General features: G+C 40.2%; 2 protein-coding genes across 3 annotated transcripts; both read left to right on the top strand.

Moving 5' to 3' along the window:
• Nucleotides 1–42603: 42603 nt before the first annotated feature.
• Nucleotides 42604–48146, top strand: zranb2 (zinc finger, RAN-binding domain containing 2). Its single transcript, XM_085774439.1, has 10 exons — nt 42604–42668; nt 43435–43487; nt 43852–43960; nt 44137–44219; nt 44583–44659; nt 44787–44936; nt 45094–45254; nt 46294–46353; nt 46863–47012; nt 47245–48146. The coding sequence occupies exons 1-10, from the start codon at nt 42613–42615 to the stop codon at nt 47300–47302; spliced, it is 957 nt and encodes a 318-aa protein (XP_085630565.1). The 5' UTR covers nt 42604–42612; the 3' UTR covers nt 47303–48146.
• Nucleotides 48147–49378: 1232 nt separating this feature from the next.
• On the top strand, nt 49379–53066 carry ptger3 (prostaglandin E receptor 3 (subtype EP3)). 2 transcript variants are annotated; one of them, XM_085774428.1, is made up of 3 exons: nt 49714–50712; nt 51330–51359; nt 51433–53066. In XM_085774428.1, the coding sequence occupies exons 1-3, from the start codon at nt 49861–49863 to the stop codon at nt 51547–51549; spliced, it is 999 nt and encodes a 332-aa protein (XP_085630554.1). In that variant the 5' UTR covers nt 49714–49860; the 3' UTR covers nt 51550–53066. The 2 variants fall into 2 exon arrangements, with proteins under 2 accessions (XP_085630553.1, XP_085630554.1); XM_085774427.1 differs by having other exon boundaries at nt 49379–50712; nt 51330–53066.
• The last annotated feature ends 19023 nt before the right edge of the window (nt 53067–72089 follow it).

The following is a 72089-nucleotide window of genomic DNA, read 5'->3' as shown; positions in this document are numbered from 1 at the left end:
GCTGCAGACACTCGCAGTGTCTCAAAGGTGACCACAGTCACATAGGTCGTTGTGTTTATTTATTTTACGCTTTTATAGTCAAGCATTTGTTTGGCACGCCACCGAATGAGTCCTCCCACATGAATTCACCTTGCTCCCTCTACAACAAACAGAGCAAGCACTACGCTCAATCTTAATTTAGGCTGACTGTTGTAGTGGCATCGTCCTTCTCACTTATCTCCTCTGCAGCTATGAAAATATTCACTGCATCTCTCCATATTCACTTACAGAATGCAAACTATGTTTAAACTTGTTAATATGAAACACTGCAAAGCAAGCTGCTTATTCCAGGAGGTGCCTGTGTGTCCTGGGTGTATATTACTCATGCTTCTCATTGCTTTTCAATTAGAGGAGAAGGAGCCGCTATAAATGATCCGCTGGCCTGTGGTGCTTCTTAAGCCTTCTGTTATTTTGTTCAGTGTGCAGACAGACAGTAAATAATCAGAATGAGTTATACATAATGGTTTGCTCAGTGGCTGCTGATATAAGTGGGAAAAGCCAAAACAATGTAGCCTAATGAATGGGGTGTAAGGTACAATACATGTCAGACAGAAATGGAAATGCGATGCTGCCCATATTTCTGCTCCATGCATGAATACATAATGTTAGATTTTTTTGTGCATGTGTCAAGCATTGAAATCACTGAAATGATAAATTGTGCATACAGTATTATTCACAATGTATAATATCAAAGCAGAGACGCTGCATCTGCTGTGTACCCAATGATGTGCCCAGTCCTTTCTCTGGCACATTGGTTAAAAGGATTTAGTCATGCTACACATACTACTTTTAAATGCTTTTTCCTAAGCAGGCGTGTGGTGTCACAGGTGTTATGGTCTCCCTGGGAGTTACAGCAACACAAAGAGTGGAACGAATGAAAACCATCGGCCAGCCCATAGACTGAACTTAGGTAACAGGAAACAGAAACAATCAACTATACTAAACCATTTGCATCACTCAAATGTATCCATTATAGGCCTAGCCAGAGCTTCCCGTCTATTTGTCAGTCCGTTATTGTGGTTGTGCTGGCTAAATGAGCACCGGCTGCAGTCATCCAGGAATTATCCACAGCCACAGCAGCCACTTTCACTATAAATGGATGAACCACCAGGGCTACAGAGGACCATATGCAGTAAAACTTGAAAATAGAGTGAGGCTCGACTGAATAATAAGTACAGACTGCTGAATTGTACAGTAAGTAAAAAGGCTTAAATTCGACTGCTGGCTCCCGAGTTGTCTTTGTAAAACAAAGTCATTTACAATCACTGTTACTCACCATAAATCGCTCTGGCTTATCGTTGAGCTCTAACAAATGTGCTGAATGCATTTCTTTCAATGTAAAACATTTGTAACGCAGATTTCTGAAATACTTCAAATAATGCATTGTTTATGTCAACCGTTCATTCATTTTCGCAATTGAGGACAAAAAAGAAGTCTTTCTTTTCTTCTCCTGGGTGAACTTCAGATTTACAGAATAATGAAGTCAAACCTTGATGTTCTTGCATCGAAAAATAAAATCCCTTTGTGTTTTTATTGCTTCACTAGGACATTGAAGTTTCACTGTGTATAATGAAGTCTGTAGAGTTGATATTAGTTTTTATGTTCACCTGCCGTGGGAGGATTTCCACAATATCTGCTTATGTCAAGTTCAGTATGGTTCAGATTAAGCAGCAAAAAGAAAAACAAAAAAAGTTAATGCATTGCAGTATTTTCATCTTTTTTGCAACAGGATGTGTTATAGGACTTCTTGTGTTAGCCCTAAACAGTGGCATTAGACATTCTGCGGCTCCAGTATGGACATCATTCATATACGGGGCTGTGCTGTGAGAGGGAAACTTATTATTTTGTAGAGATTAAAAACATTGTTCCTCCTTAAACGATCCAGATTGTTGAGATAATTATACAGCGCCGGATGATGTCACTTCCATTCTCCTCTAACCATCCTTACTGTATAATTTAAAGTGTTAGAAGAAGAAAGAGAAAATGAGCTTAAGGTGCTGTGGCACTATAATAAAAGTCCCATACGGGTACGCAGAGGGCACATACCTCTGCTGCCAAGATTGGCGTAATCAAGGTATTCAGAAAATCACAATAGAGCGACAATAGAACCAGCCATGTGGAGCGGGAGATGTGAGAGAAGTTCTGCTCTTCAATTTTCCAGCACACAGCAGTCATTTATGCCTTGGTCCATGGACAGTGATTTCTGACTAAAGCAATGAGATGTTACCTGGATGGGATTATGGGTATTGTAGTTCAAATTAGGTTACACGGAGCTGAGGCAGAAGGTGTGAAAATAATCTACTTGAAATAGATTTATCATGACAGTAATGATCATTATTATTTTAAGACAGAAGCGGTAGGTGGGACAGATCAGAGGGTTGGTTTGTTTTTTCACACAGCGCCTCCATGAGAGGAGGAAATGGGAATGAGAGTGTCAGGTTATGATGACAGCCTGTGCTTGTGATCACTGTGTGTCAGTGTGGCACGTTGCGGCCAGTGGATGATGTGAGGCTGGAGTGACAGGAAGAGATCTGTGCGCACATGGGGCACCAAGCAAAGGCTTTATCACATCTGTTACTCACAGACCTCCTGTCAGGATGTACACTGGCTGTACACCGGTGCATGAATACATTGATAACATCACATCAAGCTCGGTTTTTATTCATATATTTAGTTATTCACCATCTGAGGACAATAAATGTGGGCGATGCACTAATACAGCAATAATATGATGATGTGTACCATGATAAATAAGGGCAGCGCCACAGTAATGGTACAAATTCAAGCATATGAAAAGAAGTGTAACTTTGTTCATGTATTATCTGTATTCGTGCACCGTGGTCGGCTGTCAAGCTGTAAAAGAGTCTGTCCGAACTTTGCCTGCTGTCTCCCATCTGGCCGTGCTGCTGGTCCTGCTCCACCATCAAACGGCCGCACAAACAAAACTTTCCCCAGGATGTGAGAGGGGAACAACCTCCCTGCCACAAACACATGTTCTTCAGGAAAGTCCAGACACACTGTCTCTTCAACAAGCCACTGTTGATTTGAGTGAAAGGACAAACCTCCTCCCTTGAGACAACACAGTATTCTGAAAACCACTAACATACAGTATTATGATGTCAATCCCCCTAAGAGTGATATACCTGTAGGGTGATGTATTACTTTAACATATAGATAACCCATAAGATATAAAGGACAAATATGAAATACCCATAGTTGCAATATGGACATCTGTTAAAAAAAATCTGTATGATGAATTTTCATGTGGTATTTGCATGTTTATCTTTTATATCTATATATTGAGATGTATAGCCTAATTATGTTTAAGTATGTTTGTATGTCAATATATTAAAGCAGAAGTAAGCGGAATATTTGTGTTAATATAAGTCTTAAATAGTTATATCTTCCGATGGCAATCACTTATATAGAGTGTTTGGTCCGAAACACGGGTCTGTCAGTCACTCTGCTCTGCTGTAAGCCCAGGAGAAAACGTCTTGTACTTCCTTGTATCCTACAACCTTTATCCAATGAGGAGAGAGAACGGCATGAAGGGCTGTGTGTGCAGCCAAGGGATGCGCATGAATATGGTGACGTAGGGACGAGGACCAATAGATCCATGACGAGGGCGGGGGCTGCTAACTAACGAAGTTAGCCAAAATGACCGGATCGCTTACTTCTGCTTTAAATTAATCAAGTTACTTAGAGGTTTCATATATAATTTTGACATATTTGTTCATATACTGTATGTGTTTTTTTATAGCCTACATATATTTCATACATGGAAGTCCAGTGTGTTTGTGTAAGGGATAAAAAAAAAGAGAGTGAGCGAGAGATGGTTCCCAATTAATGCTACCTTGGAGAGCAGGTCCCCTGGTTGGTTTCTATTCTGTATCTCGCCACAGCCAAAGAAAAATGCAATTTATTTTTGCACAAGAATGGTGATCACAAGATACACAATCCTGTCAGAGCCAATCCACTTATCAACAAGTAGCAGCTGCAACACACTAAAGCCACTTTTACATTGCTTGATTCTTTTTCTAAAGACTCCCCTCTGAGTTTTTCACCTGCAGTAGCACTATGGAGCTGCTTTGTGTGGGTCATCTTGGGTGATGCAGCACACAGCGCTCCCTTTTCCCACCCATCAACAGGTGGCGATAAGCCGCTGCAATGCACAGAATAAGGCAGGGAAGAGGAAGACCATGACCAGGTGAACAAGGGTGTGTTCAATGCTGGATTCAGACTACACTGGGGAGCCAATGCTAATGTTATTTACCTCAAACTAATTTAGCTAAATCTGCATCTCTTCCCTCACTGAAACTACCTTCTCACTCCACTAATGAAACTACGGTAAGTACCATCTCGTCAAAGTTTGTTTATCCTTTTGTTTCATTTTTTAAACGTGAGAGCCGTGCAGATGGGTAGTGCAAACCAATGACACGCCTCTGCTCAGAGTAGCTACAGTTATTTATCACAACTCATGACAAACATGAAAATTGATAGCTGGTAGTCTGACACAGAAGATGACCTTTTTTTAGTGCCACCTTGCACAGTATGACGTGCACAGAACCTGTGAGATTGTTGTTGTTGCACTATGTATAGGTGCCTTCAGGAACATGCTGGCAAACAAACAGATGTTCCCAGTTCAAAAAAATGTTGTTGCTACTTTGTTCTATGAAGGAAATACATCCAGCATATTTATCAGGCCTCAAAGATGCACACAATATATTCCGGTGAATGGAAACATTCGATATCCTCTTAATATAAATAACATATCATTAATATTTTGCTTGTAGGGTGAAATTATATTATTTTCAATGCTACAAATGGGATGGATAAAAGTCAGTAATATAATATATCCATGTCTGCAAAGAACTTCGTTGGACTATTAAATAGTTTCATTCAGTCTGACAGCCACAGGCACTTAATCGTTGTAAATGTCAAAAGTGTTGTAATTGTTTTCCTCTGCTAAAAGCAATGTGATGTTTTCAGTAATGAAAGAAGGCATAAAGTAGGCATTTTAATGCACCAGCTTCTGCATGGGCAGCCACGTGTGGCTTTTCACTTAAAATGTGTTGGTGGTCAATGACGCCAAAGATTAAAAGAAAAGAAAATGGTCTAATGTGAGTGTGCAGTGGAGCTCTGTCAAATCCAGGCATTGTTTTGGGATCTTTTGCCTGACTGGGACGTAAATCACTCCTATGAATAATTAATAACTCCCGAGAGGACAGAAAGTAGACATGTAAACTATGAGACAGTTCCTATCTCGTATTTGTTTCTCTGTGAGCCAGCAGCGCATCAGATTGTGTCACATCTGCAAATATTTTGTCACTGAATGTTCCCTCTCCTTTGTGTCTTCCCAGGCATTCAACAACTTTGGGACACCAAAACAAGACCAAAAACACCTCCAAGTTCAGCGTGTGAGGAAAACACAAAACCAACAGCAGACCTAATATAATAGGATTTTCTTTTTCCAAGGAGAGGTGTCACAGTTGTATGCAGCAATTGTCAACAGGGAAAAAAGACAAATACGGTATAATGGTCTTTTTTCTGTCTGATCTTGTTTCAGTTTTGCAAAAGTGGGTTATTGTTTAGGAGGGAAATACACAAAAGAAGCAAGAAAATGATGGAAATGATGCTCTAAATCTTAAGCTGAAGACACACACATTGAAACCCACGTGTATACAAGATTATCCTGAATTGTGTGGTAATATGATCACTTTGAGGGGGGAAAAAATGCTTAATGTATTGTATGTAGTGCTTTTATGCTAAACATGATGTCAGAGACAGCAGTAGATCAGAGTGTAACCTGAACATGTTGTCAGGTGAAACAGGCATGAGTATACAGTGGAGGGTATAGATCCCCAATGAAACAAACGTGGTAAAAACAGTATTGTTTGGTGTGACAAGATAAAAAATCATCCTCTCCCACTGGCCTGGTAATCCTCAGGCGGATAATTAAAAAGTGTGTGCCACAGACAAAAAAGGGAAAAAGAGAGAGAGAGAAATAAATAAATAAGTGAGGAGAAGGGAAGAGGCTCTGCACAGATCCCAGGGGGATCCATTAAAGAATGTTTTCTTGAATTGAGGTTAGGTGCATTGATCTCTGTCGAAGCTGTTAACACTCTCTGCCTGCGACTCTGACTCATTTCATACATTATTCCAATTAAATCAGTGAAGGCCTGCCTGCCTGCCTGCCTGACTTTCTGTTTTCTAGGAAAGGGTGGAATTGGCACCTGCCACACAAACTCCAATGTCATCAAATATGACAAAAGGAGGAACACGCTGCTGTCTGTCGAAGCCAGAAGAGAGAGAGAGAGAGAGAGAAAAAGAAAAAACAAGGTGGAAAAAAAAAGATGGCTTACTAACTACAGCAGCAGAGGAAACGATTGGACGTCTACCGTGATAGATTAGACACATTAGGTGCACGCTAATAGGTGCACTGTCCTATACAGTAGGCCTGTGTGTCATTGTATATGATATATTGACTGGTGGAGGTGTGAGCACAGCCATTGTTTTTGTTGCCGTCTGTGCAGAATGTGAAAGGAAAGCCCATTACTTTGAATTACTTTGGGGACAGTTTTTGGCATTTACCGGTGCTTCGTAGGGACACTCACTTACAGACAAGTCTCGCATGAATGAATGTTAACTTTGTAAATTCTGACACTTACCATTTCCAAAGCCCTTCACTACGCTCTCTGTAGAAAGCAAAGCACGATGTTTCTTCACAGTGGAATTGTACTGAGCTCTGCTGAGATTGTTTTGCTCACCACTGTTTCGGAGGTCATCAGTTTTTAAGCCAGCCAGCATGGACACAGTTTTTGTTTGTGTTTCTCTCCCTCAGTGTGTTTATCTAGCCCACAATACGACAATTAGATTTGTGAGGGAGTCAGAAAATGCATCAGCTCCACATACAGTACATTATTATAAAATAACTGTATTTTAAAGCAGCAAACTAGTGAGGCTGTGGCATTGTTAGCTTTGCTGGTGCTCAAGCTGAATGCTTTTATTAGCAATGACATGTCATATTATATTTTAGCAGATCTATATTTATCAAGTGGATGTTCTTAGTTTAGCATGTTGCCATTTTAGCATCTTACTTCATAGTGTCACAGGTTGTTATTTGTGATTTTCAATTACCATCTCAAAGAGGGCGGGGCCGCCTTACATAATTAAAACTGGCCTGAGGGCAGATGGCAAAGTGAGAAGGTGAGAGTGCACATAGCAACCTCTCATTCGAGACAGTGATGGACAATGTGTGGTGATTGACTTTTTTTCTGTTGGTCTAAATCAACTGAAGCCAATATTGACCTTTGTGCACAGCTGTTAACACAAGAGGAAGACTGCTGTGGACCTGAACGTGCTGACCGCGCAGCCAAGTGCACAACCTGCAGGAGAGGAGTGAAGCAACAGCAAAAAAAAGAAAAAGAAAAGACAGAGAAGCTGGCCTGGGATTCATCTAAGTTAAGCAACTTGATTTTGTGTTGATAGCAACGGCTTTCAGACATTTTCTTGGCTCTTAGTAGCTGGTGCAGCCATAAGGCTCTGATCCTTGGACCCAAAACAAATCAGCAGTAGTTTGTGCTTTCACACTAATTAGCACAAAATATTGCTGATTCACATCTTGCAGTATTTATGATGAATTGAAATATTGGACAAACCAAAAATACTGATGGGTAGAGGAAATGTCAAAGTCATCAAGAATCATCCTTTTAAGATCATGAATGTGTTTGCCAAAGTTCAAAGCATTATTGTTATGTTAAGTTATTTTGGTTTCAATCATATCCACTGTCATAATCATTCACTGGCTATACTGTAAATACATGAAACACCAAAGCAGTATCCTGAGTCCTGCCATGAGCAGAACTTGCGTATCAAGTGACATGTCATGTGGGGGTTGTGACCCCAAGGTTGAGAAACGCTGGATTAAGGTTAACAGGGCTACAAAACTCTATTATATTATTGGTTCAAAATCCTGCACGTTGCTATATCGGCGAAAACAACTTGCATCAGCAATGTGTTGTTGAGCTGCCAGATTTCAGTGTCAAACTAGCAGAGAAATGGAGGCATTACTGCCGCCGCTCAATAACACAAAAACAAATTGTTTCAGTTGTTTCCCACAGGAGCAATATGCATGACGCTAACCGACTGTGGGATCAAATTGCTTTTTTTTTCAGTTTGTTCCCTTCACCTTACCACACCCATCCACCAGGCACAAACAACGAGCGAAAGAAACAAGCATAACACTATGGCACAATCAGCCCAAGCTCTGTGATTACGGGCAGAAAATGTATTTTCATGTTTCCTGTTAGACTGTGGGATGATACGAGGAGCAGCGCGTGAAGGGAGTGTGGTGCGCGCTCGGGTCACTAAACCAGGCTGTTGTGAGCCTGACGGACAGACTTTACATAAACGTTATTCATCAAGCAGCTTTTACAGATATGACTTCAGTGGCCCACGAGAATTGGCTAGACACAACATCCACATCAAACGTCTTCTCGTCTCTCGGTGAGAGGGATTGAGGGAAATGCTTTCCAATGAAGGGCAATGTGTTTGAAAGCAACATGCCATGGTAACTGATCATCTGAATTCAATAACAAATATCTAGAAAAGAGTATACCCTTCATAACTCCACTGTAGAAAGCACTGAAATCAAAATATCTATTTGTTAAACCGAGATGTTCTGCCGCACATTTTTTCTTGCTCGCAGGAATAAACAAATGTCGATTCAGCACGCTGAACCTGGCAACCTGGACGAACCGGCTGACACTCTCACATCTTAAACCAGATTTTCCGAAGACCTCCTGCACATGTAACAATAACAGAGCTGTGTACAAGCAGACCAGAAACTCGCTGACAAGGGAGATCAGTGTGGATAAAAGAAGCTGCACTGAAAAAGCGGAAAGCAGGTTTTCAGCTCATGACCCTGTATAAGTGTGGAAAGGCCTGCACAGACCTCACAAACTAGAGTTGACGCCCCCCCTCCACTCCCCTGACCGACAACCTGGATGTCCTCTACTGCAGGCTTAAGTGGAAATCCACACCCCTCTCACCCCCCCCAACAAAGACAACAGCCCCTGTCACCCCCTCTGACACCCTCTGGCAGATGCTACAGAGCCCTGTGAACCAAAACCACCAGACAAAGGAGCAGTTACTTCTCTCCTGCCATCACCCTCATTCATAGCCTTATAGCTACAGATAGTTATTACATCCTGCTCCACATCCACTAACACTGTTCTGTACAAATACTCGTATATCACAATTTTATTCCCATACATGTCGCACGTTATAATGCATCATCTGTGTATTGCATGCATATTGTGTATTGTCTGTAATATGTGCATTGTCTGTATTGCTTGAGAGTGACTAATGGCGAGAACCATAGTCCTTGTGTGTGTGTGTGTGTGTGGGGTAATGTATTTGTCCAATAAATCTGACTCAGAGGCAGGAGAGAAAGGCAAAGAGGGGGGAGACAGAAAAAAAGGAGACTGAATCAGCTGGAAGGAACAGCAGAGTGGAACATTTGACTAACAAGCAGTTTTTGGATGCGCTTTGCTGTTGTCTCAGACGAAAAAACAGAGTGCCTTCTGGTCCCATACATCTATCGATCCTCTGAGGCTGATGGAGATGTCCAGAAAAGAGGGGACAGACCTAGAGGACGAGTCGTACATAGAGTTGGTAACAGTCAGAACGAGTGGACAGGGGAGATTGCTTGGTAGATGCACAGAAAGATGTACTGCTCATCTCAAAGTGCAGCTCCACACACACAGCAAGCTACAGTATAGATATGCAGAAGCCTGTCAGTAATGAACACACACAGACACACACGGTTAACTGCAGCGTGCAGCGGAGGAGAACACAGCTCGGCACATCATTGTCTCCTAATGGGAGCAGGTTGCATCGCCTCCCCGGTGCTGTGTGTGGATTTGATGTACACTGCGAGACAGAGAGGGGAAATAAATAAATAATGTGCTCGGCGGTAGGAGGGAAGTAAACATTCATTATTGTAAGGGTGGAACATGTTTAGTTGCTGCATGTAATTTGTGTGTTTCTATTTATGGCCAAGAAATCTCAGCCCTAATTAATGTGTGAAACAATATTCTTAGGCTTCTTTGTATCATAAGTATGCAAATGCGGCTGTCTTTTGATACTGCTTGTTTTTACAGTGCATATCCTAAATTGGCTTTCGCAGCATACATAGAAAACAACAACTCACGGTGTCTGTGATATGCATTTGATAACATAATTTTTGTTTCATGGATGCTTATCCTCCATTGACTGTAATCATATTACAAGCAGTGTAGTGAGTAATTTGACCTTCTCCGTATTCATAATAGGAACCAAGCTGTAATCTAATGTTACGTAATCTAATGTTTGATGTAATTACATCCATTGATTGCTCTAGACAACACAAAGCCTAAATTGATCATATCTCTTGGAAGAGGCCAAAATATAAAATGACATGTGTGTGAAAAAAATCACCGGGCAGCTACTTTACGCAGCTACATTCTGCTTACTAAACAACTTACAGGAGCAGGTACCACTTTATTTATACTCCCTGACGATTATTTTGAATATTCATAAAGATGAAAAAGAGGAAAAACTAATCCAACATTTTCCTTGCGTCCCTATTTTCAGTCTGCATCTGCAAAACTTCCTGCTTCCTGCTAATGGAAAATGCATGCGGGATTTCAGCAGAGGCTCCAATCCATTTTAATCCTGAAGGCAATTACGGCGTGGGGTTTTAGGGTCAGTAGTGCTGTTGATTGATGGGAAGAAAAAGTCACTTTAACAAAGTGCTGTGAACTTCAACCACCTGGCTGCAGCACAAAAGGTGTTGCTTGATGCACCGAGACAAAGCTTTAATGCTTTTTTAATGCATTCAATGAAAGAATACAAAATGGAGAATTAATGATTGTGCCTCTGATAGGCCCTATATGTCAATATCACTGATGCCTTTTGAATTATAAATGAATTCCTTAATTTCTACGGATCATTTGCTCCTCCTGCCTAAGGTGGAGCAGGTCGCCACCGGCCGCACTGACAATGACACACACTTTGAAGCGGACGGTGTCATTGATCAGTGACATATTTGCAGTGCCTGGAAAGCCGGGTTTGTTTATGGGGGATGAGAATCGCTCGCTTCCGCCATTCATTTCTTCATGCTCCCCCTTTAAGGGCCATCACTGCGTATCCTAGCAACAGGACTCACTCGCCCCCCTTCTGTCTGTGGAGTCGGTGGCAGGAGCAAGGGCGAGAGCACAGGACCCCCTGCTGTCTGCTGTCACTGTCACCACGTACTGATCAGATTCAGCTCACATGTTTGCTCCGAGCTCCATGTCGACAACTTTATGTCACATCAAGAAGCTAATTCGGGAAAATCAGACCACGCTGACACACACTGACATCATCTACTGTACGCTGTGGTAGGGAGTAATCCACTTTATATAGTGTTGAGTGGCTTTATTTGCAACAGAGCGTTGCAATTTATGAATTAATAATTTGTTTTGCATGTAGAATTTAAATATGCTAAACCACTAAACACTTCCCTCGAATTCAGTGAAGTGTGAGTGGTAAGTGGTGGCAATGGAAATATTCAAGTGAAATGAGAGAAACACATCCAGCAAACAACTTAATAGCTGATAAAGTCTCCTCCAACCTTGTGTAACACTCAACAACCATGGGTTCCTCCAAGCAGCTGACTGAGGATCAGAAACGGAAGCGAACTGATGCCTTCAAGGCCCCTGCGTTTGTAGATATAATTTCCACTGTCCTGAATTATTAAGAAAAGGCAGTTTTAGAAGAGGAACTCTGATGTCAAGACAAGATCTGGAAGACCAAGAAAACTTTCAAATTAAACTGCATGAACAGTAAGCTGGGAGATAAAGTAAAAATCCCTCATAACTGTACAGGAGTTCCAGGAAGCTATAGCAAACTTTTTCACTTGGAAAACCACCGGAAGACATCACCAGAGGCCCATTATGGCATAAAAAACTCCCAGTGGCATGAAAAAGGTATAATTTTACTAGCCACGGGGAACGTAGTAATTCTCCCTTTACCAGTGTTTGTGCTTTGCTCCAGTCATTGAACCATACAGGAAATTGTGCATGCATGGCCTGGAGTTGGAGTGTTGATCAGTCGCTGTAGAACAACGAAACCCACTGTTTGAGTGCTACCTTCATGCTGTTCCTAATGACCTCTGCGCATATGAGGCGAGCCCTTTCAGCAGACCATTCCTCTGCTCCACCTCTTGTCTCAGTAGCCATGCATTTTATCAGACAAAAAAGATCAACGGGATACCGATCTGCCAAGCTCCAGCACAAAGCCAGTTTGATTTCCTAGGATGAATCACAACAACACACTCCAGGCATTCTCTGTATTCAAAATCCTTGTGGCCTCAAACCTCTGTCCCTTCCTTTCAAGTCTGCCATCTCCAAACCATCGAATTTGCTGCAGAACAGACTCACAAAAAAAAAGTGCACAACAAAAAAAAAAGGGGAAGGAAGATGAAAAAGAATCTGAATGGTTTCCTGCTACTCTGGGATAATGTTGAGAACGTACTGGAAGATACGAGGTCTCTGATGGCCCAGTAATGAATGGATGTTTCCTGCTGGGAATGGGTCTCATCAGACCATGATGTCCCCTCCCGTCGAGAGTCATGAGCTGAGGGGCTGATTTGCCCTCGTTTCCTGACTCCTCCAGACTGGGCATGTACTGACCAGGCTGTAACAAACAGTGAGAAGGCAACTATAGTGCTCCCCCGGGGTACATCAGACAGAAACGGCTGATAGTAATTGTAGTTCTTGCCAAGACAATCAAATGTGCTGTATCAAGAAGCATATTGATTTCTGTTTATTTCTCTGAGTCAGATGATTACTGGACGGTTGTACTGTAGCACTGGTCTCTGCCTTCAGCACACAAGCAAGACAGTTTTTCTGTTTTCTCACGTTTGTATTTTTTTTTTTTTGTTGTGTTAACACAGACTCGCCTCTGTCTTGACCATTACCCTTGCCTATTATGTAGCAATGAGCAGATCTATACTGCAGAGCTCAATATGTCAGTACTTGGAAGGCCTTTCATTTGGTGTGATAAAGTCTTGAGATCTGTAAAAGAACAAATTGATGTGAAGAGGAACAGCACTACTGCGACTTTCTTTTTTTGGAAAAAAAATGGTTGCATGGTTTGTTTTTAACAATTAAAAAACACAAAAAATAAAACAGAAGAATAACCTTAATAGTTTCAAAATGATCAGACAATACTTGGTAATTTCTTTAATTTGGGTAAACTGTGTGTATAGTTGAGACAACAGCAGAGTTTTTTTTTCTAGTTTAGTTTGTCACCGTGTAAAAAATATTGATCTGTAAGAGATTTTGTTTTGGAAAATACTGCAGCAAGAGTCTTGAAGACAAGTTCTGTTTTTTTAGCTCTGCACAGAGTGAAAGAGAAGAAGAAACTCGGATATCCACAAGCCGCAAGCATGGGTTCAAATTGTCTGATCTCTTCTGTTTCTTGTTGTTGTCGTTGTTTAACTCTCTGTGATATCGGCTTAAGTAAGAAAATTCAGATGGTTAGAGAAAAGTGGTAAGGGCTGCTGGAGTCATTCGGTAGTGATTATTACATCTTAATGTCTCTAAACTACAGTCAGTACCGGTTCGCAATATTTTTTTTCGTAGGATGAGTCCGGGAAAGTCCCGCCTTCCCCGCCTCTGATTGGCTGGATGAATTCTCCTCCGATTGATGTCATCGCACAACAGTACTGTAGTAAACTAAAATACACACAACTGAAATCTAAAATGTAATCAGATGCTATGGCGTAGCGGTTTGCATTTTCGCCTGCGGTGTGGTGAATCCGAGTTCGATCCCCGCTGGTTTCACATTCCGAAAAATTTTGTTTTTAAATTTATATTCCAAGTTTACATTTTGAGTTTGAGAGAAGTGTAATTGTGCCATTGGTTAGGTTTAGGCAATGAAGAAAGGAGTTGGTTAAGTTTAGTAAAAAGACCAGGTAGAGGCTAGACAGGCCAGATAAGTAGAGAGAGTCCAAGTTTACATTTTGAGTTTGAGTGAGAAGTGTAATTGTGCCATTGGTTAGGTTAAGGCAATAAAGAAAGGAGTTGGTTAAGTTTAGTAAAAAGACCAGATAGAGTGTAGACAGGCCAGATAAGTAGAGAGAGTCCAGGTAGATCTAGGCACTTATCACGCTTTGCCGACAGCCTGCGTTTCACAGCCGTTTCACAGCCGTTTCACAACCAAAACAAACAACCAATCAGGCGAGAGCCCTTCTAGCCAATCAGAGTCGAAAATGGAGCCCATCTAGCCAATCAGAGGCGGGAACGGCGGGAAAGGCGGGACTTTCCCGGACTCATCCTACGAAAAAAAATATCGCTACCGGTTCACCCAATACGCACACTACGCACGTTGCGTAGGGCCCCGTTAAAAAAAAAAAAAAACTGACGACGTGACCGTCCGTCGCGCACGTGTAGCCTACCGGATTCGCAGTACAGCCTAGCAAGACAGCGTTTAGAATGCCACAATAAAGCGGAGTTATCCCTCGGGGAATTAGGGGGAAAAAACAGCTGACAATGACCTGCAGGAACAGCAGTCAGGTAACTCTCCTCTCCGGGTGAGAGAGTGGGAAGGACTAGTCCGTGTTTGACCTGCATTAACAGGGCGGTGGGCCCTGGGTGAACCCCGGTCTCCGTGTGCGTCTTGCTGGCTTCTATAATTTTAGTTGTAGTGTACATCTACATACAAAATGGAAAGCAATGGATAAATATTGACTAAGATTGAATTTTGTTTGCTTGGATAGCCTACATGCAAATATAGATGCAGAATCAAACAAAACTTGTGAAATATTATGACAATGGTGCTAAAAATAATAATAATTATATAATAAATAATAATAAACATAATTACCTACATTTGAAGTGAAAGTAAAACAAGTGCAGCCAATTTGATGGAGCTGAATTAATAGTCGCTTTATCTAGAGATTTATTTAATAGTGAGTTTTTTAAAACATTAACATGTTGATGATTGTTACATTTAGTTTGATTTGATTTGTTCTGAATTTATTCTTAGTTAGGCCAACACTGCAATACGTTTAAAGGGGGGATGCGTGGAAGCACTGGGTGTCAGGTGCGACTGTTGAAAATTTTTGGGGTTCAGTTAGGAGGGCCCCTTAGCAGAATTTTGCCTAGGGCCCCATGGAGGTCTGAACCGGCTCTGACTACAGTACATTTTTATAATCCGGACCAAATGACCAAATTCTGCCATTATCTGTAGACGAGGAAGCTATGGAAACTTAACAGCTGTCATTCAATCCTGTTATTGGCAGAGGATGAGTATTTAGTCCTCCGGAGACATAGCCGGCATCACTTTAAGTACAGCGATGTGTGAAACATATCAAGCACAAACTACAGACTTTCTTCTGCTTTAATGGGAAATGATGTATGGCATGTCTTAGATTAATGCTGTAATCTTACGTTGTATAAAGCTTTTAAGTCTGACAGGGTGCAATTTTAGGCCTTTTGGTTTAAATGCGAGCTATTAGCCTGTTGTGTTCACTCTGTGCTCATGTCTGGGACACTCATTATGCTGTTTTCATATTACCATCCATGCGTGACATAAACACCTAGACTTATGTCCACGCGTCGTATATAGCTCCACATTCACACGACAGTTGGCGTTCTTTTCCTTTGCCACCCACCACCGACCATCCACTATACCACTCTTTCCAAACAACCCCACAACTCACAACCCTTATTATTTCTCTAATAGAAGATTGTGGTTATCAGTTGAGTGAGAGAGGACGCAATCAACATAAACAGAGTTAGCAATTAGCAATAAGACTTTTACTTCATTTGCATGCAGTAGTTTATTCTGCTGGGAAACTGGATGAGCTGTGGCCACACAATTAACACAGAGCCACAACTGGAGTTACTGCACAAATATTTTATACTCTGGTGTTCTCCAGTCTTATAGTACGGAAATTATAAAAAAAATATATTATGGATACATAAATAGCATCTAGATATTATTACCCGAACCAATGAAAATGTTACTTCTGTGATCACTCTCCAACTGATCACAAACCTAAATCACTTGTAGAAAAAGTCTTACCATGGGTGTATGAGTTAATGAGATCATATAACATATATGTCAGCCCTCCAATGATATAAAATGTTTAATTTTCAGGACTGAGATTTTTTGAAGACCACTTAAGCAGAAATATTGACATGTTACTGGCCCATTGCTAATCAATGTTGTAATTACAAGCTTCAGTGCTAATTATAAGGTTATTTATTGCAAGCAATACTCAGGATATGTAGACGTACTAGTTTGTAATTGGATGCATCCAAATATATTGTAAAGTTTCTGCACTGCCAAACAAGTAAACAACAAGTAATGAACCACTTGTGACAGTTCATCAAATTGCTTGTTGTATAAATGCTTTGTTGTATTGTCCTTATAGCCTGTGGGTATTTTATTTCTGTTAGGTGTCGGCCCAGAGGAATAGCCATACATGGTGTTCAGATCTGGGTCTGCTGTTTGGAGACCAACAATCAAACCAATTAATTGCCCCAAATTTATGACAGTGACCTAGATCTTATCTTAATAATGTCATGTAAGAAAAGTAGGCTCACTCAGTACACAATGCTGGAGGTTGCATTCTTTTAACACATTACAGTATTTATATATATCATATTCGTTCCCATCTAGTGGGGTGCAAGTTGGTGAATGGTGGTGATGCCCCTTAGAGAGCCTATTTAATAAAATCATCTCTTTAATCAGGATATATATGTACCATAATGGGACACATGGGACCACGCATAATTTTTGCCCAAGGACAATTCAAAGTGTCCCCTCGGTGCCCCTTCGGGCCGGTGTCCTTCTGATCCCACTGGTTAACTCTGTTGCTGAACCTACACCCTCAACCAGTGGAAGAGCTGTGCCCCTTCTTAACTGTTACTATGCACACCACTGTTCCCATTTGGCTTCATTAAATCAGGTCACTGACTACTCTCAATTATGTATTTGGGTTGCCAAAAAAATCTACTGTGTCCACATGTAAACAACTGATCACCACTAGACATCTGTAGTAACACAACAAACTGACTCAGTTGTGTCTCAGATGAATAAGTTCCTGTATAATGGCAAATAAATTACAGGCAGCGTGGTAAAACAAACAAGAAGGTCAAAGAGAAAGTGTTTCGGAGTTGTTGACTGGATTATAACTGCAGGTTGGTTTTAATTGACAAGTACAGTAAAAGAAGCAGAAATACTACTTGAAACGCATGCTAGATATAGATTGTACAGTAGAGATAATTTGAAAAACAAAATACAAAACACAGTGTGCTGCAGCCTTCGACCCAATGACATTACAGTAGGTACCTGACAGTCATTTGTTCTCTTCCAAAGTATCTGATCTTGCAATACAACGTCCATTAATCTGCAATTAGTGGTACTGCTGTATTTCACTTGGAGGGTTGTGGTCTGGTTTAATATAGAAAAAAAGAGTAACATAACATAATTATCAAAATTTAATCAAAACCATAATTCTTCCCTCAGGGCTGTGGTCACCTTCACACAGACTCCAGTCAGGTTATGTTTCCTAGACTCTATTGTCAAAGTCCAGTCCCTTTTAACGTGAAAGAAATTTCTAGGAGGCAGATTTGAGCTGAATTGGTTTGTCTGTCCAAGGTCTAATAAAGACTGTTTGGCTGTGGCGTCACGTGTGCCTTTTTATGCCTTTAATAAATGGGCTGTTTTTAAGTCTACAAATAGGACGAGTATCATGCAGTCCAATAAGATCCTGTCTCCATAGCCACAAAAGCAAAAGCCCTGGTGTGGGAGGACGCCAATGAGGGGACCTTTTTGGTTGCCCTCAAAACAGTTTTGGCAAACACAAGATGTCTCAGGGGAAAGCAGTGCTGTGCCCAGACTGTATTCAGCAAAGATGGGGAACTGCTGACCTTGACTGAACATACTGTATAAAACCCAATTTTCCTGGCCAGGCTCTCTGTGCAAAATATAAGCTTCCATGTGTGGCAGCATAAAGACACAGGGGTTACAGCATTGTACACTTTGCTGCACTTTTTCTCCATGATTATCTTCTCTACATCTCTGGTAGAGATTTGTACAGCCAGAGGTAAAACATTAGACCCTCAAGCTCTAAAAATGTGTGACATATATACTCCCACTGGGATAAACACGGTTTGTTGAGAATTATAATACAATAATATATAGCCTATAGTATACAGTGTATTTTTGTTTTATTCATCATACACTGAATGTTTTGCCCGTTGCTTCCTTCCAAAATTTCATCCACATTCATATGTTTTCAATCCATGAAGGGGGCATGAAGGGAGAGACGTCTGGCAAAGACATTAGATGAGGTGAGAGGGTGTTTTAAGGGTTGGTTTTAAGATAATTGTGGTCCAGCTTATCAACCCAGGTGCAGCAGCAGCTGTGGCAGAGGTAGTGATGCACAGTTCATGGAGGACATGATGCTAGACTACTTTAAAACCCTTAGCGACTGATTGCTGCAATTTGTGTCAAAAAAATTGAGTCATAAATCTGCAAAGATATCATTATCTCAGATGTCATTGTAAATGAATGTCCATAAACCCGCTTAGAGAGCAGAGAGAAGAGACGCTCTGCATACCACCTGAACTTGCCGGAAACCCATCGCATTTTTAAGTTTTCTTCGGTATCGACTTAATTAATTGATAGTCGCCAGTACATTCAGTGATGCATCCAAAATGTAAACAAATAACTGGAGCCCACAGTGCAAGTCTATTGTAATATTGAGCCCTCTGTTTGCTTCTGCCTAGATAAGTGCAGATCTTTAACATTTAAAGTAACAATTACCCAAAGACTTTGCAGGAGAAGCATAAAAACAATTATTCTGACTACTAAAACGAGCGTTTATTCTTACTTGTGTATAAGGCATTGTGTTTCAACTTTGCATGTGCATGTGGACTTCCCTTGGTGGGAAGGCTTTGAAGACAGGACTCAAAAGCCCCTGCACAACAAAGAAGGTTTAATTGTTTACATTTTCTCTCAAATCCTCATATACAGCCCAGCTTTTCTACCGCAGCTTTAAATACGTTTTTTTTATATAATACTTAGTTGGAACTACCATATTTGTTCTTCTAACAGCACATGCCGTGATGACTCCACACTCAAAAATCTTGTTAACACTTTGTCAATATTTGTTTCACCAGCATCAAAAACCTCAGCTTACTGCAAGGGGACAAACAACATAAAATTAGACAAACATACTGAACGTGTAACAAAGTACAACAAAGTCCTTTAAACAGCTTCAGAGCTCAGGTGTTGATGCCAGGTTGCTGTAACTTGCACTGTTTTTCAGTGGAAGGCAGAAGGTGTAAATGATGGAAGAAAACATTTTCCATTGTCGAAATCTTAAGATTTTGGCCTTAGGGAAGCATCTCGAAGAAATAGCGCAGAGGATGTGATGATCCTCCAAGGATGCTATCTGCCAGTCCACTAACTGCCTTCAGGAGAAGCCTGCCAGGGAGCGGAGTTGGCAGTCGTCCTGTGATTTAAGTTTCTGAATTATTTTTGACTGTTAGGTAAGTGAATCAAAAGACCAGCTCAACCCAAAAGGGACTGAAAGACACAGATTACTGATTCCCAAAGCGTTTGAAGTTTCATGGGATGTTTTCCCCAATATTCATCATTACACAAGACAATTAAGCACGTTTTCATGTTGGCTTTGATGGGTAATGTGCTCTGTAAGTCTATTAATAACCAGGCCCATCCAAGTTAATAATGTAAGAAGGCAGAGATGAGCTCGCTGCTGAAGTATCTTTTACACCCCTGTCAGACCAATGCAGTGATGTAGGATAAACCTGCTTTAAAGGACAATCTGACTTTGTTAAAACATCAGTGCACACCATCAGAACCCCTTCTCCCATCACCGCCCTGAGGTACAGGAATTTGACAGGGGTGGCTGCATTTGACAATTTATTTCTCTCCAAAAGCAACAGTCTGACATTTTGCAGGGGTTTCACACCAGATCTGGTCAGACGTGTGGAGGAGAGAGCGTGAGCGAGGGCTTCAACCTTCAACTTCTCATCCTGTACACGTCTTTCCCATCTGTGTGTATAACAAGCAACATTAGATAAATTTGCACCTTTACCCTCTTATTTGAACACTTATCCTAATCTCGTCACCCTCCATGATCACTGGCTCTTCACTCCGTGGCCATTTTAAAAGGCTATAAACACATTTTACCTTCAGATGTGGTGAGCAGCACATCATACAGACTAGTTCTTCCTTCACAGACGGCTCCAGAGCCTCTGAACACAAACCTCTGGGATTATGATTTACAATAAAATGTACAAAGGTTACAACAAAATCATAACATAATTACTATAATCACGCAGCAAATGTTGTTGTTGACTTTTTCAATCAGAGTTACTGATTGTGATGATTATGCAGTGTAGGTTGCTGCTTTCCTTTCCATAATGTGAATAAATGAGTGTTTTGTTTAAATGAAACAACTCATTTTTACACCATCTGCCATCAGTTTTGTCTTGCCCGAATGAGACATCTACACCGTGCTACTCAGGTGTGGTCAGTGTTAAAATGTTTTTTTCGAGCATTTAGCCATAGGCCGCGTGCAACAGGAGCATCATTTAGCCAGTATTTGAAGAGATTCATGAGGAAATGCTGCTGCAGCTGCTGGGTAAAACCCGTTTGAAGCAGAATGCTCACACTGAACACGTCCAGCGCTCAGAGCTGTCAGCAGTGCATCCCATTCCTCTCCTTAGTAAACATTGAGAAAAAGAATCCAGCTCTGTAACAAGAGGTCCCAGCAGGCATACAGCCTTACAGCTCAGTGAGTTAGCCAGTAGCTGAGCTGACTCAATCTGTTTGACTTTCTCTGTGGGGCATGCAGAGCCCTGGGCAGGCAACAAGGTCCTTGGGCTTGGCCCACATTGATCTGAAAATTCAGCGTCGGACTGCTGGCCAACTCTTAAATATTTGGTTTTAATTACTGCCACAACCTTTACTCTGGCGGGTTACTGTTGAAACATAATCCCCAAGGGGCTGCGCAGCAAGGGCATCACACCATTATTCAACCAGAGAGGGGATGGCAGCCATTCCCTTACCCAGGCATTTTTTATCTGGGAAATGGGGCACAGCCACAGCCGACTATATAGGCTGCTTCCGACAAAAGAGCAACAAAAAAATACTGAGATGAGAGTCACTTCATAACCCTTAATTATACAGCAGCTAAGTTCGACTGAGGAGTGCAGCTTATCTCTCTGGCGGGGTTGGTGGATTTTTGAACTTCTCATTTGATTACTTGCCCTGTTCACCTGCCTGCCTCAACAGCCCACAGCTGCACTAATGAAGGTGCACACTGTTCCTCCCAGAGATCTCGAGATGGTTTTATAATTTTTCCTCCCATTGTCCATGATGAGCTGGGGGAGGAGAGAAAAACCCTTTTGTAGATCAGTCGCCTAAGGGTAGCATCTGCCTGTGTGCGAATCTTCTCCTCAGCAGGGTCCTGACAGTGACTATATAGGACATTTCTCCTGTTCACTCCAGCATTAATTATCCATTAGCATTGCTGAGGTACAAAAAAAAATGCATTTTCCATTTGGGATTTATTTAGAACACCTTGCTCAAGAGATTCTTTGTTATTTTTCCCGAGGCTGCAGCATCCCATGATACAACAGAAATGTTCTATAGTGAGGGCCAGGGAAATTTGCCTTCAGCACACATTTTAAAAACTGCCATTGGGATGTAACAAACTTTTGGCACAGGTAGATACAGTATGCTAGGTATGAAGAAAACATTTTTTATCAGCCTTTCCAATACAGTCTTTGTTATGTGCATGAATGTTGGAGCCTGATCAAGCGTAAATAATCTTCTATCTTTATTAATTGTTTTAATACCCTGTGTTGTGTTTTTTGTATTGCTCTCACAACTTTACCCATTAACAGCCTTTCTTTTTTTCCCTTTTTTTTTTGCTGTAGGGAAATCATTATACCCCTTGGTGTGAGACTAAGAAAGCATGAAAGGGTGGGAAAGTGCAAAGTGTGTTTTACATATTGGCCTCTAATCCCAACACTCCAATAATTGGACCCCATCACATGTAGCCTTTGATGTATTTCTGTCTCGCAAACCACAGAGCTGAGTCTGCTGCATGAACAGCACAGAGACAAAAAGCTTCCATTTGGAGACACAGCTTCTGTTTTTGTTACCTCTCTCCAAAACCGGTGTGTTACCCCCCTCACAACAATGACTCCGAGGTAAGCCTTGAGTACGGGTGTGCGTTTGCTAAGGGGGTAAATATCGTCTATACCTGTACTCCTATCACTTTCTGATTAAAAATGTCAGCGAGGCCCTGGAGGTGACAGATTGCTGAGTTGCTGGCATCCCTGGGTATTTTTGGTGCAGGGACAGGTGCAGCGTGCCTGGGAGACTTGGAGGGAGGAGTGTGCAGAAGAGAGGGAGGGAGAGAAAAATGGAAAGCATGGGAGGAGGCGAACTGGGAGCAAGAGCTGCTCATCAATGGCCTGTGGCTAGCCTACATCATCCACTACCTGGGCTGGGCTCCAGAGCTCATCTGTGTCAGGCAGAGAGGCCTGATACTCTCAGCGTGATTGTAAAAGGCCCATCACAAACGGCGCCGTGACAGGCAGCAGACAATACCAATCACTCTGACAGAACCAATACAGGTCACACGTTTAGTATCGAAGGGAAGCGGGAGGACTTGGATCCACTTACCCCACGTGGAAGTGATGACGCACAATGATCAAGCGCCACAGGATCGCCGGGACAATGTAACACCGCGAGGGACGGAGACAGTGCGAGAGTTCATCAGGGCCCCCTCTAAACCCTATCCATCTGTTCCCACTGGTCACTTGACTCTGGTTTGTCATTCAATGGGCAGTCCAAACAGTCGGCCCGTCTGTTGTTCCTCTACCATGCTACGGAAAGGTTCAGGCTCTCTGTTTGATATTTAACAGCAGATTTTTTTTGTAGGACGGATGTACGGACGGATAGATAGATAGATAGATAGATAGATAGATAGATAGATAGATAGATAGATAGATAGATAGATAGATAGATAGATAGATAGATAGATAGATACTCTCTGTGTCACTGATTAACAATCACTTTCAATCGCCTCTTTTAAGAACTGGCCAACAGGAAATTGCAAACATGTGAGTCTCTGTGCAGTGTAACTACTGAATGTGATTTTCACATAGGCTACTGTAGCTCAGAGTTATTGTCCTGAATCACAGCATGTGTGTGAGGTACAGGAATCCTTCAAGCTGTAGCAGATTCACAACTTAACACCTCACCGGCTGCACTATACGAATTTGAATTCCGTGATATGTATTCATCACAAACTACTCAACTCTAATTCCACATCATTGTTCCACTGTAATTCTCCACTGATACATGCACACAAACACATACTGTGTCATACTGACATACACAATCAGGTCCTGTGTATTGGAAAAGTTTTGGTCCATTAACTCTGATATTCAGTTTTGGGTCCTGGAGACTCAGCCCCCTTTCAATAAATCAAAAAACACACTTGTTTTAGAACTGTGATACCTTTATGATTGATGTTGACAATATTTCTTCACAGCTCTACCCTTCCCTGAAAACCCAAAAGGGTCCATTTGGTTTTCAGGGTTTTATTTTTTAGTTTGTTCATAGGTGAAGTTTAAGAAGGAATCTCTGACTCTAAACATGAGTGAAACAGTACTGTATAATATACTGTGTGTCATTCTGCAGGCCTGTGGTGCTTTGCATGTTTTTATGTTACGTTGTTTTTTTTTATGTTACGTTTTTTTGTTTTGTTTGTTTTTTGTTTTTTTTTTTACTTCTAAACAGCAAACCTTATTTTGTGTATATTAGTTTGTTTTTATACACAGAGGTTTTGTAAATGATCTATAGCTGTGGGCTACATGGCCTACTTGAAAAACTCAAAAATGTTGATGCCCTACATTGGAAATACTGTGGCCAAATGGTAGCTACTTTGTCAGGGCACATTTTATTTTCATTGAGTCTAAGAATTGAGCACTCAGGACTGAAAGCAGGGGAAGCTTATTTTTTCTTTTTTGTTTGATTGAGAGAAAGATTACTTGTGAATTTGTCACCTGTCTCTTCTTGGCCCTCTTCACCTTTAATACATCCATTTGCTTACAAGTTATCTATATATGTGTCCCTTTATCATGCAATGCAACTGAGATATCAAATATATGAGATGTGGACTAGTGGCAACAGCCTATAGGTTTAAATAACAATAAGCATAATGAAAACATCAAGATGTTTTTAAAGATCATTTTATTTTAAAACATTTAATATGTATTTATATTATATTTTTAATTACATAATTTCATTAAAATTGCACTAGTTTGCAAATGATTTGTCTGCCCTTCTGCAATACCTTCCCAGCCCACCAGTGGGCCCCAGCCCATAGGTTGGGAACCTCTGATCAATAGTAATGGCAATAAAATTAACTCAGCAAGTCCATGTAACTCAGAATATAGTTTAGGTTTAGTGTAAATGTTTTATGGACATTTATCTAATTTGTCAACCTCACTGAATGTGCAAGGCCGAGGGAGGGGTTTTAAAAAACATTTTGTGTTTTAATATGAGGGGAAAATATTTGAAAAATTGACAGAAATAAATAGCTGGATTTGACAAATATCATTATCACATACACCAGTGGAGTCTGTGCAGATCCAAACAATAAAGAAGTAAAGTCAGTGCCAACAAAACACAAGGGTGCTGCACGCCCCCCTGAGCTCTGCCTAGCAACAGAGGTACTGACTGGCAACGTCTGGCATGGTCCAGTGTCTGAGCGAAGCTGGCAGAAGTTGAATTTGTGTTTAGGCTTTGTGATTAAGATACCCACTACCCGCAGTGTGTGCCCTTTGGCAGACAACCCTCTGAGGTCTCACACATGGCCATAATGATATGCCATGGTGACTGGCGCGGCGCCACTGCCCATTGCCTCTGGTCATGAAAGACAGGGAAAATCATCAGGGGCCGTTCTGGCATAAACCGTCCCTGTGAGATCTCACTCTCACATATGGACAAAAATGGCATCACAGATGAGAGATGCTGAGGTCTATACAGTCTGTAGCCATGTGTCTCTTGATGTCTTGGGGAAATCCATTTCAGAGATGTGGAGGATAAGCATGGCACCGGGATAATCCCAGATTATTTCCATGGGGATTGCAGGGTATACTGTAATCAAGTGCCCCAGATTGAAATGTGTCAAAGTGACATCACCAGCTCTCTGGAGCTCGATGTCAAAACTGACGTACAGAAACTGAGCAATAAAGTCATGAACCATATCTGCTTGATAGATAGACAGTGCAGTCCAGTCAAGTATGCTATTAGTTTAATGATAATATGTGCAGGGCCGTTGCTAGGAATTCTGGGCCCCCTTAAAGAATACTAAAGTGGGCCCCTCCCCCTAACTTTTCCTTTTTTTTTCTTAGACTACGTATGTATTATCGTTTTTTATTTAGCCTTCTTTGTTTTGATGCTAATGCAGCATTACACTGCAAAAACTCAAGTATCTTAGCAAGAATATTTGTCTTATTTCTAGTCAAAATGTCATTTCTAGTCAAAACAAATCTCATTCTACTTAAAATAAGACACATCATATTAAAAGTAGCTTGTTTTTAGACACTTTTTACTTCTTTCAAGCAGATTTTCACTTGGAATAAGTAGAAAAAATCTGATAGTGGAGCAAGTTTTTCTTCCTTATTACAAGCACAAAAAACTTACTTTCACTGGCAGATTTTTCTATTTATTGTGAATTTAAGTGAAAATGATCTAAAAACAAGTTAATTTTTAGGTAATGAGTCTTATTTTAAGTGGAAAGAGATTCGTTTTGACTAATTTGGACAAGAAATAAGACAAATATTCTTGGAAAGATGTTGTACTATAGTCAGGGTCTTACGCAGAATAAATCAGTCATACAAAGATTAGACTACTGGGGTTTTTTGTGGGCCCCACTGGGCGCTGGGCCCCCTAGAATTATCATCACCTTTCTCCCCTATACAACGGCCCTGAATATGTGATGACTTATAAAACTGAACATGGAAGACATTTTGGATACAAAATTACCTGATATAGAAACAGCTAAAAGTGCAATGGAAAAAGAGACACTTAGATAAATGCAGCATCTCAAAAATACACACGGGACAAAAGAGAAGATGGGTAGAAGAGAGCCATCAGACCTAACTGAAATGACTGAAGCTAAGTTATTGATCAGTTTCAGATTGATTAGTTCATAACAAAGAGTGCATTCAACGTGGCTTCTGTGTCGTGTGGAGCTGTCATTCGCTGACAAGGCCACTCCACATCTGAAGCATCACTGTGGAGGGCTCACAGGCTTTTATTGCTGTCAGCAAGCCCTGAGCAAAGCAGACACTCGCCTTTCAAACTCATTAGCCAGCCCCTGACGTGATGAACTCATCAAAGGCATTGTAATGAAGCGGAGACGCGAGGAGCCAATACTCTCTAACATTTCCTGCTCTTCCCTAGTACAGCCAACATGATATGGAGTTAGCCCATAATGGAATCAGAATTACTTGTGAGTGGGTATTTCAGAGGGAAAGTATGTCAGGATTGCCACAGAGGACGGTCGCAACAGCTGTGAATGTTTGGATGTGGCTTCCTGGGCCTGTGCCAAGTTGACAGCCATGTCAGTGGCTCTGCACTGCTTCACACACACACACACAAGTACTCAAAGTCACACACACACACACAAAATGATCTTCACAGAAAAACACACAGACTCAGACATCTCGTGCACACAACCATGGGACAATATAATAAGGTTGCTTTAACTAGTACAGCTAAATACATTTTTTTTTTAAACACACTTGATGTCTCTGAGGTGAGTGTGTGGATACAGTGTTATAGATTACACAAAATATTCATTACTAAGTAGCCGATCATTTAGAGAAAAAAACGTTAAAGTTCAGAAAAAAAACTGTGATATTTTATTGAGAATTTAAAGCAGAAGTAAGCGATATTTTTGTGTTAATATAAGTCTTAAATAGTTCTATCTTCCGACAGCAATCACTTACATAGAGTGTTTGGACCGAAACACAGGTCTGTCAGTCCCTCTGCTCTGCTCTGAGCCAAGGAGAAAACTTTTCTCGTATCCTACAAGTTTTATCCAATGAGGAGAGAGAACAGCATGAAGGGCTGTGTGTGCAGCCAAGGGATGCGCCTGAATGTGGTGACGGAGGGACGAGGACTGTTATGGTGTGTTCAAGGCAGCCCGTAACTCGTGTTTTTCCGACCTGTGAAGTCGTACCAGTTCGATCTGGTACGAGTTCACTGGTCGGAAGTTACGAGTGGCCGTTATAGTGACTTTCACAGGTAAAACAGGTCGGAAAAACACGAGTGGGTTGCCTGGAACGCTACAAAGTCGTAAGTTGTGACTTGAAGCTGTAATTTACGGTTTCAAAAGCCTGCCTGGAACGCAGCATTAGCCAAAACTACCGGATCGCTTACTTCTGCTTTAACATTCAGCTAAATTGCTTCCTCCATTTCTGGATAAGACGCTGGCAAGGTTTAATGTTTACCTGTCTGTGGGGAAAGCCCATAGATGAATATAAGGTTTATGAGCCTAATGAGGGACCGGAGTTATGTTCCCTCAACAAACAACATCAGTGCTTCAGCGTGTTTGTAACCAGTTCAAGTGACACTGTGTTGATCTCATCTTTTATTGCAAATAAGCTAATAAAAGAGAGCAAACAGGGAAATGTCAAATATAGACGCGTATAACACAGGCACAAATATCAGCTATCAGCAGCTTCATCTTCAAAATACAGCAGTTGTGAATCAGCCCTCTGAAAGTTTTTTTCTTCTTTTTTTTCTTCTTCTTTTCTTTAACAAACCAACACATGCTCTGCTTTACCACCCAGACTGATGATCTCTCTTTCTCTCTCTCTCTCTCTCTAAGGCATCTCATGAACACTGAAGAGACACTCTAGGTCAGCATGCATTCCTGGGAAACCTGTTCTGTGATGGGGAGAAAAGAAGCTGGGAGCGCCGATGGAGAGTGGATTGGAGGCATTATACAGAGGTTAGAGAGCAGCAGTGTAACACGTTCCACTATTTTACCACAGTGGAGACAGCGATAGATATCTATTCAATCCTGACATTTAATTTCAGGATCGGCATTCATGTTAGTGGGAGTTGATAGAAATGCAGGGAGAAAGCGCATCATTTTGATTGGGTTGGTAACCATCATATAACTGGTGGTATAATATAACTGCGCTCAGATTTCTGTCTGTTTTAATGGAAGTTAATGGGAAAATAAATGGGGTCCCAGTTCTGTGTTCTGTTACAGTTTTTAACCCAAATAAGAGCCCACTGTTTTCCACACAGGCTTTCAGTGTGTGTTCAAAAAAAGCCTTTTTAAAGATTTAAAAGTTCATATCCACTGTTCTTCACAATACAATCCAAGAAGAGAAACAGGGAGCTACTTGCAGCTGCAAAAAGAGATAACATAATCAGGAATGGTGATAAAACTGCTCAAAGAAGTTTGTAGAGGAAAACAACAACAAAAAAATGTAATCAAATATTCGGAAAAATGTTTTAAAGTTTGTGAAGTCAGGTATCCTATGAGGACCCAGCGCATGATCGACCATCTTTCAAGCCTTGTTGCACCTCAAGTACATTCATTTTGGCCGTGTTATACAAACTTTTATGTAGACCATTGTTCTTCCTTTTAGGCAGCTGGAGTTGCAGAATTGTTTGATTTCACACATTTGGTTCTTTATGATTTGAATATGCTGCTTTCTTGCAGAGAGCTAGATCAGAAGGTTGATACTTTTCTTTCATCTGTCACTTAAATATGAAGCTATAGCCAGCAGCCAGTTAGCTTCTCTGGAAGAACGGGGAAACAGCTCGTCTGGCTCTGCCCGCATGTGACAAAATCTACCTACCAGATCATATGAAACTCACTTATTATCATTTTACTGTATATATTGTCTCTTTTATTTTGGTTATGTGCTTGGCTGTGTGCCGTGACTTTATTATAGTATTGTTGTCATGGTGGCATTATTACCAGGCAACCAGTGCAGACCCCAGTTGGCGTGTTGATTGATAAATGCTGGTGCATGTCCTTTAGTTCAAGAGAGTGAGGTACATGAATTAGTTAAAGCAGAAGTAAGCGATATTTTTGTGTTAATATAAGTCTTAAATAGTTATATCTTCCGACAGCAATCACTTACATAGAGTGTTTGGACTGAAACACGGGTCTGTCAGTCACTCTGCTCTGCTCTGAGCCGAGGAGAAAACTTTTCTCGTATCCTACAAGTTTTATCCAATGAGGAGAGAGAACGGCATGCAGGGCTGAGGGTTGAAGGACTAACTAACTAACTAACTAAATGTGGTGACGTAGGGACGAGGACTGTTATGGTGCATTCAAGGCAACTCGTAACTCGTGTTTTTCCGACCTGTGAAGTCATACCAGTTCGATCTGGTACGAGTTCACGGGTCGGAAGTTACGAGTGGCCGTTATAGTGACTTTCACCAGTAAAACAGGTCGGAAAAACACGAGTGGGTTGCCTGGAACGCTACAAAGTCGTAAGTTGTGACTTGAAGCTGTAATTTACGGTTTCAAAAGCCTGCCTGGAACGCAGCATTAACCAAAACAACCGGATCGCTTACTTCTGCTTTAAATACTAATACTGTGATATACTGAGAGAATGTCTAGTAATATGAGACAATATGTGTATACCAATCATACCAATAAGTAAAAGTAAACTGAGGTGCAGTTTTAATTGGTCAATTCACTTCATACAAATTTTGTTTAAAAAAAAAAAGGGAAAAAAAAAACTAAATTAATCATATTTGGCAGGTAGGTTGTTGCAGAACTTGCTACGGCTCCTCTGTTGATTCAGGCCGTCTCGTCTATCTCTTCATGTAGTCACAGACTGACTCCACTGAGATCAGCGCTCTGTGGGGGCCAGACCATCTGTTGCAGGACCCCTTCTTCTCCATGTCTTTGAAGATAGTCCTCTGTGACTGTGGCTGAGTGTGAGCACAGTGAATTTGGATTCAGTCGGACCCACCCACCCACCGCCCTCACAGTTTTACATGATGGATGATTATCTTAACATCTTAAATGCTTAAAACATTTGCACAGTAGGCTACAGCACACAATAAATGTATTGAAAAGGAACGCATCTGTTTTGATATCGGTTATGTCCATGAATTATTCTTATTATTTTATTATCATTCATTTTAGAAGGAAATCATTCCACCCACCATCTCAGACCTTGAAGTTGCATTGAATTTGTTGAACATTAATACTTTGGAACTTTAAATTTGATGTAATGCTGGAGTAGTTTTAAAGAATAGACAACAATATGTGTACTTCCTGAGATGTTTAATGTAGGTGGAAAGATAAAGTGGTTATTTACAAGCCTTTAATCCAATCTGTTCTTGTTTTTCCTTTTACTACCTGGTATGGCAAATTCATACCTGTGGCCCTTTGTGCCATATTATTTCTCTCTCTCTGACTTTCCCAATAGAATTGAGGCTAAAATAACCTTAAAGTGATGCATCTGATGTGACTGGGACACAACTGGGGATTGAACAAGTCCCAGCCAGGTTTGTTACTTCTGAGTGTTCTGTGGGAACACTTTGGGCATGTTGTAGCTGAATTTGCAGAGCACTTGTATCTTTGCATGTGTTTTCTTAAGTTTCAGTGATTTGAGCTCTCTAAGCCGCCATATGATAGACATCCCACACACCTCCCTAACGGGTATCTTTCACCAGCAGGTCCTCCACAAAACTAGTGCTATAACTAGACTACACAACACAGTGCCAGTTGGGAACTATCTCCTCAAGCCAGGGAGTTAAGCACCCTGGTTCAAGTGCACATTTTTCACTTTAGTACCCTCCTATTTTAAAGAGTGTTGTGCTGAATTGTGTTTTATATACTTTGTGTAATGGGAGATATTTTGGGAAACACTGATGTGCTTCTTGTATGTGTGTTGCTGCTTAATTCCCTACATTCAAAAACACCCACACAAACTTGTTCCCGTGTCAATATAACTCTTTATGTGAGTGTCCACACTGATACTCGCCGCAGTCACAGATATCCATTAAGGCTCATAATGATATTTATGCAGGAAATAAAATGCTGTTGCTCATTATTTTCACGAAATCCACCAACGCAATGACAATCTGACAGTTTGTGACACAGTGAGGCAAGATGTCTGTGTATATAAATGAAAGAAACTCCTGTCTGTACTTTTCTTTTTAGACACATGGATAATTATACACCTTCATGGACATTCATGCAGCATGACCGAGTATGAATATGACTGGATGTTTATGGGAATGAGAGAACAACGCGCTGTAGCCTAATGCTGTTTGCTGAGTGATTAGACATCAATATTTATGATTCACCACACCCATGGACTTCAGCTAAACCTGTATCTGTATCAACATGACAGGAAGTCATTTGGGAATCAGCAGAGGATATCTATTGTGTCAGGCTGTTATAGTCTGAAAAGAATGGGGCTTGACTCAATGAATAGGTTTTCATATTCATAATTGGCTATGCCCTGTGTCTCTGTGTAGTTTTCTTTGCATGCTTATCACAATAACACAGAGTGATAATCGGCTGTTATCTCAATCCCCAAAACTCTCATTTCAACAGAGGTTATTAGAGAGTGAAATAGCTAGCCATGTAGCCCCACACTATATTCCACGCACACAGCCGCTCTCAGATAGAGTATGAAATAAGAGGCCTCTCAACTATTTAATAACCCAATTTACCGATGATGATGAAAACATATTCCCACTTACCTTTTCATCTAAAACGTGTTATGTTAAACCCAAGTAGTTTGAAATTATAAAAAAGGTGGGGACATCAATATTAATAAACAAGGGGCTCCTTGGGCCGACATATCAACAGTGTCCTCTTGTGGTGGCATGGATTGAGAGGATGTCCCGTCTGTTTGTCGCCTGAGTCCAACTGTCCCAGATTTGTGTTGCTTTGCCAGGATGCCTTGACATCTGCCAGACACAATTGTGCCCAGCTGTCTCAAAAGGTGGCAGCAATGTGGCATGATTTGCAAAGAATTTTGGGGTTTTGGAGACGTGCTAGAAGAAAATTCACTTACCAACAATTGGACGGTGCACCATTAAGCCATATTTATTCCCACGTCCATCAAATAAGAAACAGCCATGCCAACTTCGTTTTGCTCTTCCTCTATCAGTTGGATTTTTTATCTGCTTCACCGATATTCATAGTTACTCAGTGAAGTAATTTAAGAGTCATTTGCGGATCAACATGTTTTCATGTATTTCATGTAATCAGCCTATAAGTGTGACTTTGTCTTTTACCTTGACTCTGTCTATTCTCAGCATCTCTATACCTATACCTAACTTTCCTCTACTCTGACTTCCTAATGCTTTTTTCACATCCATCCATTTCTCTCGATCTTCTGTGGTAAATGTTTTGGTCTGTTCGCATGTGTGTGTGTGTGTGTGTGTGTGTGTGTGTGTGTGTGGGCTGGTACCCAAGTCATCCCAAATGACCTTGCATCCTCATTATTCTTTGCAGCCAGGCACTTCAAAGCAAGCTGTGGGATGGCAGAGTAGAAATGATGAAGTGGTGTCTGATCTCACACTGATTCTTGCTCTGACTGATACATACTTGCATGCTGCTTGCTCGCACTAATATAGTCAACATTATTAGGAGGGTAGGAAGAGGAGAGCCTTTAAAGTCATCCTCATAACAGGATTCTATGTTTCTAGAGATGTAAATAATTCATAACATCTTGCAACACATTTGCTAATATCACTCAGCCGTGAATTCTGCGGGCTTCCCCGTGGTTTTGCCCACTATGACTCCTGCACGCTGTGGGTCTCCTTAAGTCAAACCAAAAAAGTATGACTTTTGCTTGAAATTCTCAGTGGTCCATTAGAAATCACTGATTTATAAATGTTGGATGGGGCTGGGGGCTGGTTTCAGTAAAAGGGTTAATGGCTCAGGGGGTGGTCTTGTCCTGATCGGTATAAAAGATGTGGGCACAATTCCCATTTAGCAAATAGTCATTTGTGGCTCTTAATATTACCTCTGTGACATTTCCTCTGGTATCCAGCAGAGATGATTTTTATGAGCTGAAGGTTTTTATTCAGCAGCTGCACCAGAGATAAACCTTGTAGCTGGTCCCCGCAAAACCCCCTCCTCCCTCTCGTCCTTTTTCTCTTTCACAGATATCGCCCTTGCTTGCTCTATCTGCCTCCCTGTTACCCCCTCTCTCATTCTGACAGACATGACATGAAAGCGGTAAGCCCCACTTCTGTGCAGTAGCTGGTTGTGGGCTGTGCAGCTGAGTGGCTGGCACATCACAGCACCTCTGCCTCAGGAGATAGAGCCATTTGAATTGTATTCCTCAGCCCACCGAGCGCTACACATGGATATTATCATCAAATGGGCAGCAGCACCAAGAGTCTTGACACACCGGTTAAATTTGACGTCTAATGTGAAATGAAGAGTCAACATTTTTTTGCTGTGTGTGCATCTTGATGACTGTGTCTCCTGTGGGTGGGTGGGTGTGTGAGGTTGTGGTTGTGGTTGTGGCAGTGTGACAGAGTTTGTCCATGTTTCAGTGCAAGTGTGTTGTGCATTTAAAGGGATGAGGGAAAACGAGCCAATCTGCTTTCCCCACTTTTCAGCAGTTCTTAGCAGGTAATTACCGGCTCACCCATGAAATACCAACATGGTGCTGGGACACTGGTGATGTTGGAAAGGCGACATAGGTCATCTTGTAATTATGACTCCTTCCTTCTGCCTTTATTGTCTGTGCATAATCAGCTCCATCAGGGCTGAAATAATTGATTCTCCATTTATGCTAATGGTATGGATCTGGAGCGTAGAGGAGCAAATACTCAGCCATGTTGTCTTTCGGCCGTGACATTTAAAATGGAATGAAGAAAAGTGTTAGATTCCAGTCAGATAGCGAGATGTGTTTTTGCTGCGGCCTCGGTGACAGCCTTGAGCAGAGGCGCCCCGTTGCACTTGTACTAACCAGACCAGACAGTGAACGGGAATGAGACCTTCAGATGTATTTCATTGCTGCCTGTTTAGGGACCTTTACCATTGTGTATCAACTGATGGTGGTAAATTAGATCGCACTCATGCATGCAGAGCCTTACCAATTAATCCCCCCACCAACCAAGCCATGTGAGGCTCTAAACACAGACTCATGTAGACAAGGCAGATCCAGACAAGCTTGCCTGCTCACCCACAGAGATGCATATGGGCAGATTTCAAGAGAGGAACATTTGCACACACACACATACCTCCAGTCCAAACAACCACATGCGAAAACACACACACATGCACAGTCATTCCAACTCCTGTTATCTGTGAGTGTGAACACAGTCTTTTCATAACTAGATGACTGGAAAGAGAGGGTCTTTGCTCTGCAAGATACAACCATATGGGAATTCTTTCAAATCAAGCAAACATGTCACACTTTCTTCAACTACTGCCCTCCAAAATGTTCTATATTTTGTTTTCGTTTAGCTCTTTCAATCATTTGGTGTCAATCAAAGCTAAACTCATTCCAGCAACTCAATATCTGGTTTAAGAGAGCAATTCATTTGTAAATATTTTTAATTAACCTGCCTTGGTTTTGGCTGCTAGGAGAATATCAACCTCCGCGTCAAACTGCCAAATTACACTCCACAGACCCCTTTCATCCAATTGCAATGTCACAAAACTATCTGACAAACGCTTCATAAAAACGTATCAGGCCATTCGCTCACAACTACCTCTGAATCCCTTAGTTCTTTAATGTCAATCACCTGTCAGGCCACGGCTGATAGGCTGCCAGCAGCCCAGCAGGCTGCCTGTGGCAAGAAGAGGTAGTATTCTCTCAGGGGGATTAAAGTTTTTCACTTACTATTCATATGAGCAAATCACTTGTATGGCCAGCGCCTTCCCCACGGAGAGCAATTGCATTAACATTGTAGCAGATGTAGTGAAAAGGCCTTTTCATATCAAATCAATTTTTTAAAATGATCTGAAATGTGTACAAGGCTGTGTAAACATCTGAGTCCATCTTAGTGTTGCACTCAGCTCCATGAAATTTGCTTTAGCTGCCAGACGCCAAATCTCACCATGCCAAATGGGCACTTACAAATAGCCAGTTAACAAAACCTGCACACCAAGGAGCTTCTGCCATATTGTTCTCTGGACAACACTCTCCCCAGAGAAAACCCTTCAAACAAAGGGAACATGTTGGAGAAGGCCACAACAGCTCTATCTCATTCCTCCCTGCCACTCACGCGGCACACATATCAATCACAGCCCGCTGGCCTCAGATCCAAGCAGCTCCTTGGATGCAATTTGTCACAGGTCCTTAGGCTCTGACATACTTCTAAAAACCTCAACTAATCTGCCTAAGATAGCGTCTTAGATTTCATTGGTGGCTGTTAATCAAAATGATCTGCTCCATGTCCATGGGATGACCACTGGTCTGTGAGGGGGGACATTACAATGAAAGCAAATTGTTACTCTAATGGAAATGGATGAGGATGAAGGAATGAATTATTTTTTGACGAAAGATTTTGAAGAAAATGCTCTTTTTAGACAGAGAAATATTAAATTGGGTGCTCTGGTCTCTTTCTCTTTTCTGGCAAAGATAAAGGTGGGATAAAGCAAAAGAAAAGATGAGTGTAAAATCTTAATCTGAGTGTTAATTCCCCTATCACTTTAACATTTCCTCTCATCACTTGACTCAGTTCCTCCTTTAGCATGAACTCCTCCATCCAGTAACAGATTACTCATGAATAAGGGGCTGCATTATTCAGTGGCTGGTGCTATAACTAAGAGCCAACTGCTTCAGCCTGCATGGTGAAAAGGATTCTCCAGCAAGAAGGATACATGTCACCCCTTCAAGAGCAATTGCCATTTTCAGTGAGCCCTCCATGGGAGCAAGCTGCTTAGAGGTTGGTGTGATGGGCCCAATTTAATGCTCCATTATGCAAATTGATCATCTCAATTGACCATCACTCCGGTAATAGGACGGGCTGAGTGGGTGCAGGAGGTGTGTGGGTAGTCTTTTAAAAAGAAAAACATCCGAGCAAAGTCCCGGCTGCCAAAAAATAAGGGCGGTGACTAAAAACGTGAAGAAATGCATCACAACTTTCACCAATGAGGCATGACGGAGAAGAGTGACAGGAAGCTAATGGCGGTCTTGGTGACCTCTCTAACGACCAGTCACATTTAAAAGTCACCTGTCTTGTCTCTCCTCTGAGAAAAAAGGTGGGATGTAAGAATGAAATACAGCATTTGCATGATGACTTTCAGCTTGATAACATTGTCACACTCATTTTCACTCAGGATACGGTTTTCTCCTTCGATTTCTCTCTTCCAAGCCGACTCCCTCGTTGATAATTCCATGATTCCAAATGGATTAGAGGAGCAAAGCAGGGATATTTGTTTTCATTTCAATCTCACTCGGAGTTGATAGTCCACAAATTATGCATTGTAGTGAACACAAATTGAGTGAGATATTCTTTATTTAATGAGGAGATTTTCGGCGCGCTCATCCCCCTGTGACCCTGTGAAGAATCACACGGCACACTCGAGTTTCCCTCAGAATGGACAGGGCGCAGGAAAGTCAGAGTATGGGCGAATTAATTTTGTCAGTGCCTAATTGCATTTATTGGCCATGCCTGGCACCTCCTAATCCTGGATTATGATGATGCATTAACAGCTGTGACTGGCTGTTTACAAGGCATTTATTAGCCGGTGTCAACATAACGAGACAAATTCCACCTATCACATTAATCAGCCCAGTGCCAGGACTATGTCACTGCCAAGAGCAGAGCCAGATGATGCATAGGCCAAAGCTGCGCCGAAGCTACTTCCTATTTTCCTGCATTAGCCATTGTTATATGGCAATGAGATTACCTCTTCAGTAACTGTCAGCTCTGCAGTGAGGTGGTGACGTGAAACTTGAAGTGAATAAAGAAAAGGAGAGCGGGGGGGGGGTTAAAGGGAGAGGAATTGTGGGATCAAATACACGGTTGAGCGCGTCAAATCACAAAAACAATTTTCCCCAGATAATGTTTGTAACTGAAGTCGGGTCACTTAATTACAGTCTGAGTATTGTTTACTGTGAACCCATCCCCTAGCTCTTCCTTTTTCTCTGTCCATCTGGCAGCTTCCACTCTCTCTAAATACCTATCTCACTTTCCCATTCTGTCTCTTTTGCTGCAAGAATATACAACCACCCAAAAATATTAAAAAAAAAATAATAATAATAATAATACAGAGCGCCATGTGGTATGTGGTATGTGAAATGTTAGCAAATACATCAAGAATTTAAATTGTAAAGACATTCTCATGGATTATCTTTGATAATAGATTAAAGGCAGACCCATCATCACTGTTCTATTATTATCGAATGAAGGTAAACAAGTCTGGCACAAAAAGAGAGTCTATAATTAAGATAGAACTAGTACTCTGTTGAATTCAGCATTTTCATGTTTCCAGTTAATGTTTCAGTCACTCGGAGACAGTGTCTGATACCGACTTTATTCTGCCTGGGGTTGGAGAAGAAGAAGAACATTGATTTCTCTCCTTTCCAAGAGGTCCCCAAAAGTGATGCACGGCAATTAAACAAGAATCTGCTCGACAAGACCTGACAAAACCGTTTGAGGAATGACACTGGCGAGCATCCCGCTGGCCTTGTCTTAATGGAAGCAGGGGTTTAGATATTGCATTTCGTACTGACACACATCAGGGCATCATTAAGTGAGCTCACCTCTTGCCCTGTAAACACTTTATCCGTGGAATTCTCTGATTCCATTTCAGGAACAATGTCTGGTCTCAGACCTGGTGCCAACATCACTCCTCCAATTCTCTGGCCTGTCTAGATCTGCCGGGCTTGACACATTGATATTGTCAGCGAGGGATGCTCAAGATCACCTGCAAGCTCAAGGAATTATGGTTGTCTCTGCTCAAAAACAGGCCTCTGCTGAGTGAACGTGATCTTTGGAGTAGTGCTTTTCCTTCACAAGGGATCTTTACCAAACTTCTGACCATAAGAATTATGATGTATAAGACTATAAAATAGATTAAAATGCAATTGGAAACAGTTCAGAAAAGGTATATAAATATGAATGGCATTAAAGAAAAAGCACCAGCTGAAAATGTAATATAAAAATTCTTTATTGCACTGACACAATCAAAACTGATGAGCCAGTGGAACTCGCGCCATCTTGCAGTTTATTACTGCTAAACAGATTTATTAATTTCAAATTTTACACATCATATCATGCTTTGTCGATTACTTTTACAAGAAGTGGTGAGAGTGGACTGTAAAATGCATGCTCTCTGGCTCCCAAAATGAATGTGCTTTAGTGATAAGGACCGGCTGAGAGGACGGGAGATACGGCACAATGCGGCGGCACATCTCCCAGCTCGAGCTGTTTCACTGTGCAGTAGTCTGCGTTATATAATTCTGAGGGGGTTCGCTGGCACCGCACAGTTCACCTGTGTGAACACAGCCAGGACCACCTCCCTTTACTTGCAGACATGCCGTATACGAGCAGAGAATACAATTACATCCAGCAACACTTGACGTTTGTTTGACACATGGGAAATACAAGTTCCTCCCCTGATTAATGCTGAATCATGATATTGAGATAAGAGCGGGTGGGTGGAGTGCATCAGCGTACACCAGCTTCCAACTCTTCACCCTCACCCTACCCCCTTTTCACAGGAACAGCTCCCTGCCATCTGTCAGTATTGGAAAGCCCTGGCAGCCTGCAGTAGGTTTTTCCAAACCTGCATACATGGCTGCCTTTCTCTGTCAGAGACTCTGCCGTGCATGAACCTTTAACCGTATCCAGCCACTGGGCTAGAAAACGGTGTCGGCCTAGCCAAAGCCTCATTGACACCCATGAAAAATCTCTCTTAGTAGCGTTATTGACCCAGGATATAATCAGATTATGGGTTGTACATTGGCTAAAAAGAGACAGAGTTAACTTAGAAAAGCATCACAGCCAGTGAAGCCACTTTTATATAATTGGACATTGTTTACCTAAGTGTTATTTAATTGCCTGACTCCTCTCCGAATCTACCGTGCAACTCCTTGCTGCAAACACACCACGACGTTGGCATTGTCTCCTTATTAGTTATTCATGGCTTCATTTGCTTCATATCTTTCCTCATTGTTTTCTGTGCAATGCTGAAAGCAAAAGCAGAAAGTACGTCCTCAGCTGAAACCTGTGAACAGACATGGTTACTGTGTGTGTGCGTGTGTGTGAGATGTGTGAGGAGAAACAAGGTTTTCTTCACAAAACATAACTTTGATGAAGCAAACAGAGCTCAAACAGAACAGAACGGATGCATAACAACTTCTGTGAGTAGAGACGTCTGTTTTCATATGATATCAAACTTCTGGCCTCTGTGTACAATATTCAGAATTATAGTAATGAAGGTCCAGAAGTCATTTCCTTTAACAGCATAGAGGCTGAATCATAAAACATGCCTCTCTCGCCTCTGATACATTATCCTTACCGGCCCTTCGTCCTAATAAACCCTGCATGGGGCTCATAAATCAGCCACATGTCCCCCTAACAGATACATGATGATTAAGACAACGTATGATTAAAAAATCTTGTCCGGTTCATCTCCATTGTGCTCAATTAAATCAACCCATCTCGTCCAGGACATAAGAGACGAGCCTCAGCAATGTCATTTCACTGCTATCAAAAACAGGCAAAAGAAACAGTGAGCACATAAAAGAAAGTAAATGACTCCAGTTGAAGCACTAAAATGGCTACTGGTGTGGCCTCGGGGTCACGGACCAGCTGTGACAGCGACCTCCAAGGGTCTTTGACTTTGACCGACAGCAGATTGGGTGGACAAGGGCAATTCCAGAGCAGCCTAAGCTCTGCTTTAGTTGGAGCCTTTGTTAAGTATCATCACATGAGAAGTAAATGCATCTTGCAAGTTAAAGTCTGTGCCTCCTCTTCATTAGTGGCATTTACATCCCAGCAACATATGGTGTGCTGCTCTTTGCACGTTAGATACTTTGATATTTAAAGCTGTAACATCTTTTCATCTGAATTTATGGATTATTTTGTGTCTTCTTGCAAGTGTGTTCTTCCAAGGTCGAATTTGTCTGATAGTTCAAGATATATATACTATACACAGTATATATATATATAAATATATATATATATATATATATATACTGTATATATATTACAATTTATCACTTGCACTAAAATTAACTGATTGAGTCCTGCAAAATGCCAAGTACTGTAGCCGCTATAGCGCCAGACCCAAACTTTAGAGCTTTTTTCCCCTGGTAGTTTGTAAATATTGTCCACAATTATTACATCAATGTATCAATGTGTCATCTAGTTTCTTTTCTGTTGCTCTGGCTGCTTTTGACAGCTTTGTAATGACATTACTGAAGCTTATCCTGTATGTCTTGGACAAGATGGGTTTATTCATTATAGCCTACAGTGGAGATGAACTGAACAAGATTTTCAATCATACATTGTTTTAATCACCATGTATCTGTTAGAGTTACATGTACTTGATTTATGAGAACCATGAGAGGACTTCCCCCCCTGTTCTCTTTTTGAAGTTGTTCTGTCAGAGATTGATTCTTACTGGATTTCTCCTAATATCAATGCTACTTCCAACAAGTGGATAATTCACCAACTTCATTCTTCTATCTCCTGCCATATATTATCAAATTTCATGTTATGGACTCAAAAGAATCAACATTTTTATTTTGAAATATTTTTTGTGTCCCATTTTTGCTTGCTTGTTTGGCATCATGCAACAAATAAAACAATTGTTGATGTGTAAGACAACAATGTAACTCACTGATAAAGCACTAAAACAGGTGTCCTCAAAGCTTGATGGAATATACACAGTGAATTTGGTTATAAATATTACTACATATGGTATACAGTATCAATCTTGTGTTTTTTGTAGCAGTGACAGTCAAGAAAGAGCAGAATCTGCAAAACGTACACAGTACATATGTATCTAAATTCAATTGTATCTTCCCCTGCCTCGTGTGATTCAAATGACTATCATGAAATATATATAGCTAGCAGACATATTGTCATGTGAATTTCAAAGAAGTACAGGTGAACATGCACTAAGCCCTCTTGAAGAGACTTTTTTTCATAACCTGATGCAGCCCTGATCCAGGTGAACAGGCAAAAGCATTTGGAGCAAGCAGATGAGTCCAAAATAAAACAGGAGGGCCTGTGACCATGTACAGTGTTAAACATTGACATTAACTGCCATCTAGTGGCGGGACTGACACGGTTAGAAGACAAGTGACAAGTGAAATCAGTTAAATTTGGATTCTGAACATCTTAGAAAGGGACAATTGTGCTTAGAGTCATCAATATTAGGCTAATCTTGAAATTGATCTTTAATCACACATGAGCTTAAATAGGCTACTGTAACCTACACATCCACTCTTTATGTCACAGTGTCTTTCATCTTTTAAGATTTAAGGGCAAAGGTTTAACTGTGTAAAACAACAAAATGACTGCATTTCATTTTCTAAATCCCAATATTGACAAGTTGCCACTAGTCTATGAAGCTGCATGTCCTCCTTTTACAAGTCGCACAGTAAAGGACACTGTAAAAAGTAAAATTTATTGTACAATATTCAGTACACAGACGTATGCAACTATGTTTCTCTATAATACAATTAAAATGAATTGATAGGTAAATAAAAGCTGTGCTTTTCAAGTATGCTGAGAGGGTGATTTAACCCTGACTCAAACCCTAACCCGGCTAAATTAAATTATGCTATATAACTATATGGATGTTATGTCTGTGTGGTAGCCTATTCAAGATTAGATTTATAGCCACAATGTAATTGTAGGCCCTTATCTTTAAGCTTTACCGTTATCTTTTCAATGAAACGATACAGAAAATGACAGGACCATGTCTGTTTATCACTATTACCTAGTATTTCAAAGGAGGTTAAATCGAAAGCAACTGGACTTAGTTATTTGTCTAGGAAGACGTTTCACCTCTCATCCAAGAGAAACGTCTTCCTAGACAAATAACTAAGTCCAGTGGCTTTCGATTTAACCTCCTTTGAAATACTATGACCTGGGCAAATGAGAATATGCACCGGCCCACTATTACCTAGATTTTGGTCTTTGTCAATGTTGCATTCATGTGCTTTCGAGAATGTCGGTATCTACATCTATATATATATAACTAAAATTGTTTAGATTGCCCAGGCAGGCTGTGATACATGAATTCTTACATTTTCAGTTTTGATGGTCAAACCGACACTTGTTATCCCAGTGGATTATCTGACGTTTCACGGAGTACAGACAGTCCTATGTCACCAACCTCCCCTCCAAATCACGATCGGAGGGAAAGTGAGCGACCTGGGTTTTTCACAATCACCGAGGGGCCGTGAACGCAGCAGCGGTGTAGCCGAGCCGAGCCACCGAGCAGCAGCGAGCCACTCAGTGTGAACGGGCACAAACATGTCAGGGAAGAGTTTTCGAGTCAGCGACGGGGACTGGATTTGTCCTGATAAAAAGTAAGTGCCCCCTCACGTAAAGAGTAAAGTCGCTTTTCACGTACCAGATGGTCAGATTCACCCGGACACGTCTTGTTTAATTAGCCGGTCGTGCTAACAGTCAGGCAAACATTTAAGTTAGCTTAGCTTCGGCCTCCTAGCATCTGGTTCTATGCTAACGTTGACTTGCAAAGTAAACTAGCTAACGTTTTACTTTACTTTTCATCTCTTTAGCTACACAGTCAGCAAAAAATAAACACCATATGTCACTTATGCATTTAAATCTGGGCTCTGATTTGGATTTGTTTGGGGTGGGTGGGGGTCAAAGAGTCTGAATGTTGTCGGTGTTGTGCGCAGACTTTCAAGATAGCAAGGCTAACTTAGCTGTCGCTGTCTTGTGTGGGCTGCTGGGCTGGGGTGAGAGCAGAGTCTCCACTTACTATTGTGGGTGGTGTTTACAGTGTTGCAGCAGCCAAGTTGTCATGAGTGTTACTTTTCTGCGGCAGTCAGCAATATATCATGTTGCCAACGATCTGCATTTAACCCGGGAGCAGCAGATAGACAAGCCAGCTGCAGTGGTTAGTTAGTGCGCAGGCCTTTGACATAGCAGCGTGTTACAATGAAAGACTGCTGCTAGCTAATGGTGTATATGTGGAGCACATGAAAAATAAATAAACCAACACAACTCTTATTATGGCGATTGTTCCCTTGAAGCACACTCATTTTAAGCATCGGTTTATTTTTAGTGCCTTAAAAGCGTAAACCTTTTATTTATGTGCATTTACAGGTGTGGAAATGTGAACTTTGCAAGAAGAACTAGTTGTAACAGATGTGGCAGGGGTGAGTTGTTATTCTTAATGCAAATTATATGTATGTATGTATGTATAATTAGTGTGTATAAGTAAATTATAAGTAAACGTAAATTAAAACGTAAAGTAAATTATATTCATGATTTTGTAACATAAGATATGTTTAGACAAGGATCTTAGCTAGTCATATATACAGTAAGGAGAGGGGGTGGGAGTTTATAAGTTTAACTTCTTCTCACTCCTTTTTGAATATGTATTCTATATTTCATGTTTAAATGTTTTGTCTTATTCTCTTTTTTTATTATTATTTTATTTTCATATTCAAAATAAACACTTCAATCAATCTGGCCGCATGCCTTTACATACATTAACGCTGTTTTGCGTCCTGTCCACAGAAAAGACCACCGAGGCAAAGATGATGAAAGCAGGAGGAACGGAGATTGGTAAAACCCTGGCTGAGAAGAGTAGAGGCCTCTTCAGCGCAAATGACTGGCAGTGCAAAACGTATGTGTGTGTGTGTATAACAAACACCAATTTAGGTTATGTGGGTTGTTATCTTTAAACACATCCTTGTTGTTGTTGTCAATGAGTGAATGCAGTGTCATTGCCACTAGTGTTTGTATAAGGTCTGAAAAGTTACATAACAGCATTTTTTTCTTTTTTTCGTTCTTGTCATACAGATGTGGCAATGTGAACTGGGCTAGGCGGTCGGAGTGCAACATGTGTAACACACCCAAATATGCAAAGCTGGAAGAGAGAACAGGTATGTGTTGTCAAGTTAAAAGTTGTCAGTCAAGTTTCAGTCGACTAAAAGTCTGAGCATTTTAGTCTTATTTTAGTCAGAATAACCCATGACTATTTTCGTCTAGTTTTAGTCAATGATTTTAATCTATTTCTAGTAATGTAATTCTATTTAACCCATTCAATAAAGTATAATTACCTAGTATAGTATAGACAAAACCATTTTTTTCTTTTAGTCAAACCCATTTCACTATTCAGACATGGTTATCTTATCTTCTTATTATATTATTGTTACCTCATAGACTCAAGAAAACATCCATTCCAGACATGGAAGATGCTCTGCTCCACATTTTTATTGACTTTTTTTTTCCTGATCTGTCTGCAGGTTATGGCGGAGGTTTCAATGAAAGGGAAAATGTAGAATACATTGAACGAGAGGAATCTGACGGTGAATATGATGAGGTGGGTACTTACTCGAACTGAATCATCAATTAAATGCAATGTTTGAATATTAAAACATTTCAGTCAAGTAACCCGGTTACATATAATTTTAAATGATACAGAGTATCCCTTCTTGTAAATTTTGCAGTTCGGTAGAAAAAAGAAAAAGTATCGTGGGAAGACCAGCAGCACATCTTCCTCAAAAGAAAGTGAAAAGAAAGAAGTGGTAAAAGATGAGGATGACGAGGAAGAAGATGAAGAGGAAGAAGATGGCGACCTTTCCAAGTACAAACTAGATGTAAGAATAATGGCTGTAGCTGGAAATTTAAAGTACAATTAATCATAAAACATTGTAATTCAAAATAATATAATATATATTGGGTATTGGGTATCGTTAAAAAAGCACTATATGTAAGCCAGTATTATTATTAATTTTAATATTATTATTATTATAGGATGACGAAGATGAGGATGATGATGGAGACCTGTCAAAGTACGACCTGGATGCTAGTGACGAAGAGGACAAGCCAGCCAAGAAAAAGGGCAGCCGCTCGGGATCGTCCCGGTCCCGCTCATCCTCGCGCTCCTCCAGCTCCAGTTCACGGTCGAGGTCCAGGTAAAAGGGTACAGGTCAAGGGTAACTCCGGGCAAAATGTCAGTATCAGCTCAATCTTCCTTCTGATTTACTGATCAACCATCCATCAAATGTCCTGTTCTGCTGATTTGTTGTTTCCCCTCTTCTTGACCCCTCCCCCTCTGTGCTGAGAGACAGTGGTGTGTAGATGGAATGATATGAATGAATGAATGAATGAATGAATTTATGTATTTCGGTATATCAAGCTTATATAACCGAAAGGGTGTAGGTTGAAGCCAAAGCTTATATACCCCTACCCCTTTTACCTTAAAAAATTAAAATAAAATAAAATAATATATATATATACGCATTAATACAATAGGATCAGATCACAGACATTTGAAATTAATCAGTACACTTAAATTTCTGATCACAACAAAATAAAGAATTGTACACAGCGCATAACCCAAAATAGTACAAAATCATTGAAGTTAATTTTCCTGTAACGAGAAATTATATTGTTCTTATAAAGTTTTTTAAAGCTGACTAGAGTACAGCATAATTTAATATTTTCAGGACAATTATTCCAGATGTTAACCCCTCTAACAGAAAGACAGTGATTTTTTTTTTTACAGTAGTTCAAGTCTTTGGTTTCTCAAATAATAGTGGTCTTCTCAGGTTATAACTGGAATCCTTCATTTTAAACAGATTCTGGATATCTTGAGGAAGAAGTTTATTTTTTGCTTTGTACATGTCTTGTGATTTATATATCTTTTGTGCTGGGTTTTTTAAATGTCCATGAGTTGAGATGGAAGGAATGCATTGTTTATGCTACAGCCAATCAATCACGAGAAGCTCACCGAGGCTTCCTTTTGCAGTTGTTGTCCATTGATTCACATGCTTCAGTCTTAAATGGTATTATCGACTATATGTTTTAGTCATCTTTCTATTTCTCCAGACGGTAAAGCGAGGTTTATGTAGCGCAGTTAACTGTTTTGTCTGTGCGTTGTCACATAAACCACATATGTAGCAATCATTTTTGTTTGGAAAATATTGGAAAGGTTCTGTTTTTGTCTTTCAGGTCCCGCTCTAGAAGCTCATCCAGTTCCAGATCTGGATCTCGCTCGAGGTCCCACTCCAGGTGAATGAGGTGACATGCACTCTCTCTCCCTTTAGAGAGTGTATGTATGGGGCTGTAAGCTCCACAACAGTCCAACTCACTAGTTATTGCCTATCCCACTCTTGATTCCCTTTTCGTAATCTGCCGTTAAGTCATTTTGGTTTTGAGGCAAACTCATCAACAGCTGTGATGGGTTTTAATCGGTATCCGCATAGATTTGTTGCAATTAGGCCGAGTTAAAGCAAAACCGAGTCTTAAATTTAGTTTCAATGTTACCCAAAGCATCAGGGGTCTTCATCAAGCATCTCTCAGCAGTGGACTTGGCTTGGCCTGCTTGGTTAATGTCACCATATTCATTAGAAGCTTAATATTCTTGTTAGTTCAGTGAGCGTTACAGCGACTTTAGTTGAGTAACGTTTAGTCCAGATGCGAGTGCTCTTCTTATTCAGAGAAGCTTGATAAATACCCATCCTGGTGAAGCTCTTGCTTGGACCTTACTGACCTCAGTGCTTGGTTTATCCCTCCAAAAGATCCAGCTCCAGGTCTGGAAAGGGCTCCTCTCCCCGGAAGAGGTCCCGCTCACCCTCCTCCTCACCTGAGAGGAGACAGAAGCGCAGTCGCTCCAGGTCCTCATCTGGAGGGAGAAAACGGAGGCGCTCTAGATCACGTTCGTCCGAAAGGTTTGGGTTTCTGTGGAATACCACAATGGCACTGATTATTATTAGTTTACTGTGGCCTCGCTGCTGCTTGTGGGATTTCAGAATGACAGAAATAGGTTCACATTTTGCCTTATGTTTTTTTTTTTTCCTATATATATATTCTATGACCTTGTTATTGTGTGTGCATAAGTGAACGTTGATCGCTGCGTCTGCTGACCTTGCTCTTCTTCCCGTGGTGTTTCTGTGATTTCAGGCGCCGTGGGCAGTCCTCTGGATCCTCCCATTCTGGCTCCAGTTCAAAAAAGAAATAACTTTATTACAGCCTTTCAAACAAGACAAGGAACCTTAGCACAAGTGCATGTTGTGTTGCAAGGGAAAAACAACCACATCCATTGAGTATGCTGTTCATTTCCACAGAACCTCCAAAAGTCTTATCTCCCTTAAGAGCGACAGTGTAACCTCTCTGCTGTTGCCTGTCATTACATGCTCCCTTTTAAAAACCACATACACCCTTAATCTGTGACAAGTGTCTGTATCTGTAGCTGTCCAATAAACATATGTTTGGTCCGTAAAGAAAATCAGATATACTGTGAAGAGGCTGTATCCAATTTAAAACCCATTCTGCTTAATGTCTTCAGGACAGTACTTTTTATTCTATTCAGCTGTGGGTAAAATGATTTGTGAGTAATTTTTGGCCCTAGCAAATATCTAAGATTGTGTCTTAAAAGTCTGTTCTTTTGGGTTTTTCTTTCTTTTCTTTTCTTTTTTTTATTTTTATAAATGCAGTCTTCAGCACCAACTTAAAATCAGATTTGTAGCAACAAATTTTCACCTGTTTCTGGTAAATATATATTTTTGTTTTATGTTTTCAAGGTAAGTATTTTACTTTTTGATATTGCTGACTATAGGTTCAACATTCTTGAGCGTATTTTTTTCTTTAAAACGATTGTGGCCTAATATACCAGTCGGTTATTCCTCTTCATTCTTCACAACAAACTAATAACTTCAAATAATTATCAGATTTTTTGTGCTCAAGATTAATGCAACAGAAACCGTTGACAAACACATGTCCCAATTTATAGTAGAATGTGGCAATACAGTCTTTTTAATGGTCAAACAACAAATGTACACGTGTAAATAAAATCCTCTCAACATACATCTTTGTAATTATTTGTGTTTGATTTTCATAAGTAAAGGTTTGTCTTCAGTGACCTGGTATGTCGTGCACTGCTCTGGTTGCTCAGTGAAGAGTACAGTTTTGGCAAAAATAATATTTGAGATCAGTCTGTGAACTGGACACTAAAGAAGATATGAACGAAAAGAGCAGGATTACAGTGGATGTTCCCTAACTGCAACTAAGTTTTTCACAGTCAGCCATTAGGTGTTCTGTTAATAGTCTATTACAGTAGTGAACAAGCTACTGTTTGCTGCTTTTTAAATTAAACTATAATATTTTAGTACTACACTTTTGAAATGTTACCTGACCTCTTTCCCTTTTTGTTGCACTTTTTGCTAAAGGTTTAAATTCTCTAGTGAAATCCCTAATAATGTTAAATTGCGTCAAATCCAAAAAAGTAGCCTCCTATAGCCAATTTGAAAAAGCAAAATCCATTTTCTCCCCATCTAGACGATCAGCTTTACATACACTTGTCAGATCTGATACTTTCTTCTTTAGTGAAGGGTGAAGTGACAACTGGGCCTATCTTTACAACTCTTTGCATTATTACTAAAACCTTGGATGGTATTTCTGTGATTTCTCATTAAAAAACAACAACAAATAGGCTACTCATCTAATTTCCCTTCTAAATGACAGTAAATGGCTATGCATGGCCAAATTATGTCTATCCTGACCTCCAATATGTGAATATATATTGAAGGCCTGCAGGAGCTACAATTGAATAAGGGCTCAGTTCTCCACATACTGTTGTTATTCTTACTCTGGTCAACAGGTGGCACTTGTTGCTGCTCTTGATAGGTCTATATGTGCTGTTGGGCAGAGGGGAAGCTGAATTTGACTGAACACAAGATAAATGGTGTGGCACAAGAGTGAGGTTCAAGATGTGACACTGCATTCAAATAGGGCAAAAGTAATACAGCAACTTTTTTGTTCAATTTACTTATGTCACTTGTCTGTGTTGGTAGCCTATATAAAATATATTTTAAGTGACATTTTGTAAGAAGATTATAGGCTACTAATTCATAGAGTGTACTGAATACACAAACTCAAAACGCTGTAAGATGTGAAGTTCACATTCCTTAGCAAGCCTAAGCCCTACATAAGAATGGCTTAAGTGTTTTTAGGCTAGAAAAGTGATAATATCTAAATAACTTCATCTCCTTACATAAATACTCTCCTCTTATGGTCACCGACTGGAAGTCGCCCGATGATTTGATACATCCTTTTATGTAATGCTAAAGGACCGTGTTTCTCTTCCTCCCCCATAACAGACAAAGATAAGGTTAAGATATTTTTTTCCTGTCATGTGAGCTAAGTCAGACTGTGTTCACCTGAAGATTTAATGATAATCTCTTTCATCATAACAATGACTCTGAAGCAGGTGCGTCTGAGATCTTTTTCCATTCATTCAAAGTGCCATAGCCTCTACTTGCAAGTGGGAAGTATAAGGTCATCTTAAAGCAGACACCCTAAAAGGGTTTATGGTATACTGAATATATTTAAACATTATATGTAGGCCAAACCAGACGTTTGCTTCCTCTTGGCGCTTTGCTAAGTAGTCCCGCCTCCAGCGCGTAAAGGTCCACACACGCTTTTACGCACCGCATTCAGTTGGAGGACTTTGGAGCGTAAGAGGATGCTGGACACTCACATGGCTTTCTCGTCGTATATAGGGTTACCCTCACCGAAAGGATGACTACGGACATCTGTGTTTGTTCAGGGGACTTTCAAAGATCTGGTTCAGAGATGCTGCTCCATAACATCTCCAAAACGATACGCGACGACAATGTCACCAAGAATTCCAGTTGTGGATCTGTATCCGTTGGTATCCCCATAACCATGATGATCACCGGGATGGTGGGCAACTCTTTAGCTCTCATCCTGGTGTATATCTCTTACAGAAAGAAGGAGAACAAAAGGAAAAAGTCCTTTTTGCTTTGTATTGGATCGCTGGCTCTGGCTGACTTGTTTGGACAGCTTTTGACAAGTCCTATAGTAATATCAGTTTACTTAGCCGATAAGAAATGGGGGAGCATCGACTCATCGGGCGTACTGTGCGCTTTTTTCGGTGTGTGCATGACAACATTTGGCTTGAGCGCGCTCTTCTTGGCCAGTGCCATGGCAGTTGAAAGGGCCCTGGCAATAACAAATCCCCACTGGTACTCCAATCACATGAAGACGAGTGTGACAAAGCAGACTTTGGCTGTCATACTTTTTCTTGTGTTGCTCTTTGCCCTGTTGCCCGTTGCAGGAGTCGGGAAATACACAGAACAGTGGCCGGGCACATGGTGCTTTATCAGCATGGGGGACAGAGAAGTCCCGGGCAACACGTTTTTCTCCATCACTTTCGCCGTTCTTGGGATTTTCTCTCTGCTAATAACAGTTACCTGCAATGTTGTGACGATCCGGGGCTTGATTATCCGGTGTAAAACAAGGTCTGGCACGTCTCAGTCGTCAAAGCAGTGGGAGCGACTCACCACAGAGACCGTCATTCAACTGCTGGGGATCATGTGCGTCCTGCTTGTGTGCTGGTCTCCTCTGCTGGTATGTACCGCAGTACTTTTCCAACATGCACTCAACCTGTAGGCTACTTCCTGCCCTAATTTATCTTGTAGGCATGTAAATCACTCTTCACTCCCTCTTCCTAAACACACAAACATACAGTACACCCCAGTTCCAAGTAAAATGAATGCTGTCCTGTTTCCTTTGAAATGCTGCTGTCATTTGCCATTAAGGAGCAATCCACTTAGCCGAGTCCTGTTTGCGGGTCTGCTCAGTGTGCTATGAGGTCATGCATTGTCAGTCACATATTTAATAGTCCCAGCAAAGATATTAATAGAAGCCACAGCTCTGTGGTAGCAGTGATAGCAGAGTGTGAGTACTTAGAGTGTCAACATTATGTTTCTCTCCTAGTTGTTTCATACATTAGATGCTTATTGTTTTGGGATTAGTCATTTTGAATATTGAATAGAAAAGAGACTGTTCACAAAGTCAAAAATGATTATCTAAGAGTGTATATAACAGAAATTAGACCTTTGGGCGCTTTTAAAGGTTACATTTCACTAAATAACACTAAATCATTAATTCTCTGTAATGTTTAAGTTACTTTGACTTTCAACATGCATCTGTTGGTTAGAACTTGTGCCTGCCTGTCCTTTCAGGTGCTGATGCTGAAGATGATCTTGACCAAGGTATCTTTCCAGTTGTTGTCCTGTCATCGCTCTGACCGGGATGAACGTCACGACTGTTACTCCTACCTGACAGCAGTCCGCATGGCGTCCTTCAACCAGATCCTGGACCCGTGGGTCTATCTGCTCTTCAGGGAGATCCTCCTCCGTAAGGTCTGCATCGTGGCTAACGCCGTCTCTAACTGCTCGTTAGAGGATCGTAAGGAGGCCCAGACAGCACTGGATGCTCTAAACAAGCAGAACCAAGAAAGCAACAACCTTCATAAATCACAAAGTGGCTAAGCTAACCTTGACAGGAATCCCTTTCTTGTGGCCGAGAGCCCACAACCAGACAGATGTGAAAGCGGATGCAGTATTGTCTTGGATGTGTTGTTTAAAAAAAAAAAGAAAAGAAATGCATTTCTCAACACAGAAGGATATTGTGCATTGGGAGACCAGAGTAGTCTCTGTTGCAGTGTTAATGAGAACCAGCCAGCTCTGCTCTGGGTGCATTTGTTTTGCTTTAAACACATTCCATTCAAAGTCACCTAACCAGCATGTCGTACGCATGACCGTGTCGCCTCTTGCATTTGGCTGTGGCTGCCAAGAATTCTCTTATTGCCAGTTTTTTTGTTCTTGTTTTAATAACATCTCCCAGACCCAGTCATTGAAAATGGGTGTCTCTAAACAGACTTATATGGAAGTGGTGCATCTTATGCTCTTTTTTTAGTTTCTTATCTGAGTCACTGCTTTCACCTTCAACTTGAAGCCATAAGCCAAATAAAGGACAAGTGGTTTTTGTGAATGTCTACAATTTAAAAAAGAAGAAGAAATTGCTGTTGCTTACGTTAACTTAACAATAGCTTTGGAATATCTTACATGAAATGTAACCACTTTCTTTTAGAAGAAAAATCTTCAACTGGAGCCATTTGTTGATTGTAATTGAGTAATTAAGTATTTATTAGTGTGCTATAATAATAATATGAAGTCAGTTGTTACCGAGCTGAATGCAGATGATGGTACCTTCTGGGTATCAGTTGTTGTACATTTTATAATACACTGTGCATGGTGTTGCTCAGTTAGCAGCCACTGACTATGAAATGTGAAGCTTTTAGTTTGTTGCCATCCCCCCCCCTGAATATGAATGCACTGGTAAATTGTAGCTGTGCAATTATTTTCTCAGCAATTTTCTCGTCAAAGTAACTTCAAGGCCACTCTTAATGAGTGGCAAAGTGTGTGTGCAGAAAGCAGCATAGGTTTGTGGTGTTTAACATTTTGAGACCGCATATGGCAGATGGTCAAAGTGTCATTGAGCCATTCCTGCCAGTTTAACACATTCAGTAGGGACCTGATTCACCAGCTGGTAGTCTTGAGTATTTGAAACATTTTAACAGGTTATTCATTGAAACTCAACAATGAAACTGTATTGCTTACCCATTGGTCGAATATTAGGTTTTCTAGTAAAGATTATCAAAATGCAAACACTGTTTAAACTAAGTAGACTGTCCAAATTGCATACAGCCAAATCTGTTTTGCAGAAGAAAAAAAAATCTATATAAGTGCAGGTTTGGCATGAGTTACATCAATACAAGTGGAGAGAGGGGCTACTCTTTGGACATAAGGCTGATTAGCAGAAAAATAGATGGAATACTGAAGGGCATGTCCAGACTTTAAAAGATGAAAAAAAGCTATTTTTGGCTGCTGTTACTTCACAACTATGTAAAGCTTTCAGCAGAGTAAGGTGGTCACATAAAATGATTCTGGGAGTGCACAGGGTAACTGCAGGTACAATATGTCTTTAACTAGCCATATAAGTCAAGTCCAAACTTTTAAATGAATAGCGATTGCATCAGACGTTGTTAAATAATTAATGTGTCCATAATTTTTCTCCTTCTCTGCCAAACTGTGTACCTGTAGCGCTGATGCTACCTCTAAGTAGAAGTCAAGATTAATGTCCTTGAATGTGTGCAGTGCAATTTCTCAGAGGACTCAGATGAAGTAAAGGTACTTCTTAATGAGTTGGTTTGGTCCCAACTGACTAAATACAATAAAGTGTACCGTTGGAGGGACACTGCAATCCATTCCTTTTACTGTGGTGTCGTTACAATCTTTAATTTGGCTTCTTTGTCTTGTCTTGCTGTGTAGATTATGTTGTAATTGTGTTCACAAAGATTGGTTAAACTCAACAGCAGGTTAGTCTGACAGGCACTCTGGCCTGTACCCTTCAAAATGTGAGAATTCACACAATCTGAGTGATAATGACCCTACAGGAAATTGTTTTCATGAGAAAGATGAGCATGTTCTGTTTCCATGTGTCTGCCAACAGAGAGGGGAGTTTATCTTGTATTGATTGTGAAGCCAGTCTGCCTTAGTAGCCCACTCAAAGGATTATAATGATAAGCATGTGAAAACAAAATCATAGAAAGAAAATTTACAGTTGAGTATGTAGTATATCAGTTGCAAAGAAACCAGTTATTTGTCTGTATTAATGATTGTTCTGGATTTTGTTGTCAGCTATGGATGTGCAGAGACATGCAGTAGGCCTATATTTTCTTGTGAATATGTATTCCTCCACACGTACTCAGTTTCATTAGCATCTAAGTGCTATCACACTGACATGAGGGGTGTTCATTTTAATGAATTCTCCACTAATTGAGCTAGTGATGCTGCATTCAGAGCGTTTATTCAAGAAATATGTTCTTGTTGTGCTGCAGTTAACACTCTATACACCTCAACAGTAACATTGGGGGTTTAATTCATGCATTTAAAACAAAGACTACATTCATTTACAAATTGCTCTGGGATATGTCGGGTTTACGATGGACTCAGTCAGCCTTCACTTGAATCTGCGTCATGTAATTATCTCAGTTCTCTGCCCAGGAGAGTCTGGAGCTTCCTGCTCCTCAGCAGAGGAACAGTAATTGCACAAAAGAATATCCCCTTATAGCTAGTTGGCTCTATATGTGGTTGTGAATTTTCCAGGGTGTTACATACCACCCAAGTCCCACAGTGGAAAGGAACATGGCAGAATGATGATTAATTCACTCTAAATAGACAACATGATGTATTTCAACCCCTCTTAATGGATTCAGGAAAAGCATACGCAGTGTTTGCAGACAGGGCCTTCTATGATTCTGCAGTGTTGTTTACTCTTATGGAATATAAATGTTACATTAGTTGAAAATACTTGCAAACTGCCGTTTACTGATCCACAAAGTGTAATCTTCAAAGACAATAATTAATGTCTGGCTTCATAAAGAAATAATGTTGCATAATGATGTTTAACTTACATATGAGAGGGGACACAACAGATGCTATCCCAGCTTTGATTTTGAGGACTATCAAGATGTTTAAATGGTGTTCATCTGTGTACGGAACAGGCCATTTCAGCAGGCAATTACAGTACACACCAGAGTCCTGCACCAGCACTGAAGGGAGAGTACAATTACATAATGATTAAAAAAAGAAAAAAAAAAAAGAAAGGCTTTATGAGGCCCGGAGAATCTGCTGTTTCCAGCTGGCTCCATCTCACTCACTCAAGTCACTAATGCATGGAAGTGATTTACCGGTTGTCTCATGAGCTGAAGAGTCACTTGATGTCTGAGATGAGATTGTTTCTGGCAAAAAATATTTGATCGTATTATATTTTTGCATTTGTGCTCACTTTTTAAATGTGTTTTCCAAATGCTAAAAAAAAAGGCTTATTCTTTTCAGAATCTCTGAGCCCATAGACTTTCAGTTTTTTTTATATGAATGAAAATCTCATGACAGATAAAGTCACATTCCATCAAAGACAGATTGTCACAGTTTTCACAAGAGGGTTGGTGCAATGACCTGTTGCTTGTCCTTTTTAAGTGGTAGAGATAACTGGATTAGATCTTTTTAGTTTCTTGTCTCTGTTTTATCAAGTAATCACAGACTGGCCCAGCGAGTAGTTCGCCGATAAGGTACATGATAATTTTTTGTTGCCAATCTGAAACTACCATTGAGCAGAGTTTCTTCAGTCTTGTAACAGTTTATTGTTCATTTGTTTCGAATGTTATTTCCAGATTTACATACAATAAAGGGAAAACATGATAGAAATGAAGAGTAAAAAGGGAAGTAGTACTAGGTACAAAAAGCAAAGTGTTGCTCAAGCCAGTTTGATGGTGTCACATGTGCAGATGGAAACAGGTTTGGGCCACCAGCCAAGGCTCCACTGATGAATGTAAATAAATGCTGGATGTCTACCAGACGTCCATCTTCTTATCTTTTGTTCACATTATGCCTCTGCATTTGAATGTCAAGCAAGAACTCTGTGCACTCTGACTGAAGTTTCTGCCAACTCTGAACTCTGAGACACAATTCTCAGACGAGGGCTATCTTCGCTGTTTGTGCTCTTCTTCTGTGTGCTGGGGAGGAATGTATTTTTTTCACCCCTGAGATATTTTGATTTATCTGTCATAGATAGGATTATGTAACATGTTACTGCGATGGAAGAAGAAATATCTACCTACGGTTCTAAGTGTCCTTTTGGTACTTTATGTCTCTGTCCTCAACTTGACTTTCAGTTCAATATGCAATGCACTTTTGATTGTTTTTGTTGCAGTGTTTTTGGCTTATGTGATGGTGTAATATTCTATTAAAGGACATGAACAGATTTTTAAAATATGTGTTGGGCTTTTGTGGCTGCTGAAGCATGTTTTTTTTTTCTTTTTAATCAAATATTTATACATCTTCACTATCATACTAATTAATAACTGATGGAGGAGTGGTGTACAGCTTTTTTGTTGCCTCCTGAGTGAACTCTGGTTAGATTGAGCCAAGCAATATATTTTCAAAAACCGAGGAACACGGATGTGTGGGTGCCTAATGGTCTAAAACTCATACTACTAAACCCCAAGTCTCAAATATATTTGTCAAAGTCACACTCCACTTGTGCAATAAAGACAAAAAAAAAATTAAAATAAAATAATAATACATTATAATACATATATTCAGTTTTTTGTATTTTCAAAAATCTAATGTGTAAAAAAAACTCGTCAAAACTGAAAAAGAAAAAAATCATAATACGCTGAGTCTTGTCTGCATTGTCTTGACATTTGAGAATAATGATTTAGCTGAGAATGCTGTTGTTGATTGTTGTTCACTGGTGGATTGTCTAAACACTGCTGTGGTATGCTGCTGGCTATTGCAAAGCATGTGTACGCTCCTATTGTTTGTTGACTTTGTGCAGTGTCTTTCCCAATTGGCCAATAAATGGAACAATGTGCTACTATGCTCAGATACATCATTTCACACATAGATTTTGTGAGGACATGTGATGCATGAGCTGCCTTCAATATTGCATTGTTATTTTCCTTAAAATATTCGTATTTGTTTCTAATCATAAATGAGCTGTTTGGGTCATCAGGGGGAGCACAACAAAAACATACAGTACAGTAGCGTATATGTGATGTCATCAAAATACTAACAGACCCTCAAAAACCAAAATGTGCAAAACCTTCTTTGCAAAATAACATCTTATTTTGGCCTTTTATATCCCTTACACACCTCAGCATTAGTTTTACCGTGAAAACTGAAATGCCCTTTCAAATGACACCAAATTATAAAGCTTATGGCAGTAGTAAGTTTATTATCCTTCTCTTGAATGTCAAAAACCACTAATTAGGATGAAAAGAGACTCTAACTGTATTTTGCTGTCGGTAGCCTTGACTCCAGTACAGTTGTAGAGAATTAAAGGTCCTTTGAAGATATCAAATAATAAGATATAATAGTCTATATATAGACTGCAGCCACCGAATACAGCCATAAATTATACAGTACGCAGCCCAGAGTAATAAAATGTTTCATCTGCTCAGCATACAGTACTAAACCAAGTCTCAGCATCTGTGGGTAAACTTACTGTAGATAACATTGAAGATTTAAGGATGTACAAAAAAATTGGGAGTGCTTGTCCAATGTACCCTCCATAAATAACAGGTAGAGACCTTTCCACTGCTTTCAAGATGACATCTGTGACTGATTCTGGGGCTTTAATTCAATAAGTCATGAATTGTGCAAATCACCTGGCTCCATCTCTGGGCTCTCTGCACATTGTAGTCATTTTACTGCTGAGTCAGGGCACTGTCTATATCTGATGAATTCTAGTGGGCCCATTAAAGTCTTTATATTGCTATTATTCATCACTGTTAAGCCCAATAGACTGAGGGTGTGTTTTTTATGCTGAAAACATCTCTACGTTTTGATATATATACAATTAAATCAAATTTCTCTCATATTGGTGTTGATATGAGACATAAAACTTACTTAACAAACATTGAAAGTGACAACATGAAAACCATAATTGTGGTCCCCATGTTGTGGACAAGTATTACATAATCATTACACATGACTAATACGTGTTTTAAAGAGAAGCAACTTAGTGGCAAAACATGTGGCGAGGTAGCACTGTTCCTGTGATTTATTAAGTGCAGCTGAGTTCAGGCTCAGCAGTAGCACACACACACACACACACACACACAGCTGCAGTTTTATCTTCACCTACAGGGTAAGTGGTTAAATAGAAATATATTGTTAAAAGGTGAATCACACTTCTCACTTACTTTTTTATAGTTTGGACTGTGGTCTTGAAGGATGTTGTTGGTAGACCTACTACTGCTATTGTTTTCTTAATGGTTTCCTTCCATTGACCATTATGCAAACAGAGATAAATGTCTGTTTACTCTAAATGACATAATTGCTCCTCCAGGGCCTCTCACGGAGGAGCAGAGGCATGACTTTAACCAAATTAATCATGCCGATGATGGATGCTTCTACTTTACCTTGCTTATGTTTTTAACATATGGGCTTTGAATGTATGTAGCTACAGTGTCCTTTTGTTCACAGACTGTATGCTGGAGTGGATACGGCCGGACAATGCTGCTGTGCTTTTGTGCGGGGACAAAGTAACCTCAGGTCAGGTAAACGAGCCGAGTCAAAAGGTCACCTATACAGTATGAGGGCTGCATAGAGGATCCAGCAGCGTCCACGTCCCTGAACACATTCACTCAAATTGCTGCGGAAAAGGTTTGGCAGAAAACCTCAGGCTATGAATGCATTATGGCCGCAGTCAAGGCATGGGTTGGCATAGCCATGGTTGTTGTTCCAGCTGCTGTGATGCTCTCACTGAATAACAATGATGATGAAATGGGAGGATATGTGAAGCTTGTTTGCCCATATCAAGAAAGCAGAGGTCTAGTTTCCAGTGGGAATGAAACTGAGCAAAAAAATGAACAAACGTACCCGCAGGTGCTGCGGATCATTTCAGCAAATACAAATGACCCTGACACTGTCACGCTTTGATGTATAGACCACCTCATTAATATTCAGTGCTTCATTGCCATATTGTTTTCCACTCAATCTTTCACCTGATTTATGTTTTTTGATTAACACAGGGAGAAGTGTGGTCAGTCTTCACGTGAACCCTATCAGTTTCTCCCCTGCAGTCTGTCACTGTTTCTCTCTGCCGTCCAAACACAAACTAATGAAGCCATAAATCCATCCTCCCAAACCTTCTTAGCGATTCCCATCCTGCAAAAATGCTCAGTAATGATCAATAGTTCTCTCATGTTAGCAGTCAAATCTGCATCACCCTTAGCTCCAGTGATAATGAATTGTAAGAGTAGCCTACACTTTATACTGAGCATGTTAAACACAAGGGCAGGAAGCAGAGCAACGTGGAGAATGAGTTTAGCAATAAAGCTATAAAGTAAATCTGTACCATTTACAATGAAGAGTCTTAGGTAACGAGAACAATGTTCAATATGTCAATATTTCATTAATGTTTATACAATCTGTGTATACAACAATAATCAGTGTTGGTGAGTGCACTCTGATATTGGAGAGGGTTTCACTGCTTGAACATCTGGGGGTTTTGCCTCAGGCTCATATTGATCATACCGTGCAATATTAGGTACATCTGACTTCACATGCTCCTAGGTCTGAGAGCCATGTTTACACAATTATGCTGCTTCACTCCACAGCGTTTAGTTTGGTCTTAGACGTAACCCACGTAATAGTTAAAACTGTCTGTAAATCTTCCAACAACAAAAAAAGCAAAGAAACTAATTTCCAATAATTGGAAACAAAGTGGAGACTTTAAATCAACAGATTGAAAAAGAGAAATAACAAATCCAGAATGCTGCAGAAACAGTTGATTGTTTTTGCCAGGTTACTAGACAACATGATACATTTGGAAAAATAAATTGCATGATACAAACCTGGCCTGCATGGTGCACTGGGGAGACCTCATCAAATCCTTGAATTACTTGGCAGGCCAATGCTCTGACTGATTAAAGCGCATTGTGTGCCTTTCTATGTCTGTTCTTGTGGCGGCACTGAAAACCTGTGCTAGATAAATAAACACCATAAAAAGTCATTTGGGTGTCAATAAAGCAGAGAATCAATAATGAAGCAAAAGAAAATATTGCTGTTATTGTATTTTACTATAAACAGAGGGTCACTAAAATGGTTGTAATACATTTCAGATTTTTTTTTTTGTCTTACTCAGTGTTCAGGAAGGTAAACACTGAAGGGTAACCAGGATTATACCTCTGTAGCTTTGTGTGTGTGTGTGTGTGTGTGTGTGTGTGTGTGTGTGTGTGTTCATTCAGAGTTGCAAGGTTATGCTCGGAAGGCCTTGTTTGTCTTTTTTATTAGCTTATCCATGAAGGTTTTTATGACCTTGTGCCATTTAACATCAAGATAACAGTGACAACAAACAAACCTGGAATGAGGACATGCCTCACTCAGGATTTTGTTGATCCCTTCAGCGTTATTTATCTGCGTTGTGTCTACTGTAATAGAATTAATATATAAACACGCACTCTGCTGCTCTCAGGAAACACAACAGGTAGACATAAACGCAAAGGCCCTGATCCGTTGCTATGGTGACACTATTTCTTGTTGATGCTGGCAACCCCTCTCTGCGAAGTAAAATCATCAGTAGTGTTGAATGTAATGTGAAAGCATGAACAGACAAAAATAAAGACTTTACTGTAGGCTAAATGTGGCATTCAAAAATCAAATAAAAGAAAATATGCTCAATCTGGCACAGCATGGATGTTTTAAATACTTACATTTTGGTAAATATTTTAGCAAATCCTGCTTCACGTCTATACAGTCACATGTGTTCCTCTCTGCAAGTTGCCCAGTACAAAGAGGCATTTTCCATTGAAAGCTGCTGTCCATTAGAGCAGCTGAAGATTTAGTAGATCAGTTAGAGGCGCCACTGTTCACTGGATGCATGTGGAAACTAGCTTTGAGCTAAATGGCAATGTCAGACTGCTAATGTGTTTAGAGTAGGTTTGATATATTCCATGTTCACAATTGTTAGTATCATAATATTTTTTTGAATTAGCACTAATTGCAAAGTTCATGAGGGGAATGTAATTTTTCAGATATTAGGATCATAAATTAAAAGATTTAACAAATTATAATTTGTGACTTGATGATGGTGCTACAGAAGCCATTCAGTCATCCTAGGGGAACATTTGATCTACAGTTCTTCTTCAGGATATCTTCAGTATCCCTCTACCTAATTTGTACAGTTTTGTTACACTATTAATATTTTACATGATAATAATTTTTGGGCCCACTGGTGGTTCTACTGGTACCAAATCAGGAGTTTCAGATTCATCCTCTGTCCTCCATACAGATTTGAAGGAATCTCCATAAGTTGTTGAGACCAAAGTGGTGGACCAGCTGATAAACTGACACATCATAAACATACTGGGTATTGCAGCGTGTAATGCAAAAATTCATGTCCATAGCCTACATGACAGCACACCTTGAGCTTCAGTGTGATTCACTGCTGTGTAGTTGACTCCTACTGTGTATTAATGACAAGCCTTTCAACAATCACTCAATTATCTCCGAGTGATGCATGGATATAACACTGTTTGTGGTCAATAGCCCTTATTGAACTGCATTTGCATTTTCATGATGGAGCAGTTATAGAATCAGTGTTTCTACTTATTCTAGAACTGCTCCATCGTGTTCGAGGACCCGTAAAAGTTGATCTCCAGTGAACACACACAGTGCTGTTCACACATGCTGGTGTGGTGAGTCCAATTCAGTAACAAAAAGAATGGAAACATCATAAAACGGTGTGGTAATAGCTTCCTGTTCATTATTACACTGAGATGCAGTAAAAGAAAGGAATACAACAGACTAATCACAAATGAATTTTATTTGAGCCAAATTCTCTACGGCAACATTGTAATGAAGATGGCGGCATAATAGATGGATATCAGCCAAAGCTTCAATTATTTTGTCTGCTAGGTGAGATTCTTTAGCCATCTGTGGTTCTCTCAACTCCCACAACCAAAGCATGCAATATATGCTTCCATTTTTTTTACCATCTTCTGGGTCAGGTGTCTAAATTGGATCTCCAATAAGTCATAAGAATTTATGAGCTTTGCATCCTCTAGTCTGCTTGGTGCTACCTGTGTACTAACAGCCCAAACCATCCACTGTATGTCTTTATAATGGGCACTCTTCCCTGCATCCTCACTGTTTCCCTGTTTGCTTCCCTGCATGCCCCCAAGTCTCAGTTTTGGCCCATGTCTTTTCTTACCGCAGGACAAAAATAGAAACAAAGTGCTGGACAATGGTTCTTAAAATGGCAGTAAAACGCCCCCTGTGAGTGTTGCATTAAGCCATATTACACACTGTTTTATCTGATTATTGCTACTGATGTATTCATGGGAAAACATTTGTGCTGCAGCTGGTTGATATGGAACTTTATATAGGCTATTTCATCCCTGACAAGGCATCGTATTTCTAGTAAACTATGCTAGACCTTGGGGGCGGTGTTTAGCTCAATTGGTAGAGCACCCGCCCCAAGTGTTGAGGCTTTAATCCTCACTGCAGGTGGCCCCGGTTCAAATCCCGCGTTGGACGGCGCTATCCTGCGTGGCATTCCCCCTTTCTCTGCCTCCCATTTCCTGTCACACTCTCAACTGTCCTATCTAATAAAGAGGCATGAAAAGACAAAAAAAAATAGCCTATGCTAAAATGTAATTTGCCACAACAGCTGTCATGTAAGTTGGAACTACAAAAGTTGCACATAATTTATTTATAGGCTACAAGATGTGTGACAAAAATATGAAAAGAAGAAGACAACATGTTTTATGAGTGCTCAGTGAGTGAATTTTTGTAGGCTATAATTTGGTTAATCTCCTTTGTGCATTTTCACCACTGAATTCTAGAAATTTACTGAAACTAATACTAAGTGAAATAAGAAGAAAGTAGAAAAATAATAAATTGGTGCATAATACAGGTTTTTTTCATTCTTTTTTCTTTGAAAATGGATGACAAAAGTCAGTTAATAAAAATAGGGTAGGCTACACTTTACAAACAAAGAAAACACCATGACCATGGTCATTCATAGGCCTACTGTTGCCAAAAAATGTGGGAGTGGATGAATATTCCATAGCTGGTTGGAAGTTTACAGGAAATTTAGTAGCCTATAAAGCAAACGATGAATGATTGAAACAGCGCCCCCTGCCCTGGATGTCCGTGCTAGCAGGTGAGGCTACCTGGTTAGCTGGTTAGCATAGCATCAGCACCTGTTTGACAAACTCCGAGAGGCCTAGTGCACACTGTAAAAACTGAACTACTGCACAGTGACTTGACAACACTGAGACCATAAACCCCCCGTACAGTAGCAACCGTCACCATGGAGTCAAGTTGCCTTGACAACGTAGAACGTAGCTAGCCAACAATTAATGAGCAGTTAAATGGAAAACAAGACGTATGGAGCTGAGCCTGGTTCTACAAGATGAAGGAGACGTGGACACAGCCTAAGGACCTTTGGGGACTGGATACTTGGCCTCCTTGACAGACGAGGACTTCAAATACAGTAGGTGAATTTAACTCCCTTGTCTCCCTTTTCGACGTCTCTGTGCTATTATGGTTGGTTATGCATATATTATGGTGGCTCAGAGGGCTCAAAGTATTGCAACTTCACAACACCAGCAAAGATACAAATGCTCTGCAAATCCATAAAAATGTCTTCAACAAATTGACAACACATAGTTAACAAATTTAGTCCTAGGGGGTGGGGTTACATCGAGTCCAATGTGTGGCAAAACACACTTGTTAGCCTAGGTAGCTACATAATAATAATAATAATAATACATTTTATTTATAAGCGCTTTTCCAAAAGCTCAAAGACACTTTACATACAATAAATGCAGTTAAAACACAAGACATTCAATTAAAAGCAGCACAGACAGTATAAAACATAGAAAACAATATAAACACACACAGAAATTATGTTACATGTCCTTTTTAATTTCAAAAGTCACAATTTGGCATTCAACAACAAGTGCCAATCCAGGACAGGAGCTTCAGTTTTGAGTGTCCCCTGGAAACACTCCTAAGTAGGTTCACAGCTATAGCCTATTACTTTAACAGAGCAAGCCATGTAGTCATGTAGTATCTCAATGATTGGGAAGTAATAGTGGATCTAGGGTTGGTTGGTTCAATTTGCATTGTGCATTTTAATTCAAATTGAATGAAAATCTGGCCAGCAGTTGTTGTTTGACAGCAAAACAGACCAACAGACTGAGATCACCACAAATCAATACATTACTTGGGTTGTGGCTAAATGCTACTTGAAAAAAAAAAACATGAGTCTTGTAGGATGTGACACTGATGGAGTGTTAATACACCAGACACATAGTTAAATTAAAGCAGAATTAAGTAGGGCAGTCAGATCACAGAGCAGCTGATTTGTCGTCTGTGTTTTGTTCATTTTTGAAATGGAATAGGCTATTGAAGGTTTCTTTTTCTTCTCAGTAGGCTAATGACAGTTGCGTTTGTTTTCCATAGCCAAATTGACCAGCCTGCATCTATAATTCAGTTTTCCTCAACATGTAATGGGTTTTCCAATATTACAGTATCACCAGAAAGAAAAACATCCTTACTGAGCCGGAATTGCAACAACACTAGCCTATACTTTTTGTTTTCCCATAGGGGTTTTTAGTTAATTAATTTATTAGTAAATGACGTTGGGGGTCAGCAGTAAATGCATTTCTATTCTTCCTAAACTGGGTAGTCTGGGAGTAGCCTACGACAGCAGGATGTTCACTGAAAAAAAAACCCCAGCTGCTGCAAGAATAAAGGAAATGTCCGTGAAAACCCTGGAGCAGTGTTTGAGTTCAGGTAACGCAGTTAGAGGAACAATGGGGGGACTAAACTAAAGCAGCTAAATCAGGTTGAGACAGAAGCTAGAATTTTTCTCCTGTGATCATCCTGCCTGGTGCAGCAAATTATTTGAAATTGTGTGGGAAATGATGTCACACTGGCTCTTACTGATTATCAACACCAGCAGGGTGCTAGTGTAAAATGACTCTTTTTTTTCTAAGAGGGAGGACTGTGGTGTGAAGACAATAAACAGATTCAGTCACAGGATTCATCAGCCTCAAAACCTCATAAAATGTCTCTCTTGGAAAACCTGTGAGCTGAAACATATTGTCTTATAGATCTTTGCCTCTATTCACTTACGTTCCTGCTGAAAAAATGACAAAGGGGAGGAAGGGAGCAGGGTCAGGTCTCAGTGGTGTGTAGGTGTTGTTGGAGGTCATTGCTTCTTTTCCATATTCAGTGATGTGATGGGTCTGGTCTGACTCGGGGCATGGTGCATGGTGTGTATGTGTGAGGAGGGGGGCGTCCACGTGTGAGTAGATAAGCTGCTTGTATTTAGTTTGGTCTGCTTTGTGTCTAAGTGTCACGTCAAATGTGCCATAACATTTGACTTGTGGGCTTCTGAAGGTTATATACTGTACGTGAAGGGCTGTTCTTTGTACTGTGAACAATTACTGGGTCCTTTCATGGAAGCAGAGTGAAATATTGATATTCCCTTGATATTTTTCAGATTTTACACTCACATGTCCTGAGCAGAAATGAGCCATTAAAACATTGTGCTGCATTATGTTTTCTGTAAAGCCTCAGATTAAATAGCTGAACAAGAATGATAATCTTCAGTATCATTCTTGTTTTGCTTATCGATCTATCTGTGTACATATGCACATTTTCAATTCACACTTAAATACCCAAAGTTTAAGGGTTGTTTTAGCTCTAGAAGAGTACAGTAACATCTGTGATGAGGAAGCATTGCCTTCTCTGTGATCTCCACTCATGTCCCAGCCCCTGAAATATTTATTTATGGAAATAAATATATGTTTTCTGTCGACCCATTTAACTATAGCTCATTAATTCAAGCCATATTTTTACTATCAGGGCCTTGGTATGGAGAAAGACATTAACTCTGATAGATGCTATAGTCAGTGAAGTGACAACATTTTATATTCCATGATTAAAAAGAATGAGATAGAATCCAAATAACTACATTGAAAATTATGTGCAATATAGCACAGTATGTTGTAGTTTGCAGCTGATGAAAATTGTTTAATAACCTCTATACAGCAGTACTGAGCTGTGTCATGCTTTGCGTATTCTTGCTAAAACATTAAAGGGATAGTATCATTTTTTAAAGTGGGGTTGTATGATCTACAAATAGCCCTTAAGTACTTTAATTGCAGTAGAAGACTCTCTGCACTCCTCCCGTTAGCAACGCCAGCCCATAGCCCTGCCCAGAGATTTACAACATACAGTGTTGTGAACAGACCCAAAGAAACGGCCTATTTTCGCGGCCTAAAAGAGGTTTTACCTGAAAAAAAAATACACAGTTCTTCCCTTCAAATCCCTTCAAAGTGCAGGAAAAACGCAGTTTTTATTTGGAGCTAACCAACTCACGTATCCCTCCGCCCAGGGATAGCGCCCACCGATCAGCAGTTGGTTAGGTCCAAATAAAAGCTGTGTTTTTCCTGCACTTTGAAGGGCTGGGAAAAATTATATTATAGCGAACAATGGAACTGTGTTTTTTTTTTTTCAGGTAAAGCCTCTTTTAGGCCGCGAAAATAGGCCATTTCTTTGGGTCTGTTCACAACACTGTATGTTGTAAATCTCGGGCTGGCATTGCTAACGGGAGGAGTGCAGAGAGTCTTCCACTTTAAAAAAATGCTACTATCCCTTTAAGGCACATGTAGGCTACTGCTGATTTTTCTGTGACATTTTTGTCAACTACTGATGGACACTTCTGTGGGGAGAGGAGCTTCTTTCTTGGAAATGGAGTTTGGTCTGAAGGACGCCACCCTGTTCCAGCTGAGGTGAAGAGGTGTCTTCATGGTTGCCGTGCTGGTGCAAACTTAGGTGAAGGCTTGGAAGTGGAGATACTGTCAGTCATCATGGGGAATGTCAACTCTCTGCCCAACAACAACAGTGATGATGAAGATCTGGAAATATTGGTGAAGACTCGAAAAGTAATATTTTTAATCATAACAATTCTTGTGTACATCCCACCCAATGGCAACTTCTAAAGTTTCATAAGTCTCCATGAAGTAATTGCTAGGATGCAGACTGAACATCCTGACGCACAGGAGACTTCAATCATTCCATGGTGCAGGGCCGTTGCTAGGAATTCTGGGCCCCCTTAAAGAATACTAAAGTGGGCCCCTCCCCCTAACTTTTCCTTTTTTTTCTCTTTTATTTAGCCTTCTTTGTTTTGATGCTAATGCAGCATTACACTGCAAAAACTCAAGTATCTTAGCAAGAATATTTGTCTTATTTCTAGTCAAAATGTCATTTCTAGTCAAAACAAATCTCATTATACTTAAAATAAGACACATCATATTAAAAGTAGCTTGTTTTTAGACACTTTTTACTTCTTTCAAGCATATTTTCACTTGGAATAAGTAGAAAAAATCTGATAGTGGAGCACGTTTTTCTTCCTTATTACAAGCACAAAAAACTTACTTTCCACTGGCAGATTTTTCTATTTATTGTGAATTTAAGTGAACATGATCTAAAAACAAGTTAATTTTTAGGTAATGACTCTTATTTTAAGTGGAAAGAGATTAGTTTTGACTAGAAATGAGACATTTGGACAAGAAATAAGACAAATATTCTTGGAAAGATGTTGTACTATAGTCAGGGTCTTACGCAGAATAAATCAGTCATACAAAGATTAGACTACTGGGGTTTTTTATGAGCCCCACTGGGCGCTGGGCCCCTAGAATTATCATCACCTTTCTCCCCTATACAACGGCCCTGCATGGTGGACTCACTGGGGGATGTGGTGGAGAGATGCACATGATAGAGGCCATTCAGAACAACTCAGAGCATCCACTTAATAACACCTTGATGGACCAGAAATCAGCGGTGGTGGACGACTCCTCTCTTCGATGCAGGACGGAGAGATATACAGTACTGTAGAAGATCCTTTATACCTACCTTAATTCTTATGCAATTGATAGCTTAGATGAGCAGCCAGACAAATAATTAGTATCGTACGGTATGTTCGATCATATAGCTCTCTAACACACACTATGGAAAATTACATGTAAATAAAATCAGTCTTTCTGTGGGCAAACGTCCTCCCACTCAAGCTTGAGGTGGCCATGTAGGATGCCACTCATTTCTCCCCATACCAGTTGCATCAAAAATAATACTTCACTTCATTTCTAACAAGGGCTTCACTGGAGACACAACTCAAATACCAGCCTAATTACAGCCTACATCAAAAACGTGTTTATCCTTTATTTCTCACAATTACTATGACAATGATCAAATTATCTTGAAGACACTGTGGCAAAAATAGGTAAAACATCTGTGTCTCTGCATGGAGGAGAGACAGAAGCTCCTGGCACATCACATAACTACGTGTCACCTGCAGACATCTGTTTGTCCTAATGTACAGGGAGAGAATATGGCAGCCTACTTGTTTGAGTTGCTCTCACACTTGCCTATATTAATCATATTACCAGGTCGTTAGTGGAATCGACATATTGCAAATTATACTTGTGGCAGTAGGTGGTCCATTAATGGGAAAATACATGTAATGTGTTTCACTTTCACTGGAAATAATGTAATTTAAATGACCAAAATCATTTCTATCACAAAGCCTTTGGGAGAATGTGAACATGTGATATTGAATAACATATTAACGGCATAATGTAGCTTGATCATCAATTCATTTGCAGTTGTACTTTAAACAGGAAAAATATGAAACTGCACTACTGTATGAATTTAAACCTGCACCATACAGTATCTAACCCTTCTGTAATGAAGATAACTGTAGCTTGAGAAGCAGATAAGACTGGAGATGTCAAGTTTTAGACGCATCATAGAAAGCCTTCGCTTTTGTGTGATTAAAAGTCTTCTTTGGCAACATTATACCACAGTTTCTCTTCCTAAACCCATAATCACCATTGACTAGTTTTACAGATATTCAAGACTTAATGGCTGACTGTGTGTGTTTAATAGCATGGGAACTCATTTGAAGGGGGGATTAAACTACTTTTAATTAACATAACAATTTACTGAACAAGTAGAGGAATAAATCTAAAGCGCAAGAACAAATAAATAAATGCCTCTGAAGGCTTTGCAGAGTTTATTGAGGTTTGTGTAGTGTAAAATTAAAGTACAAGTAAATTAAATTATCATCAGCTAAATTCTTGATGTTAAATCCGGAGATATATGTCAGACCAGAGATCAAGATATATGAAGATATTAGGATTATTCTTTTTTTACTTTGCCTCTTGTTGAGCTCATTCATTTTGCTTTATTGGTGTTGTGATGTACGATAGATACTCCACAAGGAAGTGTAATATAGCTGAAGCCTTTCCAGCCTCACACTAATTCACTCCTAACGGAGATGCAGTGCCAATGAGAACTGAGAGAGGACTGCAGAGTGGAACAGGAAATTAATAGCTGGCAGCATGAGGCGAGTTGTTGTGGCTGTGTGTGAACGACGCGTGTTGCCACATACATCACATCTACACAACTTTACATTTCCAACCTGTGTGTATTTTTACACTGCTCTGCATCTTCACACGTTCAAAGTGACACAGGGAGGTGTTTTGTTTCTTTCCCTGGCTGCTCAATGTAAACACTGTTGGCCACTGAGGAGCTTGATAAGCAGGTTGTAAATTAAATAGCAACTGTAATTAAACAGTTGATCATGATGTAATTCTCATGAGATACTGAGTAAATAATGGAGGGCGTTTTAAAATGATCCAACACTGTTTGTGTCATAAGACCTTGAATATACCATGATGAGAAGATTCAGCTTGGATGTAGCTGTGATGGTTTGTGGTCTAGGGAGTTGGGATAAGTGGTGCCTTTGATGCAAATTGTTGGTACTTGGTAGTGTTTCAGACTAAGTGGCGTAAAAAAAGTGAAAATGTTAAAAATGTGAGCATGTTGATCAGCCTGATTTAAACAATGCACTTTTCTATGTTGGGCCATCTTTAGTATGGATAATATAGGAGCAAAATATAAAAGAATAGTACATTGATTATTATGAAATGAATACAAAATCTGAACACATATTAAACCTCACTGTTTGAGGACAACAAGCCACAGATGTTCCTTTGTTGACTCTCAGGGCAGAAAACAATCTTCCTCCACTTTAACCACCACTCGAGTGACCACAGCTCAGAAATTCTTTGATTGCCACGAACACAACGTGACAGAAAGAGTTCATCTGAAGACTCAAATTTCTTGTTACCACAAGCAACCTTCAGTAAGTAGTGCAGCACTGCTGCTCAGGATTGATAGGTATTTTCTTGAAAAGATTAAGAAGGAAAAAAAAGAGAAAAATGCTCATTACAAATTCCTGTAGCACAAAGTGATGATAATAAATTACTTGTGTTGTCCGACTGAAAACCTAAAGATTTCCAGTTTACCATCATATGTGATGAAATAGAGCAACAAATCATTTTGGTTTAAAATCAGGAAGTAGAGAACATTTTCAGATTTACGAAAAGGGTGTTAAAAGTTATTCATATAGTTCCTTGTTTATTTTTGTGCCCATCAAATAATAAATAGCACCATGACGTTATTTTTAAGTGAACACAAATGGAAGTGCTAGGACAAGAAATAAGAGGTGAGTAACCAAACACAATCTAGCACAGCCGTTAACTGATACACACAAACACACACAGTTCTTCATCACTTCCTAATGACTATCACTCAGTTTTCATCTTCCCTACAGTGAATGAGATATGAAGCCTGGTGCCTGAAGTCTCTGACTTACTGGCAGGATGCTCTCACTGTATCTGATGAAATAATGCAGCTAATTAAGCCAATATCAAGAACCGCAGGAGTAATTAGCAGACTTAACTGTGATAACAGAAGTTTTAACAACAACATTGTGCCTTCAGGCTCTTTGTGCTTCGAGGTTTCGTTTCTAACAGCTAACGACATACAGTAGCTTGTAAATGCAATGGTTCCCAAGATTTAAGACAGCATGTGAAAAAAAAAAATCAGAATCATAAAACAACTTATGACATGAGGGTTGTTAGATTAAATTGGAGTATGCCTCTCAATACTTAATCACCTGTATAAAGGATTAAATTGACATTTATAGTGTCGCCCCTCTTTTCCTGTCTTTATGTGTTCAGTTCTGTTGAGGGAGTGAGGCAGTAAGTCAGCAGGGGTGCTGTTTTTCAGTTCAAGACTCAGGGGAAAGGACACCTCTATGTTACTCTTTGGTCACAAGACTTTCTTTCCTGAAGCAGCCTAAATATAAGATAAGTTGCACAGCCAGAGCTAAATCCAAGTCCAGGCATTAATCTATCCGACCCACTGAAAGGTCTCGGTGTCCTTCAAAAAAGTAAAAAAGTTACAAAAACTGTCGGACTCTGTGTAAGAAAAGCGGTTTTAGGGACTGACAAGTGATCCATAATGACAGGCATAATGAGACCTTAATTATGGGCTGAACCAGTCACACAGTCAAAAGCTCATTGGAAACGGATGAGGAGGTGTAGTGTGCCCTGCCCTCATAGAGCATAGATGCAAGACGGTCCAAAGGGAAACTTACAGACATGGTGGTGGTGGTGGTTGCAATGAAGTGTGCTATTTCAGCACTAAGGACAGTGCCTTGGATTTATCATTAAACAGTGACCTCTAGGGCTACAACTAACGATTTTTTTTGGGTTGTCGACTAATATATTAATAATTTTTTTTGATTAGTCGATTAGTCAGGATTATTTTTGGCCGCATCTGTTTCGACTACTTCTCAGAGCAAATGAAAAAGCCATGAAACATGTACAGTATTTGTAACATAACTGTTTTAAAAATTGTTATTGTAATGGCCCACTGGCCGCCAAGTATGTTTTTTTTTTGTGATGGGGTCCTGACCCTAACCACCTTAACCCTGACCTGACTGATGGCAGGGTCCTATAGGCAGGGCCGTTGCTAGGAGTTCTGGGACCCCTTAAAGAATACTAAAGTGGGCCCCTCCCCCTAACTTTTCCATTTTTTTTTCTTAGACTACGTATGTATTATCATTTTTTATTTAGCCTACTTTGTTTTGATGCTAATGCAGCATTACACTGCAAAAACTGAAGTATCTTACCAAGAATATTTGTCTTATTTCTAGTCAAAATCTAATTTCTAGTCAAAACAAATCTCATTATACTTAAAATAAGACACATCATATTAAAAGTAGCTTGTTTTTAGACACGTTTTACAGATTTTCACTTGAAATAAGTAGAAAAAATCTGATAGTGGAACAAGTTTTTCTTCCTTATTACAAGCACAAAAAACGTGCTTTCACTGGCAGATTTTTCAAGATTTATTTCAAGTGAAAATTTGTTTGAAACAGGTGAAAATGATCTAAAAACAAGTAAATTTTTAGGTGATGAGTCTTATTTTAAGTGG

This window comes from Trachurus japonicus, chromosome 4 (genome assembly GCF_045865225.1).
Source record: "Trachurus japonicus isolate A0001 chromosome 4, Traja_1.0".
NCBI classification, from domain to species: domain Eukaryota; kingdom Metazoa; phylum Chordata; class Actinopteri; order Carangiformes; family Carangidae; genus Trachurus; species Trachurus japonicus.
Note: the sequence above shows the minus strand (reverse complement) of the source record. Positions and strands in the feature narration are given on the sequence as shown.

Excerpts from the sequence above, each read along its gene's own strand:
- zranb2 (XM_085774439.1), top strand. The coding sequence starts at position 42,613 with ATGTCAGGGAAGAGTTTTCGAGTCAGCGACGGGGACTGGATTTGTCCT. Across the intron at positions 43,488-43,851 it reads TTGTAACAGATGTGGCAGGG|AAAAGACCACCGAGGCAAAG; the intron begins GTGAGTTGTTAT and ends TCCTGTCCACAG. Across the intron at positions 43,961-44,136 it reads AATGACTGGCAGTGCAAAAC|ATGTGGCAATGTGAACTGGG; the intron begins GTATGTGTGTGT and ends CTTGTCATACAG.
- ptger3 (XM_085774427.1), top strand. The coding sequence starts at position 49,861 with ATGACTACGGACATCTGTGTTTGTTCAGGGGACTTTCAAAGATCTGGT. Across the intron at positions 50,713-51,329 it reads TGTGCTGGTCTCCTCTGCTG|GTGCTGATGCTGAAGATGAT; the intron begins GTATGTACCGCA and ends CTGTCCTTTCAG.